The following is a 51,346-nucleotide window of genomic DNA, read 5'->3' on the forward strand; positions in this document are numbered from 1 at the left end:
CTAATTATTTTTTTTAATTTAGAAAAAAAAACACCCAAAAATCAATCTTAAAAAATAAATATCAATATTCTGATAATGAAGCGTATAAAATTATTCCAAGGATTTATTTGTTACAGTGACATTACGCAATTTGATTGTTATTGAACGTGCGGCGTAACAGTTGCGTACTCTATTGCTTTGCTTTCTTCAGAGTTTATCGATAAAAAATTAGCATATTTTAAATAAAAAATTATTTATTTTATTTAAACAACAATCTAGTAAAGCCTGAAATTAAATACATATTTCTTCACAATTTTATTAAAAATATTTATTTTTTTTATCTACCATTTTTATTTTATAAAATCACAATATGTTTATCGTTTGAATTGATATAAAAAAATATTCCCTTATAACCTAACATTATATAATAATAATAAAAATATATTTTTCGCAGGTAGAAATTAAATATCGCAGCTGGGATCAATAAAATTATTTTATTTCAACTGATACCGATGTGTTGTGTATCTTCGCTGACCATATCTCGGATTTCCTTAATAACAAAAATAATAAATTAATAAACACAAGGCTTCTAATTGGTAATAAACATAATAATTAATTTTTAACAAAAATAGTGAATAAATAAACAGAAAAAAAAATTAACTTGAATCAAGAGAAAAATTTTTGAACCAAGAAAATAATTTTTATAAATTTAATTGTCTTAATTAAAAACAAATAAAAAATTTTTTTAATTTAATTGTCTTAATTTAAGACGAAAAATAATTTAATAAAATAAAATTTATTTAAATAAAAAAAAAAATTCTTAATTTAAAATTTTTACAAAATGAAAAAAAATTGACTTAAATCAAAAGAAAAATTTTTGAACCAAGAAAATAATTAAAAAAAAATTTTAATTGTCTTAATTAAAGACAAAAAATAATTTTTTTTAATTTAATTGTCTTAATTTAAGACGAAAAAAAAATTAATAAAATAAAATTTATTTAAATAAAAAAAAATTCTTAGTTTAAAAATTTTTTAAAATAAAAAAAATTAATTTGAATCGAAAGAAAAATTTTTGAACCAAGAAAATAATTAAAAAAAAATTCAATTGTCTTAATTAAAGACAAAAAATAATTTTTTTTAATTTAATTGTCTTAATTTAAGACGAAAAAAAATTTTTTTAAATAAAAGTTATTTGAATGAAAAAAAAAATTTGTTTAAAAATTTTTAAAAATAAAAAAAATTAGAAAAACGGTAGACCCTGAAGGCCATCCGTGCAACTTCCCGCTCATTTCACACCTAGGTACTTAAAATTGCACTAATGATGTTTTTGAGCTCTCCGAGCTCAAAAATACCATTTATGTGTTATTTTGAGCTCTCTGACCTTAAAGAGATAACTTTTTTATGCTTTTAAAAAGTCTGATAGAAGTTTGATAAAACACAATTTTTCAAATTTTTAAACCGCAATAACTTTTGAATGAATGAACCGATTTTTACGCGGTTGGCGGCGATCGACGTGGTTTTTTTATGTTAAGAGCTGATTAGTTTTTTGAATTGATCGGTAGAGCCGTTTAAAAGTTATTCCAAAAAATGTCGGAGTTATGTTGAAAAAACACTTGTTTCCAAATATTTCGTCGAGGGTATCTCTCGAACCAATCAACTGATTTTTACGTTCTAGGCGGCGATCGACGCAGTTTTTTAAGCTCTAAAAATTATTTTATTTCATCAAAAACGATCCGATAAGAAATGTCGAAGTTATGTGAAAAAAACACTTTTTTCGGTTTTCTTTCGTTCACGATATCTCTCGAACGAATCAACCGATTTTGACCGGATTAGCGGTGATCGACGTAGTTTTTCAAGGTTAAGGGCAGATTAGTTTTTGGAGTTGATCAATCGAGCCGTTTAAAAGTTATTCCAAAAAAAACACTTTCAAAAATGATTTTTTTCTTATTTTTTTTGAGATTTTTCAAAATTCCTCAAAATCTATCGGTCCGAATCGGTTCAAATTCTCAGGAAATCTAAGTTTGAGGGAACTCTTTAGAACGCCGTTTGGTTGGTTCCGATCGGTTTAGTCATTCAAAAGTTATAAGCGATTCACATACTTACACACACACACACACACACACATGCAGACATAGTGACAACCTCGCGGGGATAGTCAGGGAAGCTTCCTGTGACCTTCAAACGTCGAGATCTGATGAAAACTCGATTTTTGCAAAACGGGGTGAAAACAATAACTTCCCGATTTTTGAAAATCTTCGATTTTCTTAGCGGGAAGTTAAAAAAAATTTCTTAATCAAGAAAATAATTTTTAAAAATTTTATTGTCTTAATTTAAGACAAAAAATAATTTAATAAAATAAAATTTACTCAAATAAAAAAAAAATTCTTAGTTTAAAAATTTTTCAAATTTTAAAAATTTTTCGAATAATTTTTTTGATTTAAATTAATAAATAATCAAAATTAAATAAATTAATGAATAATAAAAATTAAATAAATTAATAAATAATAAAAATAATTTTCTTAATTGAAATTAATTTTTTTTTCTGTCTAGATACCTGAAGTCTTTGACTGTGAGCTTCTCTATCTTTCCCCGTGTCTTGATTAGACAAAATTGAGGAGTCAGCGGGATCAAGCAAGCCAAAAGTCCAGCCGCCTTCTCCATCAAACCTCAGCACAAACCGATGATACTTGGACAGTGAAGAAATGCGATGTGTTATCGTGAGTAAGGTAATTCCGCGCTGCTTGGCAGTTTCATACATGGACCCCTCAACTTCCAGGCTAACAGCGCTGGTGCACTCGTCCAGCAACGCGTAGTGCGGCGCGTGGTAGAACAACCTCGTCATAGCGAGTCTCTGTTTCTCGCCGCCTGACAAAGTCGAGTCCCAGTCGCCCATCGCGTCCAGTCCGTCGGGCTCTCTCTCGGCCAGCGAGCGCAAGTCCACCAGGTCCAGCAGCTCCAGCAGCTGCTCGTCCGAACACTGGTTAGTGTTGCTGTCCGCTGGGTAAGTTATTTGCTCTCGAAGACACCCCACTGTCATGTAAGGCTTTTGGGGGATGTAGAACATTGATGGTCTTCCGGTTCGGATTGACCAGGAGTCCGCTGGTCTTGTCAGCGTTCCTGCGTAAACTGGCCATAAGCCTGAGATTATACGGAATAGTGAACTCTTTCCACAACCATTGGGTCCAGTTATTAATAAATGGTGTCCTGGGTTGATCTGAAGATAAAATTAATTAATTAATCAATTTAATTATTTATTTACTTATTTTATTAATTATCAAATTTATTTTTTTATTAAATAATGACTTTTGTTAAATTGCACTGTATTTTCTTAACTATTGACCTTTTTAAAGATATAAGCTCGTCCTGATGTTACACTCATCAAGAGCTTTCATTTGAGTACCCACATGCATTTTTGATATATTTTTCATATATACATATATATCATATATATAAATATATGAAAAATTGATGTGGGTACTCAAATGAAAGATCTTGATGAGTGTAATATCGGAATGAGCTTATATTTTTAAAAAGGTCAATAATTAAAAAATTATATTGTATTTTGTCAACTTATGATATTTTTAAAGATATGAGCTCATCCTGATGTTACACTCATCAAGAGCTTTCATTTGAGTACCCACATCAATTTTTCATATATTTTTCATATATACATATATATTATATATATAAATATATGAAATATATGAAAAATTGATGTGGGTACTCAAATGAAAGGTCTCGATGAGTGTAATGTCGAGATGAGCTTATATCTTTAAAAATGTCAATAATTCACAAGATATAAGGTCATTTCTTATTTGAGTATCTAGAAATATAAATTTTTCTTCATCACATTAAGATTAACTGTCACTTGACCAATTTTTAATTTTATTTAACAATTAAATTAATTATAAAAAATTAAATTTTTAATTTTTAAAAATTTCTAAATGTCAATTTTTTTTGCCATAATTTATTTGTCAAAAAAACTTCCAAAAATTATGGAATCTGCTAAATTAATTCTCATTATTTCTTCATGTTAAATATAAAAAATTAAATAAATAATTGTAATTTGTAAATCATATAATTGATTACTCACTTGTATCGTCAAACTAGAAATAATAACTTCACAATTGGGCGTAACAATTGGGACATCACTAAGAGCAATACTACCGTCGAGGCTCTCACGAACGATCCCCTTAATAATCGGCGAGCCATCTTTGAATTCAAGTAATGTCTTTGGTGATGAATTAGCACTGCTATTAGTACCGCGGAATTGCTGATTTACTACAACAGTACGCTGGTATTTACATAATGCCGCGTCCTTGAATATGTCAAGCATCTCACTGACTCGGTTCGCGTACCCAGCTAATGCTACTAATTCCTGTTAACATTCATAATGTTATTAATCATCCAAATAACAATAGTTTAAATACTTCAAATAATTTATGTCTGCGTTAATTCTTTAAATAACTTTTAACAATAGTGAAGAAATGTATTCATAGATAAACTTGACCTTGTAGGATGACATAAGACGTTCAACAGCGTCAGCGCCAGAACTCAGAAGATTCTTTGACGTTGTTAAGTAACGTGTACGTTCACTTACTGCTCCTGAATATTCAATTAAACAAATTTTTATTAATTATCACCACAATATTATTGTTTTTATTAAAATTATTTTTTTATAGCCTATTTAAGTATTCGAATCTTATGTAATTCATTTTTACTAGCAACCTGGCAATCCTATGTGATTGCCGTGACTTGTGAACTATTAATAAATAAAATTTTGCTAACTAAATAATGACTTTTGTTAAATTGCAATGTATTTTCTTAAATATTGACGTTTTTAAAGATATAATCTCATCGTGATGTTACACTCATCGAGACCTTTTATTTGAGTACCCACATGCATTTTTGATATATTTTCATATATACATATATATAATATATATAAATATAAGAAATATATGAAAAATTGATGTGGGTACTCAAATGAAAGCTCTTGATGAGTGTAATGTCGGGGTGAGCTTATATCTTTAAAAATGTCAATAGTTTACAAGATACAAGGTAATTTCTTAATTATTGACATTTTTAAAGATATAAGCTCATCGTGATGTTACACTCATCGAGACCTTTCATTTGAGTACCCACATGCATTTTTTATATATTTTTTATATATACATATATATAATATATATAAATATAAGAAATATATGAAAAAATGCATGTGGGTACTCAAATGAAAGGTTTCGATGAGTGTAACATCAGGATGAGCTTATATTTTTAAAAATGTCAATTGTTCACAAGATACAAGATAATTTCTTAATTATTGACATTTTTGAAGATATATATATCTTATAAGCTCTTGCTGATGTTACATTCATCGAGACCTTTCATTTGAGTACCCACATGGCAATTTTGATATATTTCATATATATAGTATTTATGAAATATATAAATATATAAAATATATAAAAAATTGATGTGGGTACTCAAATGAAAGGTCTTGATGAGTGTAACATCGGGATGAGCTTATATATTAAAAAATGTCAAGAGCTCACAAGATACAAAGTCATTTCTTAATTATTGACATTTTTAAAGATATAAGCTCATCTCGAAGTTACACTCATCGAGACCTTTCATTTGAGTACCCACATGGCAATTTTTATATATTTTATATATATGGTATTTGTAAAATATATAAATATATAAAATATATGAAAAATTGATGTGGGTACTCAAATGAAAGGTCTTGATGAGTATAACATCGGGATGAGCTTATATCTTTAAAAATGTCAATAGTTCACAAGATACAAGGTCATTTATTAATTATGTATATAGAGGTAAAGCATTTTTAAATAATATATGTATTTATGTAAGAGTGTATGTTTATAATTAATTGTAAAAAACATACCGTCAGAGTCTCTATTGTTTGGTGATTTAATCGTTGTATAGAGTAACGGCATTGCAATTACCAAGAGACCAGTCCCCGACCATACATACTTCATTAGAAATTGCTCCAACATAATGTACCATAATTTCATAGCCAAAACTTTCCTCAAATGGACAGTCAACGATCTGTATGCGGTGCTTAAATAACGATGCTCGGTATTATGACCGCCATAAAATGCAATCTCCTCGGCGTGAGCACTAATACGAGCGTGCGCTTCACGTAGCCTTCCACGACGTGAGGCTTCTTCGGCAACTAGGTGACCAAATCGCGGTGATGTAAGCCGAAGTACTTGCCCGGTTACCGCAATAACAACTGCTGCCAGTAATGGACCTATTAAATTAAATAAAAAACATTGTATTAGCTAAAAGATTTTACCAACAACAAAAGAAATATTACTAGTGATTGTTATTATTGTAATTAAGCGATGAGTTTTTTAAACTCATTAGTGATTCATGTTTTTTATTTTATTTAATAATAGTAACTCAGACGTGAGCTAAAGATATTAAATTACAGTGATAAGATAAATATGTTTTTGTTAATGGATAAATGAGTAATGTGTTAATGATTGAGTGATAAAAAATTTCATTTTACAAGTTATAAGATTTGATGATTCTTTTTGCATAACACATTAATAAATGTAAATCATAATGATGAGCTGTTTATTATTATTATAATAATAATAAACTTTTAAATAAAGTACAAAGTTATTATCTAGTTACTTTAAAAAAGACTATAACTTCTAAAATATCAATTTTATCAAGCAATTATATGACCAAATTGTAGCTTATGAAGTTTCCTATAAAAAATATTCTTATACTATATAGTAAATTAATTAGTGCTCAAAAAGTGAAAAATGATAAATTATCATCTAGTCATTACAAAAATAATTATAACTTCTAAAATATGAATTTTCTCAAACAATTATAAGACCAAAATTGTTGCTTATAAAATTTCCTTCAAAAAAATGTTTGCATCTTATGGGGATATTTTCATTATTTTAGAAGATATAGTAACTCAATTAGTGCTCAAGATGTGAAAAATTAAAAATTATCATCTAGTCACTATAAAAATGAGTATAACTCTTGAAATATTGATTTTATAAAAAAATTATGAGACCAAAATTGTAGCTTATTAAATTTCCTATCAAAAATGTTTTTATACTATGGATCTATCTTAATTATTTTAGAAGATATAGTAACTTAATTAGTGCTCAAAAAATGAAAAATGAAAAATTATCATCTAGTCATTATAAAAATGACTATAACTTCTAAAATATGAATTTTATCAAACAATTATAAGACCAAAATTGTTGCTTATAAAATTTCTTACAGAAAATGTTTGTATCTTATGGGGATATCTTCATTATTTTAGAAGATATAGTAACTTAATTAGTTCTCAAAAAGTGAAAAAATGAAAAATCATCATCCTGAATATTAATTTTTGGGAAAAGTTGTAAGAATCTAAAATTGTAGCTCATTAAATTTCCTACAAAAATGTTTTTATACGATGGATCTCTTCAATATTTTAGAAGATATAATTAAATATATAACTAAGATAGTGCTCATATAGTGAAAAATGAAAAATCATCATCTAGTCATTATAAAAATGACAATAACTCCTGAGTATCAATTTTTGGGACAAATTGTAAGAATCCAAATTTGTAGCTTATAAAATTTCCTATAAAAAACGTATTTATACTCCGGGTCTATCTTCAATATTTCAGAAGATATACAAACATAATCAGTGCTCATACATTGAATAACAATAAAAAAAATAATTTTTTTCCCAAACTAATTTAAATTACCTGGAACAGTTCTAGCACCCATGCGCGATGAGAATGACATAAGCGCGATCCCCACAAGCGCACAATCAAGAAGTGGCTTGGTCAAACTGGAGTACAAATGAGCCACGGAGCTCGCTAATTCGGATAAATCATCAGTCAGTCTTTGTTCAGCACCACCCAACCGATTGTCCAGAGCGGAGACTCTGTAATAAGTCTGCTGACTCAAGTACATTTTGTACGCGTACTGCACCAGTCTTTCTCTGCAACAAAGTCATCATCATCATCATCATCATCATAACAAACGCAGTGACTCACAAGAGCAAACATTAATTAAAAAAACAAAAACAAAACTCACCTGAAAGAAAGTGCAAGTCTGCCTTCGAGATACCGGATAGCGGAGTTGACAAAGGTGGCAGGAAACGCGATGGCGAACCAGCGAGCCAGCATGAGAAAGAATCCACGGACGTCTTTCAGGACAATTCTCTTGACTATCTGGCCTTCGAGCGTGGCTACGTAGACGGACAAGAAGGTGCGAGCAAGAAGAGTGACCGTCGCACAGGTCAAGAGTCCTGCTTCTTTGGATCGCCAACCAGGTACCATTATCCTCAGCAACTGGATCAACTGTCTGAGGAAGGCTTTGTCCAGGCCCGCGTTGCTCTGTTTATTTTTAACGGGCTTGGTGTTCTTGCAGCACTTGTTGTTCTTGCATTTGTTGTCCACTCCATTTTCCTTTGTCTTGTTATTATTACTGCTGTTGTCATTGTTGTTGGTCTCCAATTTGCGCTTGACTCTTACAATGTGAGGATAAGTCAGCTTCAGTAAGTAGAGTGTCGTGACAACACCAACAACACCACGAGTAAGTGTCTCCTGTCTTATCCCACATGTTTGTGATGTTTTATTTATTAGCTTTGAAAATACCGACGACATAATTTTTAATTATTTAATTATTTATTTCATTGGGAAAATTCATCAATTATTAAATAGATTTGTCAATCAAAAACAACAAACTCAATTAATAATTAATTCCCGGTGAGCATGTGGTATGCTCATGACTTTATCAGTATAAACATTAAACAAACGACACACACTAATCGGCAACCAGCTGGCAACTGTACTAGTCTTCTTTTGCTTTAACTTCCATTCCCTCTCTTCTCATACTGCTGGTGATTCTCCTCACTCCACCGAGCGTCTCAACAATCCTGGCCTATGCGTTGCCAACGATAATATCCGTCCTCCTCTGACTCTGATACAATTTGTGCTCCATTCTCTTATTATTATCTGCAGTTTGATGTGCTGCTGATACACTCTATCTGTAAGTATTGTATGTATAGATAGACAGATTGCTATTATTTGTATCTTTATATCTAATATAATTATTTTACTGGACTTGGATCTGACGTTATTACTATCTTTCTACTGCTATGCCCTCGCCCTTGCACTCACTCTTTTTTATTTAATGCTTTTTATTCACTGATTCTTTTGCATCATCGTCATTAAAATATTAACATCATATTTATAAGGCAATTTCCAGTGGAAAAAGTTACTAATACTTGAAGAAAATTTTATGATTAATCCGATATTTATTTATTTTTAGAATTTTTTTAACAAATAAATTGAAAAAATGGACTTGTAGAAATTTAAAAAAATTAAAAATGCAATTTTTTTTAAATAATTTTTTTGTTAAAGAAAATTTAAAAATTGTCAAGTGACAGCTAAATTAAATTTCATAAATTTAGCTGTCACAATTTTTTTAATTTTCTTTGATAAATAAATTATGGCAAAAAAATTATTGAAAAAATGGACTTGTAGAAATTTTTAAAAATTATAAATGCAATTTTTTAAAAATTGTTTTTCAGTAAAGATTTATTTGTGAAATAAAATTAAAAAATTATCAAGTCACTGCTTACTTTAATATCATATAATTTTTTATAATAATTATAATAAAATTTAAAAAAAATGAAATTTCTTTTAATATAATATAATTATAAATAAAGAATTATTTTTTTTTAATTGTACTTCAAAATTTTTCAAATTTTCTAAATGTCGAATTTTAAAAGTTAGTTTAAAAAAAAAATTTTTTTTAATTTTCAGAAGTCAGCTGATTTAATATGAAAATTAAATTAGCCGACATTTAAAAAATTTTAGAATTTTTTTTTATTGAAAAAATGATTACAAAAAAATAAAAAAAAAAATTTTACGTGTAAAAAACTTTAAAAACTGTAAGTGCAATTTTTAAAAAATATTTTTTTGTTTTAATTTAATTATTATTAAAAAAAAAATTAAAATACTCGGCTATAAATTTAGATGATATTAAAGTTAGCTGTAACTTGACCATTTTTTAATATTAGTTAACAAAAAAATTTATTCCGAAAAATTTTTTTTAAAAAAAAAATTGCATTTTTTAATTTATTAAATTTTCTAAATGTCAATTTTTTATCCAGTAATTTATTTATTTAAAAAATTATTAAATATCTGCTAAATTAATTTTCATTAACTTTAGTATTATTGATAAAATTAATTATATAATAATAATAAAATAATTACATAAATATTTAATAAAATTGACAGTTTTATTTTCAATATCACATAGAAAAGTCACTCCTTAATTTAAATTGATCTGATGACACTCTATTATCTAATCAAGAGTACAACTGGTGATATAAATATAATCTTCCAAGAATATTACGTATAAATTTTTTGTTTTTAATAAATATTCAACACTATAATTGCAAAGTGAAGAAAAAAAAAGTTAACAACCGTCTGAAGTCATAATACAAGTTATGTTTATTCTTTATTTAAAAATTTTATTATTATATTTTGTTAACGATTATAAAATACCAGGGAAAGTAAACAGCTTTCGGCAAAATGCACTTGTGCATACTATTCTGCGGGTCCCATTAATTCTGTTAACTGAGAAAGTAAAAGTCGTTCAATGAAAGAGTAAATGAAACAAGACGTTTTCTTTTAGCGGCAATGATCGCAACACTTTCATTTCTTCTCTGTTACTAGATTACTCAATACAATTTTTTTTCTTTTTCTTTTTCTTTTTTTTATTCATTTTACTCCAGATTATTTCGTCGGATTAAATAAAAATATAACTCGGTAAGTATAATTAGGAATTACCGCATATATGCATAGTCCAGATGCGAATTCGCGGAATGACCATTAGATAGTAAACATGTATTATAAGGCAATATGCATTGCAGTTGATCATTTTCTCGAATAGTCATGCAGTTGTGAACGGACGTAAGACACCAGGAAGTCGGTTGTCATAGAGACAACACGCGAGCTTCTTTCAACCGCAGTAGAACGGTTTAACTGCATCAGTAAAATTTAATAAATTTCTTCCTTATTTTTATTTACATTTTTATTTATTGCTGATCTCTCGGCAATCAATTGTACACTTTTTTATATTACACACAGTAATTACAATATTATGTACACACTTTCTCTTTTTTTTTTTTTTTCTCTTTTTTTTTTTTTTTTTTTTCAAGTGTCAAATACAATAAAACACTTTACATTAATTTTTTACTTGATAAAAAATTTTAACAGATGAATTTACATTAATCTTTAAATCAAAATTTTATATAATAATAACTGACATTAAAGTTAGCAGTCACTTGACCATTTTTTAATTTTTTTTAACAAATAGATTTTTTCTAAAAAATTGTTTTTAAAAAATTGCAATTTTTATTTTTTTAAATTTCTACCTGTCAATTTTTTTTTTGTCATAATTTATTTGTTAAAAATTAATTTTCATTAATAATAAAGTTAGCCGACATTTTTAATTTATTGATTTTGCTTCGTTTATTAAATTAGAACTAAAAAAATTTTTTTTTAAAATTGCACTTACAGTTTTTCAAATTTTCTACGTCAAATTTTTTTTTTAATAATTTTTTTCAATAAAAAAAATTATAAAAATTTTTGGATGTCAGCTAACTTAACTTTCATATGACCATAAAGTTAGCTGTCACTTGATTAATTTTTAATTTTATTTAACAATTTAATCAATTCTAAAAAAGTATTAAAAAAAAAATTGCATTTTTAATTTTATTAAATTTTTATAATTTTTAAGTCCATTTTTTCAATAGATTCTTTTGCCATTATTTATTAAAGAAAATTAAAAAAAATTGTAAATTTAACGTCATAAGTTTACATAATCTTTAAATCAAAATTTTATATACAATTTTAAACTTTAATTTTTTTCTTCATTATTATCTTTAATGCATAAAATGCATATTTATTGAATAAAAAATTGACAGTTATTCGGTAATTAAAACTTTTATTATTATTATAAAAGTCACATAATAAATAAATGCATTATAATAACGCTTACGTTAAAATGTTATTTTATTGACATTAAACTGTAAAAAAATAATACAGCTTATTCTTTAAGTGTATTATCTTGAACTTTATGACCTATTAAATTACCTAAGATCCGAAGAAACACGATGATTATTTCTTCTTGGTGGATTAAGCAACGCCATAAATTATGCATTAAATTTAATACTGCTTTTTCATTATGTAAAAAATAATGTTACTCATTAATTATAAAAATAAATATATTTTTTTTCAGTATATTAATATGAGGTACGTTCGAGTATTTTGAATTAACATTAGCATTAACATGGTTATTACGTTTGTATTAAATACAAATTGGATGATTGTATAAATTAGTAGAGGTCTGGTGATTGAAAAGGAATGTCCGATAAAGACGGCAGTCGGGTCTCAGCTGAGTCCAGCGGGTACGACGGAAGTGCCTCGAGGATCCGAGGTGGTGGATGTTTCTTCAATGACGTCAGAGCCGGAGGCGTCCCCGGAGACTTATCGGGGTTGTCTTGGACCAACCAAGCGTTGAAAGCTCCGACAGGTCTAACAGTTTTAATTGCTATGGGTTGTATCGGTATTTTTCCCGGGACCTCGCTAATGCTAGGTGCACTGCCCTGCAAATTGAGGGCATTCAACTGGAGATAGCCACTCGCAGAGTCATCCGAGCCACCTGATTTACTGATACGTCCGCTGGCCTCTATTATAATAATTATATAAACAAAAAAATTATTTTTATTTATTTATCAGATATTTGATAATTTTAAAAATTTTTTTAATATTTTTAACAAATAAATTATGGCAAAAAAAAATTGTAGAAATTAAAGAAAATTTGATAAAATTAAAAATATCATAATAAAGTTAGCCGACATTTTTGATTTTGCTTAATTTATTAAATTAGAACTAAAAAATATTTTTAAAAAATTGCACTTATATTTTTTGAATTTTTTTACAAATGAAAAATTTTTTTTAAATTTTATTATAATAATTTTTTTAATAAAAAAAATCATAAAAATTTTTAGATGTAATTTTTTTTAAATAATTTTTTAGAAAAAATTTTATTAAAGAAAATTAAACAATTTTCAAGTGACAGCTAAATTTAATGTCATTTGTTAAATTAAAGCTGTTATTTTAAAGGCACTGAAGTTAACTGACATTAAAAAAATTATTAATAGAAAATTTTTTAAGTATTTATTGTAATTTATTAGATTAAAATTAATTTAGATTTTTGATCATTTTAATAATTATTTTAACAAATTATGGCAAAAAAATTGACATTTAGAAATTAAAAATTCTATTTTTTAAAAATAATCTTTTTGGAACAAATTTGTTTAATAAATAAAATTTAAAATTTAAAAATTAACAGCTGTCAGCTAACTTCACTATAATAAATTGTACTGAACAGATCCGCCATCTTGTTTGATAATTCCAACTCAAAAATTATTTATTTAATTTTATTTAATTACTTACTGATATAAACTCTAAATAATTTTTTGCTAAATCTAAAACTCGGCAAAATTCTAATCAAATTTATTTTCTTCAATTATCTCCAAAATTAATCGATAAAGTCGATGCTGAGTTTACTAAAAATCCGACATCATAACCTCAAATTTTTAAAAGTATAAATTAAAAAAATACAATTTTTTTTGTTGAATAAAATTAAAAAATTTTCAACTGCTAACTTTCATATCCCAAAAAAGTTGCTTTAAATAAATTAATATTAAATCATCAATAATTAATTATTAATTTATGCGACTGTCAATGAATAAGAAGAAATACTAAAAAAAATAAATAAAAATTTTTTTTAATGATTGTAAAGTTAGCTGTCACTTGACTATTTTTCAATTTTATTTAACAAAAAAATTTGTACCGAAAAATTATTTTTAAAAAATTGCATTTTTAATTTATTAAAATTTTTTTTTTTCATTTTATTTTTATGCAGTAATTTATTTATTAGAAAAATTATTAAAGTTATTAAATATATGCTAAATAAATTTTCATTTTTTTTTAATATCTAGAGTGTCAAGACAATGAAAAAAATTAATAAAAAACAATTACCAAATGTTTTAGCTTCACGAGCACGTGCAAGTAATTCATCAATTCTATTTCTGCGAAAGTAAGTTCCAGCAATGTCTCGCCATTTGGAGCTCTTGGCCTCATTCACCCGCGACTCATCATCACTGTTATGCTCATCGTCATTATGTTCGCCGCTATTGTTGCTTCCATTGCTATTATTATTGAGATCTGCTTTGAACCTAAAATTACCGTCGCGGGTCAAAGGTGGCGGCGGTGGCAAAGGTATCCTGAACGATGCGTCAGGTAATCTCCAGCGATTTAAATCGTCGCTCCAAGTAGCCGAGGAGCGGACCGCCACGAGGTCACGGAACGGACAACCTGGCCTCAGATAAGGTATCATAGCTTCACATATCTGTGTTGCCAGCAGCTCACGGCGCAGGAGTTCACGTCGTTCCGCGTCCCAGGATGCCTACAAAAAAAACCAAGGATATAACGGTACACTTTAATGCGCCAGTGTTCTACTATCTACAATAACTATCCAAGCTAGTTTAATCTGTCTACCATAACGGTTTATTTTCTCAATAAAAATTATTATATACTGTGTATTAAATCCACTAGACATGTATACCATACCTGCAAATCCAGTGCCTCAGCTTCGAGCTGTTTTGTACGCTTGGCCATTCTCTTCAATGCGTCCTCAGTTGTCCTCAATTGCCCGTAGACTTCGAATGCACTCCCGCTGCCATCCTGAGCGCTAGCTTCTAAAGCGGCGGCTAAAATCTCAAGTCGTCTTCTTCTTCTTTCTCGCCTTTTTCTCAGCTCGGTGTTTCCTTGAGCTTCACCGCCAATCGTCAGCCGCTCTAACCTAGTGATGTGAAGAAAAGCATAAGCTCGTTAATTGACCAAATAGAAAAAATTACCACAGGTCATTTTTTTAATTTAATGACGATTTTCATGAAATTATAAATAAAACAACTTGAAAAATTATTAAAAACTTGACCACAAAATTTTTTATAGTAGTTTTCTATTTAAGTAGTTGAGCAAGCCAGATTTGTTTATTATCTTCAGAATTTTCAGATAAATTTTGTGGACGTATTGATAGATATAGTAATCGTTTTTTAATAAATAATCTGTAGAATCAATTTCAACAAACAAATTTCTGAAGTCTAAAAAATTGATCAAAAAATGACCGAAAAATTTTTGACTGTCATTTTCAATTTAAGTAGTAGCGGCTGCCCAATTTTAAAACACAGTTAGGGTAGAAGTACCGTTTATGGCTATTTAATGTTCAAATAAACGAAAGAAATTGATTTATATTAATAAACCATTACAAACTCAATTTGTTTTAATGTAAATTTTTGAAAATTCAACAAAAATATGGTTATAATATTCTAATTTTTATTTATAAATTAATTCAAATTTTAACTGGCCAAAAACAGTACTTCTACCCTACTACATTTCTTATAAATTTAAGAGCTTAATTTCAAATAGGGTAGAAATACCGATTTTGGCCATCTTAGGGCCATTTTTGGCCACTTGATATTTTAGTGAATTTGTGAAAAATTTAACTATTCAAGTAGAATTTTTATAGAATTTATGAATTAGTAAATTTATACGAATTGAATTCATAGAGATCTTTTGCGCTTATAGAAATATTTATACAATAACTCTACTCTATTTTTTCTTTAAAATATTTATATTTAACTATTTTTTATTCATAAATCAAATTTTTTATCAATTTGGCGCGCAAACTTTTTTTGAATAAGAAAAATTTTTAAAAATCTTAAAATTGTCAGTTTACTGTGTTTTAAAATTAGGCAGTCGCAGTTGAGCAAGCCAGATTTGTTTATTACCGTCTGAATTTTTAGATAAATTTTGTTTTGAATATTTAAAATATTTAGGTTGCATATGAAATAGATTGGTTTGTTTCTTTTTTTGAGGGAGAAATTTTCGTAAAAATTTAATTAAAATAAGGTAAAAGACCCAGTTATTAACACTGGCCTAGTTATTGACACTTACAATTTTATTTTATTTAAAAAAAAAAACAAATCTAATCTAATAAATTAATAAATATAATTTTTGAATTATAAATTTTAAGATAATTAGTTTTATGAGAACATATTATTTTTTTTAATTAGAATAAAATTTCAAGTGTCAAATAACTAGGCCAGTGTCAATAACTAAGCAGAAAAAAAAATGTTCTTGAATCAAGTATATAATTTTTAAGAACTTAATATTTTTGTTTAAGGAAATTTTACTTGATTTAAGAATTTTTCGTCTTGATTCAAGACAATTACCCTCTTCAAAATTATATTCTTGGTTCAAGAATTTTGCTCTTGAATCAAATTAATTTTTTTTTCAGTTTAGGTCTTTAACCTTAATATAATCATTAATTAAAATGTAATGTGTCTCTCTTGTGTATAATTCACTGTAATTACAATTATTTTTACTGGCCCTGTTAATTAACGGCAAAAGCTGTTGGACCTAAGTGTAAACAAATAAATAAAAAAAAATGCTCATGAATTTTTGTGACTGACTAAAAAAAAAATGACAAAAGTTAAAAATGACCGTCATTTCACATCACCAACGCTAACCTCTTCATGACCTCTTTTTGAGCTGCTTCCCGTTTTTTGCGCCTGCGTTCATCGACTTCCCTGCTAGTCATCGGCAAGATCTTGCTGTTCTCCAACGGATCAGTGTCATTATCATTGTCTTTGGTGCCTTCATACCGACTCCTCAGCGCATCCAGCTCATCCCTGAGTTTCTGGGCAGTGCTAGTGTCCTCAGGCTCTCTCTTAGCTCTCTCAGCTTCTTCCCTCTCCTCATAGTCTTCCTCGTAATCAGCAGTCTTGGGCGAGCTCTCCAGCAGCTTCCTCAGCCGCTGCAACTCAAGCTGGTACTGCCTTAGAAGCGCGTCCTTGGGATCTTCATTGACTACAGGTTTGTTTTTGATGCACCGAGCTCTTGCGGCGTACCTGAGAGTGCTCAGAGTTTCTTCGGCGTCGACGTCCGCCGGGCTGATGCAAGCGATCATCAGGGTCCGGGCATTCCCACCCAAGCTGTCGCGCAGCAGCCTGGTCAGCTTGCTGTCTCTGTAGGGCACGTGTCTGCCGTTACCAGCTGCCAGGGCACTGATAACGTTACCCAGCGCTGATAAGCTCAAATTTATGCTCGCTGCTTCCTTTAATCGATCGCCTGTTGCTCCGGTTCTCGCTTGACGCTCCGAACCGGCCAGATCTACTAAATGTAACTGACCTCTTCGCACGGCACTGCCGCCCTTTTTCCCACTGCTCTCGCCCATCGCCAATGCCTCCAGGGATATTGTCAGGACCGCGTGACTTCGCGAACTGGAAGCATTCATTTTTGTAAAAGCTGCGACACGTTTTTTGTCACCCTGCTCTACTAATTTAGCACACTCGGATGCGTTTTTTACTGTTACTTCGCGCAATCCGCCAGCTACGTAAGTTCCTCGCTGAGGATCTTCTTTCAGCTGGAGAGCACCTTCGACTAGATTGTCCTGGAATTGAGAGAATATTTCATTTATATCTTGTGAACTATTGACATTTTTAAAGATATAAGCTCACCCCGACATTACACTCATCGAGACCTTTCATTTGAGTACCCACATCAATTTTTTATATATTTCATATATTTATATATATTATATATATGTATTTATGAAAAATATATGAAAAATTGATGTGGGTACTCAAATGAAAGGTCTCATTGAGTGTAACATCATGATGAGCTTATATCTTTAAAAATATAAGTTTACAAAATATAATGTAATTTCTTAATTATTGATATTCTAAAAGATATAAGCTCACCCCAACATTACTCTCATCGAGACCTTTCATTTGAATACCCACATCAATTTTTCATATATTTATATATATGTATATATGAAAAATATATGAAAAATACATGTGGGTACTTAAATGAAAGGTCTCAATGAGTGTAACACCAAGATGAGCTTATATCTTTAAAAATATCATAATTTGACAAATTACACTATAATTTCTCGATTATTGACATTTTTAAAGATATAAGCTCATTCTGATGTTACACTCATCGAGATCTTTCATTTAAGTACCCACATCAATTTTTCATATATTTCATATATTTATATATATTATATATGAGAAATATATAAAAAAGTCATGTGGGTACTCAAATGAAAGCTCTTGATGAGTATAACATCTTTATGAGCTTATATCTTTAAAATCATCAGTAGTTAAGAAAGTACAGTACAATTTAATAAAATTCACCTGCAATAAATCTCTCATACGCTCATTGTAAATTTCCAGGTAACTCAGCAGCGCCAGGTACCGAGTATCAGAACTAGCTGTCGAAGTTGCCTCAAATATGTGCTCCAGAGTGCGTTCGATGAACCCGTGCATCGTGTGAGACTTTCCACACCCTGTTTGCCCGTAAGCAAACACAGTCCCATTGTACCCTTCGAGAACTGCTTCGACGATCACCGAACCCACGTCTTCGTAGACCTTCTCCGTGGAACATTCCGGGCCAAAGGCCGCGTCGAATTGGTACACTTTGCCCGAGCCTCCGGTGCCTTCGAGGGTGCAGTTCTTTGAAAGTGGGTCGACGGTGACGGCATTCTGGAATAAGTTTTATTTTCTTTATCTGGGTTTTTAATCTACAGCGTAAATGGTTACAATCGATCGCACTCCCACGTTTCTTTGCTAGAAGACAAACATACCATGTGCATCTTTGACAGAAATCGATTAATTGGGTATAAACTACCTGCTATGACATTTTAGCTGTAATGTCGATCTAAACTGGAATATTAAATTTTTAAATCGATCTTTACATACTGAAACTAATTAATTATTAGGGGAGTTTGCAAGTTCACAATCGTTATGACCCTGATATGTCGCAAGGACAATTGATATTATGTTTCAAGTCTAGACTAATATAAATTGTATACATGTAAGTTTTTAAATTACTGGGTGACAGGCTTTTAATATACGGAAGAAATATTATTTTATTATTTCTTCTTTTAATAAATAATTATCGCTAAATATGTTATGATAAAATTTATAAAAAATTTCTTTAAATAAAAAGAAAATCAAAGAAGAAATATCATTTTATTCAAAGAAGAAGAAATAGTAAAATAATTGCTAAATATTTTACGCTTAAATTTATAAAAAATTTTTTTTAAAAAAAGAAAATTAAAGAAGAAATATTTTATTAAAAAAAAAAAAAAAGAAAATCAAAGAAATATCATTTTATTATAAGAAGAAATAAAAAGATGATATCGCTAAATATTTTACGGCTAAATTTATAAAAAATTTTTTTTCAAAAAAGAAAATCAAAGAAGAAATATGATTTTATTAAAAGAAGAAATAAAAAGATGATGTCACTAATTATTTTATGGCTACATCTATAAACTTTTTTTTTTTTTAAAAGAAATTCAAAGAAGAAATATCATTTTATTAAAAGAAGAAATAATAAGATGATATTATCGCTAAATGTATAAAAAATTTTTTTTAAAAAAAGAAAGTCAAGGAAGAAATATCATTTGATTAAAAAAAAAAAAAGAAAATCAAAGAAGAAATTTAATTTTATTAAAAGAAGAAATAATAAAATAATCACTAAATATTTTACAACTAAATTTATAAAAATTTTCTTTTAAAAAAAGAAAATCAAAGAAGAAATAGCATTTTATTAAAAGAAGAAATAATAAAATAATCACTAAATATTTTACAACTAAATTTATAAAAATTTTCTTTTAAAAAAAGAAATATCATTTAATAAAAGAAGAAATAATAAGATAATATTATCGCTAAATTTATAAAAAAATTTTTTTTGTGAAGAAATTACTTCTAATTTTAATATATGTAATTTAAATGATTTGAATTAAATATATCGCTTATATTATAAGTAATATTATAATGCAAAACAAATTTATTAATCCAACTGGTTTGTCTAAAGTGAGGTTATGCAATGATTGTGTCATAAATCAAAATCCAGATTGTAAAAGTAACCTCTTTTTTATCATAACGTATTGAGAAATTACTCAAATCGTAATGATGGTTTTTAATAATGACTTTATGTCACGCATCGAATCCTCGAGCAAATCATCTAGAAAAAACATAATTTATGATAAATATTAAATTATATAATACTGATTTATTGATAATAATTTATCTGTAAAATAAAGAATTTAAATATTCTTATCTAACTGAAAAATATTAAATTAAATAATTCATCTGTATTAAATAATAAATTTTTAGTTTATTCCATAAATATTAATAAAAAAGTGTTTTGTCTAGAATTTATCTTAGCAATAGGTCACTATTTCATCGATTTAAATTCCTAGAGTTCACCACAAGATCAATAAATTAAACTATCTTATCTTGCGACTGTAAACAGAGCTAACAGGAAGCATATACAGCGTACAATATAGTTAATGACAACAGATAAAAATGCAGCGTCGTTCTTCATAACATAACAACACATTTGCGTGTTTGACCATTAGGTCGCTAGGTTACACCGCTCGATAGCGATGACGATTTATCTATAATTATTTACAAAAGTTATTGGGCAAAAACTCGTCTCAATACATGACACTACAAAAACACTTGTCATATTTGACATCTCATTTACCTGATACCCCGCTGACAGCTCTTTTTGAGACATTGGCCTACATCTCACCGCTACCATCACTGACTCACTCATCTGAAATATTAATATAAGTAATATAATTACTTAGAATATCAATTTAATTAAGTATTATTTATCAGTTTAATAAATTAAATTATTTTTAGGTTTAGTGACATCAAAAATTGATCTCATATTTTGGGTTCGTCGGTTGACCTTGAACTACTCAGCCGCTCAAGTGAACTGCTGGCCTAGCTTCAAAGCGGGAGTCACAATTCAGGAGGAAAAAGAAAGAAGAAATACTCAAGTGCAAAGGTTTTTTAAATCAAGTGAAAATTAGCAGACATTTTTTAATTTTTTAAATAAATAAAAATTGAGTAAAAAAAATATTTTTAAAAAATTGCACTTAAAATTTTTAAAATTTTCTAAATGTCAAATTTTTTAAAATAATTTTTATCAATAAAAAAATTATGAAACTATAATTAATAATAATAAAGTTAGCTGAGATTTTTAATTGATTGATTTTGCTTAATTTATTAAATTAGAACTAAAAAATATTTTGTTTAATTGCACTTACAGTTTTTCAAATTTTTTACAAGTGAAAATTTTTTTTTTATTTTTTTGTAATCATTTTTTCAATAAAAACAATTTTTAAATGTCGGCTAACTTAATTTTCATCTAAAATTAGCCGACAGCGAAAAATTTTTATTTTTTTTTTATTAATTGAATTAACAATAAAAAAATATTTTTAAAAAATTACACGTAGTTTTTCAAATTTTTTACATGTGCAATTTTTTCATTTGATTTTTTTTTAATAATTTTATTGATAAAAAAAATTCTGAAAATTGTCGGCTGTCTGCTAATTTTATTTTCATAAAAAATTCTAAAAATTGTCAATGACATTAAAGTTAGCAGTCACTTAACAATTTTTTAATTTTATTTGAAAAAAAAATTTACCCCAAAAAATAACAAAAAATTGCATTTTTTATTTATTAAAATTTCAACATGTCAATTTTTTTTTGCCATAATTTATTTGATAAAAAAAATTCTAAATATTATTTCGCGTTACAAATGCCATAAGGGCGTACCAAAAAATTTTTTTCGGGAATCGACGTAGTTATGCCTAAAACGGACAGAAATGCAAAAAAAAATTTTGGTACGCCCTTATGGCACCCAGGGTACCTATCGAAAGCCATAAGGGCGTACCAAAAAATTTTTTTTCTGGAAACAATGTATTTTTACTTGAAACGCGTAGAAATGACGAAAAAAAATTTCAAATTTGAAAAAAATTTTTTTTTGTCATTTCTACGCGTTCAAGTAAGTATACGTTGTTTCTCAAAAAAAAAATTTTTTAGTACGCCCTTATGGCTCCCGGTAGGTATCCTGAGTGCCATAAGGGCGTACCAAAAAATTTCAAATTTGAAAAAAATTTTTTTTTGTCATTTCTACGCGTTTCAGACATAACTACGTCGATTCTCGGAAAAAAATTTTTTATACACCCTTATGCTTTTTCAAGGGTATTTTTTTCGGGATACGCCCTTATGGCATCAGTAACGCGATTTAACATCTGTTAAATTTATTTTATGAAAATAAAGTTAGCCGACATCTAAAAATTTATATGATTTTTTTTTTATTAAAGAATTATTACAAAAAAATTTTTTTCATTTGTTAAAAACTTCAAAAACTATAAGTGCAATTTTTAAAAAAAATTTTTAGTTATAAATTAATAAATTAAGCAAAATAAAAAAATCAAAAATGTCGGCTAACTTTATTATTATATTTATTTTCATAAAAAATTCTAAAAATTTTCAATGTCAGCTGATTTAATTTTCATTTTAACCAAACAAAAATGGTAAGTACTTGTACTTATAATAATTTTAGTGTTTTAATACTTAAAATTATTTACTCACGTTGTTATTTTATCAGATACAGAGGGTAGATAGAACGCGACGACCGCGTGACCGAGTCTTTGTGCAAGAGTTATGACCTAAATATTTTTTAACAAGTAACATCACTTTTCAAATATTAGTCCATTGTCTCTTTTGTAATTATTGCTCATTAATAAATTATCCTGGAACAATAAATTTTAATTAATATTAATGTAAAATTTACTTTTTAAAAAACTATTTTGAAAAGAAGAAATACTTAAAAAAATTTTACGCTTTTATTTATGAATAACAATACTAAATTTACCGTAAAATTCGATGAACTCTGAATTGATTGCATTGTATATGCAATAATTGTGAAATTAAAAGGATCAATTATTCAGCGGCAACGTTTGTTTCTAAAGAGTTAAGTGGAGCAAAACTGCACTGACAGTAGCATACAAACTAAAACTATCCTTTATTATCGTGTTAAATCCTCCTACTCTATCATGCAACTATTTAATACATGCGCACGTTTTTTTTCACTGTCACGCGCATGCTCCATTTTCAAACGCCTGCGCAGTCGGTAAGGGAGATTTCTAGTTTCTAGTTAGTTATGAATTTAGCTGCAACCCACGAGAGTTGTTGACAGAGAGGTTATGTCCAAGATTTATAAATAATTATTTAATTATTCAATTTAAAAAATCATTATTTATTATGGCATTTAATTTTAAAAACGCGGAAGACGTCGAGGCGTACTTGAAGAATATTTATACCGAGTATAGATTCGGGTGTGAAAGTGAAAAAAATCCAAATGGTATGTCATCATTTTTTGTAATTATTATTTTGATTTTTTATTTACAATTGTGTGTTATTAAAATTATTATTTTAGCTTGTCATCTTCTGGGTGATTATTTAGAAGGTATAACTCGAGATTTTGAGCAAGCTGCTGAGACTTATAAGAGTAATTGCGATGAGAGAAATTGGCCGAGAAGTTGTGCTAAATACGGCGGATATGTCGGTGTTGGTAAGGAAGATATTTTCATTTTTTTATTAAAAAAATTAAACAGTAAATAATTTTTTATTTTTAAATAAAAAAAACTTGTTTTTTGGGGTATGCATATTTAATTAATTTAAAAATAAAATTGTCAGACGTCATTAACAAGTGTCAAACGTCATTTATTAAAATAGAATTATTTAGTCATTCAAAATACTGCTTTGTTACTTATAATTTATTAATTTATTTGATTTATTAAAAGTTAATAATATTTATGTAAGTATGACTCAATATATCAAAGATGCCTGGATGTATATTATGTTAATTATTAATGAAAATAAAGTTAACCGACATCTAAAAATTTTTATGATTTTTTTTATTAAAAAATAAAATAAATTTTTTCATTTGTTAAAAACTTCAAAAACTATAAGTGCTATTTTTTAAAAATATTTTTTAGTTATAATTTAATAAATTAAGCAAAATGAAAAAAAATAGAAATGTCGGCTAACTTTATTATTATTAATTATTAATATTCAACTTAATATCTGACAATTTTTAGAATTTTTTTTTTACAATTAATTATTAAAATATTTATAATATAATAAATTCTAAAAAAATTATTTTAAAAAAATTGCATTTATAATTTTTTAGAGAGTTTCTAAAAATGAAATTTTCTAATTTAATTTTTTTTTTTGCTATAATTTATTTATTTTTATTTTATAAAAATTATCAGATCATTTAATTGCAGTATTATAAAAAATTTTTTTAGAATTGTAATTTTTAAAAATATTTTTTTATTTTTTAATTAAATAAATGATTATTTTATAAAAATATTTGGCTTTTAATAAAATATTTTTTATGAAAATGAAATTAGCCAAAATCACAAAATTTTTATAAATTTTTTATTGAAAAAATTTCAATTAAACAATTAAAAAACAAATTTCACATGTAAAAAATTTGAAAAACTATAAGTGTAATTTTTAAAAAATATTTTTTAGTTCTAATTTAATAAATTAAAAATAGTCAAAAAATTCAAAACGTCGGCTAACTTTAATGAAAATTAAGTAAGCCGACACTTAATAATTTTTAGAATTTTTTTTATTAAAAAAATTAGGAAAACGGTTGACCCTGAAGGCCATCCCTGTAACTTCCCGCCAATTCTATACCTAAACGCTTGAAATTGCACTCATAAATACAATTTGTGTATTATTTTGAGCTCTCCGAGCTCAAAAAATAGCTTTTGTATGCTTTTGAGCTCTTCGAGCTCAAAAGTTTGATAGAAATTTGATAAAACACTATTTTTTGAATTTTCAAATCGCAATAACTTTTGAATGAATGAACCGATTTTCACGTGGTTGGTGGCATTCAACGCAGTTTTTTAAGTTTCATGAAAAATTTTTAAGTTTATATTGATAGAGCGGAAAACTTCGGAGTAATTCCGAAAAAACACTTTTTTCGGTTTTCTTTCGTCAACGATAACTCACGAACGAATCAACCGATTTTGACCGGACTGGCGGCGATCGACGTGGTTTTTTGATGTTAAGAGCTGATTAGTTTTTGGAATTGATCGGTAAAGCCGTTTAAAAGTTATTCCAAAAAAACCACTTTTGAAAAAAATTTTTTTTGTAGTTTTTTTGCGATTTCTCAAAATCTACCGATCTGAATCGTTCCAAAGTATATACAAAATCTAAGTTTGGTCAAGCCCTTTCGAATGGCACCAACCACGATCAAATCGGTCAAGCCGTTCAAAAGTTACAATAGGTTTACATACATCCACACACACACATATATACATACATACAGACATACAGACACCACCGCGGGAATAGTCAGGGAAGCTTCCTAGGACCTCGAAACGTCGAGATTCGATGAAAACTCGATTTTCGTAAAACGGGGTGAAAACAATAACTTGCCGATTTTTGAAAATCTTCGATTTTCTTAGCGGGAAGTTAAAAATTTCATTTGTAAAAAACTTGAAAAACTATAAGTGCAATTATTAAAAAATATTTTTTTGGCCCAATTGAATAAATGGAAAAAAATAAAAATATTAGAAACGTCGGATAATTTTAGTATTATTCAGTGTAATTATTTTATTCAGGTAGAGGTTGCGAGCAAAACATGGAAGAGTGTTTCAAATACATGAGAAAAGGCTGCGAGCTGGGCGACGGAATCGGGTGCGTAAAAGCGGGTCTATTAGCAACAACCCCGAGATATAAATTCCTGGATAACCGAGCGGAGCAAGTAGCCCTGGGGATGAAGATGCTCTCAAAAGGGTGCTACCAGCACGACAGAGACGAAGGTTGCTTCTATCTCTCCGGGATTTTCCTGGGCGGTCTCAAGGACGACGTGGAGCCAAATTTGACCGAAGCTTACAAATTGTCGATAAAGTCTTGCGAGGCGGGGAACCCTTACGCGTGTGCTAATCTCTCGCAGATGCACGCGCGAGGCGAAGGCGCCGAAAAAAACGCATCTCTTGCAGAGTTGTTCAAAGAACGGGCGCTCGTGCTTCACGAAGAGCTTAAAAAAGTTCAAAAGCAAATCGAGTTCGGGCAAGGTATCGATGTGTAAATAAATCTGTATTATATTTAATTGTAGAATTTAATTTTTAAATATTATTTAATTAATATTTAATGTTTTGCTAGTTTGTCAATAAATATTTTTAACAATCATTGTAAATATTTTAATCAGGTGCTTGATTATAATCAGGTTTATATTACGAGTCACCGTTTATCAGATAGTTTATCTAATTTTTAAATATTCATTTATATTAACACGTGATAGTTTATTTTATAAGTAGTGTTATATTAAATAGAGAATAAGGCGAAATTTGATTGAGAAAAAAAAACCGGTCTGTCTGAGGATCATTAATCATCCAATCTATACTTGAACAATGAACCTTGAGTGAACCAAAGCGGTGGTTATCTCATTTTTTTTTCCCTCTCTAAGTTTATCCCTTCCAAGTTTTAGCTCACCTTCTCCCACTATAATCAGCATAAAAAAAAGAAACTACGGTAGAGCAAAACCACACGAGAGAAAGTGTCGAGAGGTTCTACATCGATCACAGATTCTTCTGAAGCATTGCTGTAATCATGCACTCGTCAATATCGAGCGTCTTCGTGGCGATTTTTGCTCTTGCTTATTTTTCCGTGAGTATATTTTTACACTTTACTTCGTTGTAAAAATTTTATTTGCTAAATTTTGGGTGATTCTGAAATAATAACATTTCTGGTGTACAAATAGTAATTATAAATTATAAATTATAAATTATTGATTATAAATTATAGATTATAAACTAGCAATTAGTGTTTATCAATTATCAATTATCAATTACTAAAAAAATTTTTTTTTTTTTTGTTTTTTTCTTCTCTCAGATCTCTCAGATCTCTTAAATCTTAAATCTATCTTCTCTTTATAGATACTATTTATTGTACATATACAAAAGAGAAAAAAAGGTTTATATATAAATATTACTAAACATTCTACACATGAAAATGTAAAATATTCTTGTAAACTGCCGAGGGCGTTTCTTTACAAATAAATAAATAAATTTTATTACAGGTCACTTCGGGATGCCCACAAAAAGCATGTGTAGGTGTCACAGTTTACTACGAATCTCTCTGTGGTGATAGCTTGAGATTCATAAAAGGATCTTTGGTGCCTACTTATGCGGAGCTGAAAGACTACTTGGATGTTACCTTCGTTCCCTACGGCAAGGCCTCGGTAATTTTATTTTTTTTTTAATAATAATTATAACTGGTTCTACAAAATTATTTTATTAATAATTGCATTTGTAATTTTTAAACGAAGCGTTGGTTTAAAAATTATTAGAATTTTTTATTGAAAAAATTATCACAAAAAAATAAAAAAATATTTTTTAGTTCTAATTTAGTATTTTTGGATCGTTTTTACTTGTATACCTGTTGGTTTTTGAAATACTAACTCATATTCTCCACATTTTTGCTATTACCACAGTAATTCCAATTAATTATTCCACTTAAGTGTTTTTTTTTTTTTTGTTATCGTATAACTCTAATACGTCAAAAATGAGTGTGTGTACGTGTTTCTACGTTAAGCATGAAAAAATGTTGAGTATTAAAAACGTCAATTTTTTTAAAGTTTCCAATGATAGAATTTTTTAAATAATTTTTTTAAAATATAATTTATTAGTTAAAAAATTTTTTTAAAATTATTTATAATTTCTTAGAGTTTTTAATGATAGAATTTTGTTAAATGAATTTTTTTTTTATATAATTTATTAGTTAAAAAATTATTTATAATTTTTAAGAGTTTTGAATGATGGAATTTTTTAAAAATAAATTTTTTTTTACTTTAATTTATTAAATAACAAATTATTAGATGTCTTTTAATTTCATAATTAAATTAATACTAAAAAAAAAAAATTATTCAATATTTTTTTAGCATGAACGCGATGAAGCTTCAGGTGGATGGAACTTTTCATGTCAACACGGACCACCGGAGTGTAAAGGAAACAAGGCCCAGGCCTGTGGATTATATGCGATTAAATCCATAGAAAAAACCGAAGACCAGCAAGATCTCTCGGTTAGATTCGTCGGTTGCGCAATGTCTAGCGACTATCCTTCTTCTAATGCTCAACAGGTTTGTAGTAATTAATTATCTCTCTGTGATAACTTATTATATTGTATAATTTTATTTTATTGAGTAATAAAACTTATTATTTATTATTTATTAATAATTATTTATTATTTATTATTTATTATTTATTCTTTTAGTGTGCAGCTTCAGTGGGATTGAAAAATTCAACCCAAGAATTATTGAATAAATGCGAGAGCGACGTTACAGGCGATAATTTGCTGGCCAATTACGGCGATATGACACACAGTCTCGGATCGGAATTTGCCTTCGTACCAACTATTGTCATAAATGATAAGTTTACGGGAGAAAATCAATTGATGGCACTAACCCAGTTCAAAAAACTAATCTGTAATAATTTGCCATCATATGTGAAGCCTCCAACATGCGGGCAGTAACCACAAAAATTAATATTACTTTAATTATTATTTTTTTTATTCAAGTTTATATATCTATATAAATCAATATATACATTTTTATGTACAAAAATAAATGATTTTTAAAATTATTTATGTATAAGAGTATAAAAAATGGAATTATGGAATTTACAAATATTTAAATGTTCATTTAAAAGCACTTAAATCTAAGCTTAATTTTATTTTTTTTTTAATTATTATTAATTAATTAATTAAAAATAATAATTACAATATTCAATGTTAATAATATAGATTATTAAGGAAGAAATAATTAATTATTGATCTATAAAGTCTGTTGTAAAGCTACTGAGATCTAAGAATTGTTTCTCGATCTCAGGATCCAAATCTTGGCACTCAATTCCGTTATCGTAAGCTGAAAAAAAAAAAATAAATTGATTAGATATTGATAGTATAAGTTTGATAAAAAGTTAGGAACAATATAAATGTCAGGATAAAATTAAGACAATGAACTTAAGTAGATTAATCATACGAGCGCGTGCGACACACGTGGTTACAGTGATACAATCTTGTATCTAAACTGGCGCGTGCGTTTGTAGAGTTAAAATTAAAAAGTGTGTAAATATAAAATAAAAAAAAAAAAAAAACTATTCTACACATCAAGTCCAAAAAAGTAACGAATATTATTTTAAGACTCGGTGTGTGGTAAGTGAGCATGTCGCGAGCGAACCTCCTCTGAGATTGGAGTAAGTAATCGTATTACTATTATTATTACACATGTAAATAATAATAGACATATTTATGGTACATACACTGAGAAAAAAAAAATACTTTTACAGTTAGAATTTTCAAAAAATCAATTTCTTTTATATTTTATTTTCTTAATGCACAAATATTGAAGAATACACACAGAAAATTTCATATCGTTCCGGTGAATATTTTCGAAGTTACACGCAAATAAAAAAAAAAATTTGTATCCTATATAAAGTGCTTTTCAAACTTTAAACGCGTTTTTCTCAAAATGGTGTTTACAAAGTCGGTGACCAACATTACTCGAAAACGGCTAAACCGATTAGTCTCAAATTTTAACACGAGCTTCTTATTACTCTATAAATTTATTACTTATTACTCTATAATTACTCTATAAATTTTTATACCAAACACTTAACTTAAGTTAGATTAAATAAATTACTGTATCAATTAAACTTGTAATTTAACTTTGTCATTTGGCAATTTGCCTTGGCATAAACCAATAAATCTAAATCTAAATCTAAATCTTCTTAAATATATTTTTTAGTAATTAATCGAAGATTTTTTCTCACCGATAAATATTTTTTTTTTTTTTTATAAACAATTTAAGGTCGAAATTTTGGTCAAAAATCAATTTTTTTTTTTTTAGAAACCGCCATTTTGTCAAAATAATTTATTTTACTTATTCCTTCGATTAATTACTAGATTTAACATTACTTTAACGAAATCTGTTCGGTTTTTTAATTTCAGAGCTATAGTAATCACCGCAAAACGTCTTTTTTTAGAGGAGCTCCCGGAGATCAGCTGTAGCTCCTTTCCAAATAAATATTTTTACTAATAAATACTAAGTCTTAAAATACAGTTAAAAGATACCATAATAATATGTGCACAAATTTTTAGATCAATAAATTTAAAAGTTTTCTTAGAAAAAATTCTGGAAAATTTGCTTTTTTTTCGGCCTTCTAACTGTATATAATCCCTTAAGAAAATTTTCTTGCTACAAGAATTTATGTTCTTGAAAATTTTCAAGAATATATATTCTTAGCTGAAGAAATTGTTAAATTGATTGAAATAATTTTTACTTAATTTAAATAAAGCTATTCTTTTGTTTATCTATTATCCAAACATAAATATTGATGTTCTTCTCTTCACAAATTGATAATTTATAATAAGAAAATATTTGATCGTCAGCGAGTTTCTTGAACCAAGAAATTGTTAATTAAGTAAAAGTATTTTTTTTCTGTGCAGGAGGGTAATTTTAAATAAAAAAATTTTTTTATTTGATTTTAAATTACCTAAGCTGTCCAGAGTGATGCAATTTTCTTCCTCGCCGAGTAGTCTTCCGACTGTTTCAAATGGCACGAATTCCGGCTCGTCTTCGAAGCCATCGAGGCCCCAAGTGTTGTCAATTTCCGTCTTTTGACATTCGATTTTAGCCGCGGGTGGATTTGGGGGTGAATTTGTAAACGATTGGGGAGTTGATACTGCTGCAGGTGTCTCGGAGTGATTTTTCACGTGCTTACGGAGGCTCGATGGATCGGTGTATCTTTTTCCGCATCCAGTTACTTGACAGGCGTACGGTTTCTATTTGTAATACAAAATAAATATTATAAATTATTAAAAAAATTTTTTTTTTGTTTTTCTCTTCTCTCAAATCTCTTAAAACTATCTTCTCTTTACAGATGTTATTTATTGTACACTGAGAAAAAAAAATACTTTTACTTAATTAATAATTTCTTAGGCCAAAAAATTCGATGACGATCAAATATTCTATTATTGAGTGACAATCTTTCAAATATTCTATTATTGAGTCACAATCATTCATTTTGAAAATGACTATATTTATGGTTTTACATGTACTTTAATTATATTCTATTGTATTTTGCCATCTGGCTTTTTGCTTTGGCATTTAAATTTGAATAAATAAATATTATTATTAATTATTAATTTTTGAAGAGATGAGCATCAATATTTATCTTTGTATAATAGATAAACAAGAGAATAGCTTTATTTAAATTAAGTAAAAATTATTTCAATCAATTTAACAAGTTCTTGAGCTAAAAATATATATTCTTTAAAATTTTCAAGAACATTAATTCTTGTATCAAGAAAATTTTTTTAATAAAATTATTTTTTTTTCTCAGTGTGTATAAATATTAACTAAACATTCTACACATGGAAATGTAATATATTGTTATAAACTGCCGAAGGCGTTTCTTTTTAAATAAATAAATAAATTACTAGTTTTATACATTGCGTGATTAATATTACATTTAATCACCGTTATAAAGTAAATAGAACTCTAGTAATTATATTTTTGTTTTTACATAATTTATCATTTCCGTAATAATTTTCTGACATACTTTTCTTTTTTCAGATTTTTATATTCGCTGAAAAAGTAATTAATTTTTTTTATAATAAAATATTTTTTTAAAGAAAATTTCTTTTTAAAAAAAATTAATTTTTTACTGTGAGAAATTTTCTAACATGCAAGACGTGAAAAATTTAATTTGACATGGGTCCTTTGGGACTTTTCCTTTCCTCAAAACAAACATATGTTCCAACTTTAAGCTACAATCAATATTAACTCTCAACACTTTTTTAAAATTTTAAATTAGTTAAAAAAAATGATTAATTTAATTCAAGAAAAATGTTTACCGTGTCGATATGAGTCCGCTGGTGTTTAGCTCTGTCGCTGCTGTTGCTGAACGCTTTGGTGCATCCGACATGCTGGCAAGAGTACGGCCGCTCGCCGGTGTGAGATCTCTGGTGTATTTTCAAGTTTTCCAGCCGCGAGAACGCTTTTTTGCATCCTTCAAACTTTAAAATAAATTATTATTAGTGTTTAAATAATTAAAAAAAATTTTTTTTTTATAAAATATTAATACTTACAGGACACTTGTTTGGTTTTTCACCACTGTGGACCCTCATGTGGATAAGAAGCTTGTACCTGGCATTAAATGGTCCCACTCTGGGACATCCTTGCCACATACACGCAAATTGGTCATTGGAGTTACCAATTTCCTTGTCCTTATCTTTCTGCGATCTTCGTCCTCCGTGGCCATTATTAGCAGAGGATTCGACGTGTAGCTTCTCGATATGCTTGACAAGACCGTCAAGATTGTTAAAAACATAGCCACAGTTGATCCAAAGACATTGGAGCCTTTTGCCTGCAAGAGTGACAATAAATTATTAATCCAAAATTTATAAAATTAATTTATGTATTAATAAATTATTAACTCAAAATTTGTAAAATAAATTTTTTTTTTAATTTCTAAAATAAATTTGTGTTAATAAATCATTAACTCAAAATTTCTAAAATAAATTTATATAAGTATTAACAAATTATTAACCCAAAATTTATAAAATAAATTTTATTAAAAAATTATAAAATAAATTTTATTGAAAATTTATAAATTAAATTTTATTAAAAATTCACAAAATAAATTTATATATTAATAAATTATGTACCCAAAAATTATAAAATAAATTTTATTAAAAAAATTAAAAAAAAATTTTATTAAAAATTTCTAAAATAAGTTTTATTAAAAATTTCTAAAATAAATTTTATCAAAAATTTCTAAAATAAATTTATATATTAATAATTTATTAACTCAAAATTTATAAAATAAATTTTATTAAAAATCTATAAAATAAATTTTATTAAAAACTAAAAATACATACCATTATTCTGATTATTTCTTTTATCAATAATCAATCCTTCATTCTGTGTCATAATAATATGATTAGAATCTTCCTGAGATTTGAAGCTTATCAGATTATTATTAGTAGTTTCATTTTCAATCAAGTGTCCAATGGGACAATGCCCGATAGAGTTGCCACCCGAATTATTATTATCATTAATCTGATTATTATTATTACTAACATTTCTAAAAGAAGATAACACATTATTAGAAGTCTCAGGTACCAGTCTAGTCGGATCTCCACGAATAAAACTGAGGTCAAACTCATCAACAGCCTGAAGACTATTAAACTCCTGCTCCTCAAAGTATCCCGGCTCCAGAGGAATTTGAGGTGGCATTTCTTCATAAGTATCCTGAAATCCCTGATGTCCTTTAAAGTCCTGATAGTGATCTTCATCATAAAAATGATTGCCATTTGAAAAATTACGTGAAAATGAAAACGCGGAGCTAACAGAGGGCAATCTATTCCCCCAGGCGTTTCCATCATTGGAAAGTTCACTGTACTCACTTCCTGGGAAGTGTTGTTCTCCGGTCCAAGATGTCGGGGTGTTTACTTCGCTGCCAGTGCTGCCAGGTGAGTTTATTCCAATGGTCAGTGCAGTTGTGCGACTGCTGGGCGGGTATTCAAAGATATTAATATTATTGGAGGTAATGTGGTCCCAGTCGTTGCCAGCCGGGCTGGAGGTGGACATCGGCGAAGACATGCTCCAGGAAAATCCGTCGAGCGCTGTCGGAGTGTTGGGAATTAATTCAAAGCTCCGGTCAAAGTCTTCTTCACTTTCCATCACTGATATTCTTCCGAGATCTAGCTTGTGGTCAAAAAATCTTTCACCGTGCATGATAGAATAATAATTATAGATTAAAAATAATTGTAAATAAAGTAAACACTCGCTCACGAGGTCATCAAAAATTGTCACGATGATCACTGGCTCAGAGATGCGAGTATACTGAGTTGAGATAAGCCAGTTGAGCGCCGTTAGAATAAATCAAAAAGACGAATCCTAAGACCGTGATCCCCTCCAGCCCTTGGAAGAAGCTCGAAGGCCCAAAGGGAACCAAGGACCAGACTCCGCGCCGCCCACTCACGTGGCTCTCGGCCTATCCATCGAGATGCTGGTTATCAAGCTGGAGAACTTTGGAATAACTCTGGATGCACTTGGAATTACTTGGAACTCTACTAGGGGTCCAACCAGCTACCAGCCGATAGGGGACTAAGGGTGCTACCGCACATCTGTCTGATCCGTCATCTTCATATTCTTCCATATTAAGCTACAGTCTCTTTACTTGCTTTATAAAATAATAATAATCTCGCTCTTTTTTTGGAGGTTATCGTTCTTGCAACTCAAGTCAAGGAGCTTACAAGTTAATGACTCAAGTGCGTTGTCCTCTTCTGAGCTGGAAGTCTAAGTATTAGGACGGAATTCTCTTGACTTTTATTTATCATTTTTTATAATATTATGCTCGATTATGGTAATTCTAATTATTGACATTAAAGTTAGCTGTCACTTGATAATTATTCAATTTTCTTCAGCAAACAAATTTGTTCCAAAAAATTGTTTTTTAAAAATTGCATTTTTAGTTTTTTACAATTTCTAAATTTCAATTTTTTTAATAATTTCTTTTTGTTACGAAAATTCTTAAAATTATCAGCTGCCAAATTAAATTTCATTAATTATTATTCTTACCCGAGAGAAGCTGAGTTGAGATTACTTCTCAAAGCTAGGTTAGGTTAATCTGAAAAAAATATTGTAATTAAATTAAAGATATTTAATTATTTTTAAAGAAATTAATTTATCAAATTAAAGTTAACAGCTGATCATTTTTGTTTTTATTCAATAAAGAAATTTGTTTTTAAAAAATAGAATTAAATGTCAATTTTTTTCATGACTTTAAAGTTAGCAGTCAGTGATAATTTTTTAATTTTATTTAATAAACAAATTTATAGTTTTTTGAAATTTCTGCATGTCAATATTTTTTTCTCATTCTTTTTGCCATAATTTATTTGTTAAAAAAATTATTTAATATCTGCTAAATTAATTATCATTTTTTCTTTTTTACAATTTGTATGAGACTGAAGTTAATTTAACTGACATTAGAAATTTTTTAAAAATTAAAAAAAAATTGACAGTTGTCAGCTAACTTCACTATCATTAATTTATTTGTTCCAAAAATTTTTAAATATCTGCTGAATTAATTTTTTTAATTAATTTTGATAAAAGTTCTGTATGTAAAAATTATAAATAAAATTTTTGTTGATATTAATAATTTATTTTAGTAAAATAAAAAAAATGGTCAAGTGTCATTGGATTTTTAGTGACATGAAGAAAATAAATACTGTGGATTAGTGTGTAATTTAATATTCAATTATAAATAATGATCGATCCTCACAGAAGCGTTAGTCCGTTATTTATTTTTTAAAAATTTTGACAGGTTTGGGAAATCCTGAAAAAATGTAAAAGTTTGTTGAAACCACAGGGGGGGCAAGACTTTCTCGTCCAGTCCAGAGTTAAGTCGGTCTTTTCGTCACTGAGTACTCGAGAAAATTAAAAATGCACTTGAGACTTGGGTAAAAAAATGTCAAAGCAGCTGTCGTACACGCGTCACTTATTAACAACAGTTTCTTATTACTCTCTACTCATCCAAAAGGTTTTTATATCACTTTTATATGCTGAGCTTTTTTTCTACTTGTTTTAATTTTTTCATCAACCTTCTTTTTATTCTTATGCCTAATTCTACACTTGTCATTTTTATTTATCAACGTTTTCATTCATTCGTGTTATAAATTCGCCTAACGGCTACCAGATTACCGAGACATAAAAAAGCAGGCTTTACAAAAAATCACATTATATTCTATTCATTTTATAAAGATTCATAAAGAATATATAATATTATATTTATCATAAAACTGCCCAATCACTGATTATTTTTTACTATTTTTTTATCTCCATTAAATTTAGTAATAACAAAATTTCATCTGATGATTCATGGACGTTAATTCTAAACGTCAAGAAGAAAAGATTTTTTAAAAGTGTCAGGACAAATTTATTGAGTTTGTTTTAGTTTTAAAAAGATGTTAAATCAAAAATATAAACTACTGAATTATCCAATTGTAAAATAATTTTTATAACCACAAAATTTATTTATTTAATATAATAATTTTTAAGTATCATACTGAAGTTAGCTGAAAACTGTCATCTTTTTTTGAAGTTCTTGCGACAAATCAATTACAATAATAAAAATTTTTTTTTTTATTTAGAATAAATATTTTTAAAAAACAGCTGACAGAAAATAAATTTAATAATAGCTAGTGAAAAATTTATTTTTGTTTTTTTTTTTTTTTTTTTTTAATAAATGTCTTACATTACCAAAAAAGATGACACTTGTGATTTTTAAAAATTTTCTACATTTGAATGATTAAAAAAATTTTAATCTGCTAACAGCTGTCAATTTTAAAAATTTTTATAACAAGTCACAATTAAAAAAATGCTTTTTTAAAATTTACACTAAAAATTTTTTTTATGACATTAAATTTAGCTGTTACTCACAATTTTTAAAATTTTCATCAATAAATAAATTATGGCAAAACAAAATTATTAAAAAAATGATGATATTAAAGTTAGCTGTCGCTTAAACATTTTTTAATTTTATTTAACAAAAAAATTTGTTCCGAAAAATTATTTTTAAAAATTGCATTTTTAATTTATTAAATTTTCTAAATGTCAATTTTTTTCTTATTTTTTATGAAAATGAAGTTAGCCGACATCTAAAAATTTTTAGAATTTTTTTAGTGAAAAAATGATTACAAAAAAATTAAAAAAATAATTTCATTTTTAAAAAACTTGAAAAACTACAAGTGTAATTTTTTAAAAATATATTCTAGTTCTAATTTATCGTCTAACTTTAGTGTTATTATTTTTTTTATGCAATAATTTATTTATTAGAAAAATTCTTAAAATTATTAAATATTCGCTAAATTAATTTTCATAAAAAAATGGACTTGTAGAAATTTAATAAAATAAAAAATGCAATTTTTTTTTAATAATTTTTTTGTTAAAGAAAATTAAAAAATTGTCAAGTGACAGCTAAATTTAATGTCAATTTTTTTTACATTAATTTAATTGCTATAAAAAAAAAAATAAAAAAAAAAAAAAAAAAAAAAAAACAACTTTCTATTGTCTATTAACTTGAGTGTAAAAAATAAAATACTGTCACCACGACTTACAACTCCAAGAAGACGTCAATGACCACAAAATAATCATATATGGGATGAGCATATAAAAGTAGCATCAACATCTCATTTTCCCCTTGAGCTTCGTAATAGTAATAGGTCTTATGCACTTGTTTAATTTCTTCTTAGTACAACATCCAACCCCCATAAAACATGTGAACATGAGCAAGTTCTTACAAGATTGTTCAATAGAACACATGGTTGCTCGCTACGGACGGTTGTACGTCATATTACGGGTAGTTAAGTGATAGAGTAGCACATGTGGTCTGCCAGCCCTCTCTGCTTACATTATTTTACACACACACACGCTACTACAGTGACTCGGGGTCGTCCCAGCGTTTTTGTCGAGGCACCTGTCAACCTCGTTCACCATAGACTCCGCATGTGTATCTTCGTCGTTGAAATAATATACTGATTCCGATCGTTTTACACATGCGGGTGAGAATGCAATATAAAAAACATGGTTTATATGTCGTATATATATATAAAGAATTTAAAAAATAAAAATAAAAAGAGAAGAAAAGATTATAAAAAAAATTCATCTCGCATATTACGATCTTTGGCGAGTTATTAACCCAAAAAAACGTTAATGTCTATACTAGTTACGATCTAGAAAAAATTTCTCAGATAAAAAACTATTTCAGATGATATACATTAGTATTTTAAGGAGTACAACACGCGCGTCAACGTTTAGCTTACGGTCAAGTGGCGTAAAAATAGAAAGTCGTGCGCTCTGCATGTGACTTTGTATAATTAGACACCAAGTTGTGAAGACATATCGTTCTTTCTTGTATATTATCATAAACTCATACTTATACTTATGTATGAGTGTTAAATATCCAGCTTCATTTTTTCAATACTAACTTGTAATAATATTTAGATTAATTAAATTGTATAAAATAATTATATATTGACACAGTAGTACATTGACTTTTAAATTAATAGTTTTATCATTACCAATTAAATCATCAAATTAATTTTTTTTAATAGCATTTAACAGGAGAGTTGGAAATTTCGACAATAGGAAACTGTTGAACGCAACTGCTGGTCCAGGAGATAGTCAAGCAGGCTTTTTGTTTACTATTGTCCTCCAAAAATTGATGAAACTGCAGACAATTAGGATATTCTTCCGAAAATCCTTTTATTAAATAACCTGGTGTAATTTGTGTTACCCGTGAAATAGTGCCAACTGATGTTTTAAAGACCGCGACTAATGGACTGTCTTGAAATAATATTGCGAGATATTTGCCAGATGGATCCCAGTCCATGGCTACAACACGTCCGCCTACAATTTCTTCTCCATTAGCACTATCATCGTCCTCGTCACTTCTTGAACAGAATGCTATTTTAGTAAGATCAATAAGTGGTATCGCAACTTTAGTATCGCTGAAAGAAGTAACACCACGTGCATCAAAAATATTGTCTTGCATCGGAAGTGAAAACAGCGTGGCCGGGTCTTCTGTTGATGTAAATAAAAGTGTCTGATAAGGCCCAAAACAGGCAACAGCAACACGACCATTAGGTACGGTCCATCGTTCAGCTGTCCAGGGTCCCAAACTCTAAAATAAAACTCCCATGTATTAGTGATGGATTATTTATCAAAAATTAAAAGTAAATAATGCTGTGAAGCGGGAAAGAATAGGAGTTACGGTAATTATTATGTGAATGTGGAATGCTTCACGTAACAGGATAATTGGGAGAAAAGGATTGAGAAAAGAATTGGAAAGGACCTTCTTAATGAGAGTTTATAGAATATAAGAGAAAATGATATAGTTTTATGCCGTAAGATGGACGGCGGAGTTCCTAAAATGCTCCACCTTTACAAGTATGGAATGTCAATGTTATCCATACATTCTTGTAAATTAAAATAAAATTAATTTAAAAAAAAAAATGATTTAATCAAAAAATTAATTGAATAAAAAAATTAATTTTTTTTTTTTTTTTTTTTTTTTTTATTTAACCCCGCTTTTTCAGACTTCTGTCTCGATGGGGGTCCGGCCGAGACCGGAGGGGGGACTCCAGGCTGATCGGTACATTAAGTTTGGCAGAATAAGTTTTGGCGGTATTACATACTTTTTCAGCTTGGAGAGTAATGCGGCGATGGACCAACTTTGGGGAAACTGCACGCATTCGCCTGTGCCCCACCGGTAGCACAGGGCTTGCGGAAACCATCGAAAAACCCAAACCTGTACAGCCCGGCGTGAATTACGAGCACCGATGTTCACTGAAAATTAAATTTCAGCTCACACCGGGATTCGAACCCACGCCTCACCAGTCCCAAGCAAGCATGACAAGCGTTGTACCGCTTAGCCATGGGACTGGCTCAAAAAATTAATTTAATATTTTGTGTGTGTGTGCGTGTGTGAAAGTATGTGAACCGCTTATAACTTTTGAACGGCTTGACCGATTTCATCACGGTTGGTGCCATTCGAAAGGGCTTGACTGAACTTAGATTTTGAATATACTTTGGAACGATTCGGACTAGTAGATTTTGAGAAATCGCCAAAAAACTACAAAAAAAATTTTTTTCAAAAGTGGTTTTCTTGGAATAACTTTTAAACGGATTTACTGATCAATTCCAAAAACCAATCAGCTCTCAACATAAAAAAATCATGTCGATCGCCGCCAGTTCGGTCAAAATCGGTTGATTCGTTCGTGAGTTATTGTTGATGAAAGAAAACCGAAAAAAGTGTTTTTTTGGAATTACTCCGAAATTTTCCGTTCTATCAATTTAATCTTGAAGATTCTTCATGAAGCTTGAAAAACTGCGTCGAATGCCACCAACCGCGTGAAAATCGGTTCATTCATTCAAAAGTTATTGCGATTTGAAAATTCAAAAAATAGTGTTTTATCAAACTTCTATCAAACTTTTGAGCTCGAAGAGGTCAAAAGCTTCTAAAAGCTATTTCTTGAGCTCAAAATAACATAGAAATTGTATTTTTGAGCTCGAAGAGCTCAAAAACGTCATAACTGCATTTTCAAGCGTTTAGGTATAGAATTGGCGGGAAGTTGCAGGGATGGCCTTTTTATTTATTTTGCTTCTAAAGCTTAGCTTATAGCAATTAATAACAGTCTTTACATAATTAGGTTTTAAATTAAAAATTTATATGGAATGTGAATATTATCCATACATGCTTGTAAATTAAAATAAAATTAATTTAAAAAAATTAGGAAAACGGTTGACCCTGAAGGCCATCCCTGCAACTTCCCGCTACTTTCGTAATTAAGCGCTCAAAATTGCAGTTATTACGTTTTTGAGCTCGAAAAGCCCAAAACTATAATTTTCGTGTAGTTTTGAGCTTTCCGAGCTCAAAAGTCTGATAGAAGTTTAATAAAACACTATTTTTGGAATTTTCAAACCGCAATAACTTTTGAATGAATGAACCGATTTTCACGTGGTTGGCGGCATTCGACGCAGTTTTTCAAATTCTATGATACAGTTCCAAACACAAATTGATAAGACCGAAAGTTTCGGTGTAATTCGAAAAAAAAACACTTTTTTTCGATTTCTTTCGTCAACGATAACTCACGAACGAATCAACCGATTTTGACCAGATTGGTGGCAATCGACGTGGTTTTTTGGTCGATAATCCATAAATCTATTGGTCCAAATCGGTCCAACTCGTATTCAAAATCTAAGTTGAGTCGAACCCTTTCGAATGGCACCAACCGCGATCAAATCGGTCAAGCCGTTCAAAAGTTATGAGAGGTTTACACACACACACACACCCATACATACATACATACAGACATACAGACATACAGACACCATCGCGAGAGTAGTCGGGGAAGCTTCCTAGGACCTCAAAACATTGAAATCGGATGAAAACTCGATTTTCGAAAAACGGGGTAAAAACAATAACTTCCCGATTTTCGAAAATTTTCAATTTTCTTAGCGGAAAGTTAAAAAAAAAAAAAAAATTAATTTTAAATTAAAAAAATTTTTTTTTTTTTATTAATGGCAGTTTATTTTATTTTTTATGTTTTGTCATTCAATCTTTGGAGTGTAAATAAAAATCTTAGGGAAGAAATAATAACAACCAAAATTCTCATACCTGAAAACTGTCCGACATGTGGCGGCAAGAAGTTTAGCGCCACATGAAGACCATCTAAGAATACATTGACCTCCACCCCTGAGTCTCCTCAAGGGTACTCCTGTTTCTCGAGCTACATCCCAAACTACAATATTGAGATCATTGGGCGAACATGACACCAATAAATCACCCTCAGGGTGCCAAGCGACTCCTGTAACCGGAGCATGGTTCCTCTGACGCAGGAATGTTGCGTGGCTGAGAGAGTAACTGGCTGTTCCGAGCTCGATCGTCCAAACAAGCACTCCTCCGCAGCAAGCAGCGGCTAATTCGCGACCTTCGTGAGGTCGCCAGCTCATCGAGCAGACTGACTTCTGACCACCGTGTCGAAGCACCGCCGCGCTCTGCGTTTCGCTGGAGAAGATTCTGATCCGGTCGTCGCGAGTCGCCAGAGCCAGTCGGGAGCAGTGAGGGTGCCAAGCTAGGCACCTGCCCTGATAGCCACGCTTTGATTAAAAGTAGTTGGATTTCAGCAGTTACAGTAACTTGACATCAAGTTTGCCGTAAATTTTTACAGTACAACAGTTGTAAACAAATTGGCTAAAATCTACAGCCCCAATTTGAATACAAGTTAACACCGAACTTTTGTTTAAATTATACTACAATTTTACTACACAGAAAAAAAAATTAACTTGACTTAAGAGAAAAATTCTTGAACCAAGAATATAATTTTGAAAAGGTTAATTGTCTAGAATCAAGACGAAAAATTCTTGAATTAAGTAAAATTTCCTTAAGTCAAGAAAAATTTTCTTAAATCAAGAATTCTTCTACTCAAACCAAGAATATTGAGCTCTTATCAAAAATATATCCTTGATTAAAGAACATTTTTTTTTCTGTGTACAACTTGAATAAAATACTTGTACAGTAAGTCTTGACGTCGAATTGCAGTGTAACTTGTAGACAACTTAAGTAAAAACGTTTGGTTTGCAACTTTTTTTATCAAGCTGGCTACAAATTTCGGCAGTAGATTGAATAAAAATTTGAGTTAAGGTGGCTATCAGGGTGATCAGCGCTGTGTTTCAGTCCCGGGTCGCTGCTATGTCAGCGACTGATCCCGAGCCCACTGAAGGTAGTCCGTCGCAAGATGACGTTTTTCTCTCGATAAAATCCAAGACTGTCGAAATCCTGGGGATATTTTTTATATTATTATGACATTCAAGTTAGCAGTCACTTGACCATTTAAAAAAAAATTTTTACCAAACAAACTTATGAAAAAAATTGCATTTTCAATTTTTTAAAATTTCTAAGTGTCAATTTATTTTTTTTAATTAATTCGCCATAATTTATTTGTTAAAAAAATTTTTAAAACTAACAAATATCTGCTAGATTAATTTTCATTATATTATTTCAAATTTCATCAGAGATTATCTATATTATTAAGAGAACTAGCTGTTACCCGCCCGCTGCGCTGGGCGTTTATAGAATTGTATTTTTAGATTTAAACTTGAAATTTAATTGGAGTATTGTATTGACTTACAGAGATTGCAAATTTCATCGAATTGGCATTTATTTTTTATTTTTATCCATGTGATCATTTTAGCTAATATTTATTGTAACTTTCAATGTGCACCCTGGCAATCAATATATCATTCCCGTGGCTTTCTTCAAAAAATAAATAATAATTGAGACGAAGAAAAAAATTTGAAGTGAGCTTTGAAAGTTTCAGTTAAAGTTATTGTAATTAAAATTTTCCTAGTTCAAAGTGCAGCGAATTTTGCTGTAAATTAAAATTTCCTCCGTAATAAGAACAATTCATCGGTTAGTGATCAGCAAAAATAAAATATATGTTAATCTCTTAGTCCGTTGACTGAATAGCTACATGTAAAGTAAAATTTTGGAAACCTTATAATGACTTTTTAGCCGGTGCCAAAGAGACGATTGTTGTAAAAAAATATAATTATTAAGAAAGAAAAATATTTAAATCAGTTGACCTTGGAGGCCATCCCTGTGATTTCCTGTTTCTCTTGAGATTCTATCAAATTTTATGTCTGTAGGAACAATATGAATAGGAAGAATATGAATTTTTTAACAATCATCACTCCCGCACTCCTATGTGGGGGAGGAATTTCGTAAGATCCTATTAGAGATGATTTCTACATTATAAACAAAAGGTTCCGACAAAAGTTCCAGGCCATAGAAACTATTATTTGAAAATAAGAAATTTTAACGCACCGGCAATCCCTTTTGGAGTTGAAATTCGAGAAAATCCATTCTTATCTGAACTTGACATCATACACGAAGATTCGTACACTGATAGAAAAACAATCTCGATTCAAGAAACTTTTTTTCTTCAAAACTTGAACTCTTGAAACTATCTAGATATAGATATATTTCTTCCAAGAGTTTTTGTCTCTTGGTTCAAGATAGGCGATAACATTGATTCAAGATGGTTACCGACTTGTGTTAAGAATGGCTTTTTTTTGAGTAATTAATTTACTTATTTCCAAGAAATAATTTTTTTTTGGTATAACAATTAAAAACTATTTAGTTTTTGAAATATACTTTGATGAATTATTTTAAGTTTTTTAAACGATAATGTTATTTTGGTTATTTTGTTATTTTGATTGAAAAACTTAAATGTATCGATTGAAGATAATATAGCTCTTAAGCCAAGAAAATCTAAATCAAGACAAGAAATTCTTAACAGCCGAGACCAGTGATTGCAGTTTCAATCGGCTTAGCGAAACGAATGGAAATTTTGAAAAAACGTTTTTAGAGATAATAGATAATTTAATAAACTATTTCACCACAAAGCGTTTTTTTCAAAAATTTCATTCGTTTCGTGAAACCAATCGAAACTGCAATTGCTCTGCTGTTGGGAGTGCGACAGAGATAGTTCCGTTGAACTCCGTGAGAGCAAAGCGAGAAAAAGATGGTCTCGCCTGTTAAAGCAAAATAATCATTTGTCTTCCAAAATAAATTCTTAGATCAAGAAAATATCTCTTGAGTCAACATAAATTTTCTATCAGTGTACCAAATTTTAAGTCTGTAGAAATTACAGTTTGGAAGTAGAAATTTAATATTTTAACACCCACCTCCGCAATCCCTATCGGAAGTATAATTTTTTGAAATCCGTTTTGAGATGATCTCTACATGACAAATGAAATATTCTTACCAAATTTATAGTTTTTAGAAGCTATATTTCGGTAATTGAGATTTTTATTGCTAACACCCACCCCGCAATCCTTATTACGGGTGGTTCATCGTAAAATCCGCTCGTAGATCATTTCTACATCACATATAGAAAATTCCTACCAAATTTGGAGTCTTTAAGAGTTATATTTTACAAACGGGAATTTTTTTATTGTTAACGCCCTCACAATCCCTTTTGGGGTTGAAATTCGATAAAATTCATTCTTAGCTGAACTTGATGTCCGCTTTACTGTTTGAAACTATAAAAATTAACCGGAATCCCAGTGAATATTAGGTACAGTTTACTTTTTTCCGTGTAATAAATGGAGAGCCGATTTTTTTGTCCGGTTATATTGCGAAAACTACTGAATCGATCGGAATAATGATACTTATACCATAAGATGCAGCGTGTTTCGGAGAAGGTTTTAGTAAATGATATGTTGGTGATTATTTATCCGGAACCTATATTTTTTTGACTTAGAAATAATGAATTTTTATTGTATAACTAAATTTATTCTATTTGATTGTCATTTGTTTAAAAAAAATTAGCAAAATGGTTGACCCTGAAGGCCATCCTGGCAACTTCCCGCTAATTCCATACCTAAGCGCTTGAAATTGCACTTATAATGTTGTTAAGCTCTTCAAGCTCCAAATTACAATTTATGTGTTATTTTGAGTTTTCTGAGCTCAAAGAGGTAGCTGTTCTATGCTTTTGAGCCCTTCGAGCTCATATCTTGTGTTTGACATATCTATTATTAATTTATAATTGTGTTAATTAATTTAAATGACACAATAAGAGATTATTATTTTTATGATATATTTATTTATTTTTATATAAATAAATGACCAAATTCATGGAGAACTAACTGAAAGCAATATCACGTCGCTGAATTATTTATTTTTTTTTTTATTATATTTCCGGTACTTTTATCTCGGATATAATTATTAATAATTGTTAGTGTCAAGTATAACTTCCTATTCATAAAAATTTTGATTTTTAAGATACTGTAAGAGATGACTAACAAATTTAATTTTCTCTAGAACGCTAAATATGCAGAGACAAGCAGGAGATGATGGAATCAAGCCTTTAGGTATTTTACATTATGATTACAAATTTAAACTCTATTTTTTAAGCCTAATTAAAACAAAAAAAATTATTAGAAATTAAATTTGAGTTTCTTTTCGAAGCTTTTAAATATTTTTATTTTTTTAATTCTTTTTCATCAAAAAGTTTTTTTCTTTCACAGAAGTTCAACAACAAAGTCCTGCACGAATTTGCAATATTTGTTTTTTACTGCAACAAATCAAGTTGGTGAATGAAAAATTGTTGGACACGCGCATAAAACTCATGAACAAGCTTACTAATTTCGAAATGACTGAAGAGAAATGGTTTTTTTTTCATGAAGAGAGCTATGGCCACTGGCCAATTCCGATGCAGCGACGTAGATTTGCCATGGTGCGAGGATGCCATAAATTTAATTAACAGAATAAATTATTGTTCAAATTTAATTTCATTTATACAATCGTATAATCCAATCAATTACAGTTGTGTTAATAAGTTATGAAATAATTATGTTAATTAAAAAAACTAAGGTTATAGAGTAAATTATTTATTACTTTCCTTTAATTATAAGCCAATGGTATTGAATGGTCATCCTAGAAGAAATTTCCTGAGAAAAAAATTTTAGAATAGTAATTTTTAGTATTTCGACACTTAAATAACAAAATTAATATAATTTTGTTAATTTTCATTATAAATAGTTGTTAATTATTATCAATTGAGTATTCAACTTTAATAAAATTCATCATAAATTGTTTTTAATAAGTTAATAGATTTTTTATAGCCAAGTACAAGAAAAGAAAACCTTAATCGGTCGCAATAATTGGTGTATTTACCCTATCATAAATTTTTTTTTAAATTATTAGATAAAAATATTAAAATTTATATTTTTTTTTTTAACAAATTAAGAAAATTTATTTATTTTATTACAGTCTTTAGTTTTATAATTTTATAAATAAATTAAAGAAAAGAAATTAATTTTTTTCGGAGGCTTTAAAATTAATTTAAATGAATTAAGCACTCCATAAATGAAAAATAAATAAAAAGAAAATTTTAACAATAATTAACAAATAAAATTAATGAAATATTATTTTTTTGCATTTCGATTCCGAAGATTCTTTTTTTGTTGAGGTTTTGGAGGAAATTTCGACGGATAAAACATCGCTGGCAAACGCTTCCAGCAAATTAAAGCTGGTGTAAGTGCCTTGTTGTCGATCAACGGCCATGGAGGATTAGAAGCGGTTTCAAACTCATCTTGGCAGAAGATAACTTCAAGGTCAATTGTATTTTTCCTAAAATTTTAAATCTATTTATGGATCTATTCCTATAATTTAAAATCTAATTATGGATTTTCAGTAAACATACCCCTTTGATTGTTGATCGGTCTCCCTGTAAATATTAGCAAACGCTCCATTTCGCGGAGTGTGTCGCAAAAGATAGCGTCCTGGTGACATTTTTGTCATAGTGTCAGCGACGTTGTATATAATGGGATATGCGTCTTCGCCTTTGACACTGTAAAGGCGATTCAGTTCATTGCTGATAGAAACTGTTGAGCGAGTTTCTCGTTGAATGTACTCCAAGGTTTTTGCTGACATTCGAACTGAAAAATTCATTTGATTAATTTTTCCTTTTTCAAATATTTTTTTAATTAAAGAAATATCGCGTTTCAGATGCCATAAGAGCGTATACCGGTAAAAGGTCCCGGTGAAAAGCCATAAGGGCGTATAAAAAATTTTTTTTCGAGAATCAACGTAGTTTCGTCTAAAATGTGCAGAAATGCAAAAAAAAAAATTTTATACGCCCTTATGGCTCCCGGGACCCACCTCGGATGCCATAAGGGCGTATAATAAAAATTTTGTATTTTTTTTCCAAGTCCAAGAAAATTTTTAGTCAGGAAAAAAAACTTTTTTTTTTGCATTTCTGCACGTTTCATACAAAAATACGTCGATTCCCAAAAAAAAATTTTTTTAGTACGCCCTTATGGCATCCGAGATGGGTCCCGGGTGCCATAAGGGCGTATAATTTTTATACGCCCTTATGACATCTGTAACGCGATATTTTTATTATTAAATAATTACCTCGCAGAAGAGTTGTATCTGGTGTAAAAGCTAAAGAAATCCACTGTCTTGCTCCTTCTTCTATTGTAACCGCTTCAGCGCCTAAATATAATTGATTTTCTAATTTTGGTGCAAGTTTTATTCGATTTATTTCATCATTTCTTGATTTCTGCATTAATAAAAAAAAAAAAAAATAACAATTAAAATAATAATAATAATAATGATAATAATAATAAATGTACAAAATTTTAATGTCATTATTATTATTATTAATTGAAGAGTTCAGTAATTCAAAGCCAACTTTCCCGATCCAAATTGATAGTAGACTAAATTTTTATTTTCATTAAATTTTAATTTTTATTTATTAACTATTTTCACCACACTATTGTCGGTATGAGCACTCATACCATCCTCGGGTGAATATCTTTTTTCAGTAACCAAAAAAAGTTTCACTGAGTAAAAATATAACATCTTTGCTTAATCTTAATTAAATAAAGATTTTTAATTGTTAGATATATTCACCCGAGGATGGTATGAGTGCTTATACCGAAAATAGTGTGGAGAAAATAGTTAATAAATAAAAATTAAAATTTAATAAAAATAAAAATTTAGTCTACTATCAATTTGGATCGGGAAAGTTGGCTTTGAATTACTGAACTCTTCAATTAGTGAAATCAGCGATCTTCGGAATAAGTGGAAAATTATTATTATTGTTGTTGTTGTTGTTGTTATTATTATTATTGAATTTTTTAATAATATAATAAAAATTTACCTCAATTCCATCAATTTTAGTTCTCACCAACAATTTATAATCTTTTTGAATTTTACTTTTCATAAGTTCATTTTGTGGAGATCCACCAGATCCAATTTCATAAATATTATACTGATACTGTTCGCACCAAACTCTATCCGAGTCTTCAACCGAAGTATCAGGATCTCTCCAGTTCGGTGGTCTTGAATGCAGTAAGTTATCCTGAGTATTAGCATCAGGACTATCAGGAACAAGAAAAAAGCTCTTAAGAATGTACTTAGCAACCCATGAATTTTTTTGTAAAACATTTTTCACCATAGGCGGCAATGGTTTGCCAACAAAGACAACATTTTTGTTGTTAATTTCCTTGACTTCAACAGGAAGGATCCAATTGTTCGCGTAGGAAGGATCAATATTGATAGCCAGACAATTTAACCCTGATTGGGTAATCACCAGATCAACATTGTGTTCCTTGGCTAAGTTCTCAAAATTACTGTCCAAGTCTCCTAAGAATAATTGAGAGTTTTTATCTCTAAAGTATCTGGCCTCGATCACCTTTGAGTACCGGTCTAATACATAACGTCGCTCTGGGTCCGGGAACAACAACAATGGCAAGTTCTCCTGGAATAAAATTGATTAAATTAATAAATTATAATTTTATTAAATATAACAACTTAAACTAGCAGCTTTGCAGTCACTATGTGACTGCGGTGATTTGTGAACTATAAATAAAAAAATTTTGCTTTATTAAACAATGACTTTTGTTAAATTGCACTGTACTTTCTTTACTATTGACGTTTTCAAAGATATAAGCTCATCCCGATGTTACACTCATCAAGAGCTTTTATTTAAGTACCCACATGGCAATTTTTATATATTTTTCATATATACATATATATATATAAATATATAAAATATATGAAAAATTGATGTGGGTACTTAAATGAAAGGTCTCGATGAGTGTAACATCAGAATGAGCTTATATCTTTAAAAATGTCAATAGTTGACAAGGTATAAGATCATTTCTTAATTATTGACATTTTTAAAGATATAAGCTTATCCCGATGTTACACTCATCGAGACCTTTCATTTGAGTACCCACATGGCAATTTTGATATATTTTTCATATATACATATGTATGATATATATAAATATATGAAATATATGAAAAATTGATGTGGGTACTCAAATGAAAGGTCTCGATAAGTGTAACATCAAGATGAGCTTATATCTTTAATAATGCTAATAGTTCACAAGATACAAGGTCATTTCTTAATTATTGACATTTTCAAAAATATAAGCTCATCATGATGTTACATTCATCAAGACCTTTCATTTGAGTACCCACGGCAAATTTTATATATATATATATATATATATATATATATATATATATATATATATATATATATATATATATATATATATATATATATATATATATATATATATATATAATATATATAAATATATAAAATATATAAAAAATTGATGTGGGTACTCAAATGAAAGGTCTCGATGAATGTAACATCGGGATGAGCTTATATCTTTAAAAATGTCAATTGTTCACAAGATACAAGGTCATTTCTTAACATTATGTATTTAGAGATAGAGCATTTTTTAATGCAGCCTAAAAACTTATCATATTAAATTGACTATAGGTTAAAATGATATGAAACCTTGAAAAGGCACAAAATCAAATCAAGACCTTTGCAATGACTCTAAATTTTACTAAAAAAACCAATTTCATCATATGACTATCCTGGAGACAAAATTTTTCTTATCCTCTTAATAATATAGATAGTTTAAATATAATATCTATGTATATTAATAATATAGATAATTGAAATTATTTAATTACCACATCAATGACAGTTGATACAAAATTATTTTTTATCTTAAATTCTGAAGTAAATGGAATATTCCCAGCTTCCAAATAATGCCTATGCAGTTTACGAGCTGATTTTAATTTCTTATTCCATTTTTTATTGATAAGATCTTCTCTTATTAATTTAATCAGATCTGGGTTCCAATTATCCTTGCATATATCCAAATAAATTTTCTGTTCTTCATCAATTAAATGTCTTAGATCCTGAAATAAATTAATTATCGTATCACAACACTGAAATCAGCTGACACTATAATATTTTTTTAACAAGTAAATTAATTTTAAAAAATTGCATTTATAATTTTTAAAAATTTCTACTTATTAAATTTTTCATCATAATTTAATTGATAAAAAAAACTCACCATATAGGCTTCTAATTCAGGTTTCATTTGCGATAAATTAGTACTAGTATAAATCTTTACTCCAAGTGCTTGTTGCTCAGCAGTCAAACTAGAAGATCTAGGAAACCTGATGTCAAGTTTTTTAGGCACCCCAGGAACGTAACCCCTCGGCAATTCAATTTCCTGCTCTACAGAATCATCCGCTTCCTTCTTGCGTCTTTTCAAATTTTTCTCCACATTCTGCTTAGCCATCATTGCTTTATAAGTTTTAACATCATCCGGTGTTATCTTATCAATGTATTTTTTATAAGCGTCTTTGGTAGGATCCACTAACATCTCACGGATTAATTGGTACATGACACTTGTACTCTCTAACCTATCTTCATTAATAAATACATCATCCACTACGTCACTTGTTGGCGGATTCCTGAAAATTAATTAATTATCATTCATCAATCAAATTATTATGTCAATTAATAATAATTAATAAAACTTACCAGTCAATTTTTAAAAAGTCTTCCATCTTCAAACGTTTTACACACGTGAGTTGTGATTACATTTATTATTATTATTACTCTTTCTTTAAAATTCTAGGGACTTTTTTTTTAGTATTTTATTTCCAAATTTTTATTTATAGTAACTTTTTATTTAAAAAATAAGAAATGTTAGAACCTTTTTATCAATAAGATTGATAATTAATTTTAACAATTATTTAATAATCAAAATTTATAACAATAGATATAAAATTGACAACTGTTAGCTAACTTCAGTATCATCAATTATTTTTAATACTGAAGTTAGCCGTCAGCTGTCAATTTTAAAAA

The 51,346-nt window shown here is 28.7% G+C and overlaps 7 protein-coding genes across 11 annotated transcripts; 2 read left to right on the top strand and 5 right to left on the bottom strand.

The window, feature by feature from the left end:
• Window positions 1-340: 340 nt before the first annotated feature.
• LOC123272037 (ATP-binding cassette sub-family D member) lies at window positions 341-13,411 on the bottom strand. Of its 2 annotated transcripts, XM_044738645.1 has the most exons (9): window positions 13,400-13,411; window positions 8,903-8,908; window positions 8,065-8,676; window positions 7,731-7,969; window positions 5,888-6,256; window positions 4,490-4,584; window positions 4,073-4,357; window positions 2,534-3,193; window positions 341-529 (listed from the first exon to the last, which is right to left on the bottom strand). In XM_044738645.1, exons 3-9 carry the CDS (start codon window positions 8,634-8,636, stop codon window positions 479-481), a joined length of 2,271 nt encoding a protein of 756 aa, XP_044594580.1. In that variant the 5' UTR covers window positions 8,637-8,676; window positions 8,903-8,908; window positions 13,400-13,411; the 3' UTR covers window positions 341-478. The 2 variants fall into 2 exon arrangements, with proteins under 2 accessions (XP_044594580.1, XP_044594578.1); XM_044738643.1 differs by lacking the exon at window positions 13,400-13,411 and having other exon boundaries at window positions 8,065-8,920.
• Window positions 12,258-22,983, bottom strand: LOC123272036 (osmotic avoidance abnormal protein 3-like). Of its 3 annotated transcripts, none has more exons than XM_044738641.1 (8): window positions 22,833-22,983; window positions 22,583-22,743; window positions 20,679-20,750; window positions 18,320-18,667; window positions 16,646-17,568; window positions 14,685-14,916; window positions 14,094-14,520; window positions 12,258-12,735 (listed from the first exon to the last, which is right to left on the bottom strand). In XM_044738641.1, the coding sequence occupies exons 3-8, from the start codon at window positions 20,748-20,750 to the stop codon at window positions 12,383-12,385; spliced, it is 2,355 nt and encodes a 784-aa protein (XP_044594576.1). In that variant the 5' UTR covers window positions 22,583-22,743; window positions 22,833-22,983; the 3' UTR covers window positions 12,258-12,382. The 3 variants fall into 3 exon arrangements, with proteins under 3 accessions (XP_044594576.1, XP_044594575.1, XP_044594577.1); XM_044738640.1 differs by having other exon boundaries at window positions 22,866-22,982; XM_044738642.1 differs by lacking the exons at window positions 20,679-20,750; window positions 22,583-22,743; window positions 22,833-22,983 and adding an exon at window positions 18,769-19,030.
• Window positions 22,984-23,136: 153 nt separating this feature from the next.
• On the top strand, window positions 23,137-26,212 carry LOC123272038 (cytochrome c oxidase assembly factor 7 homolog). The gene is made up of 3 exons (XM_044738646.1): window positions 23,137-23,354; window positions 23,430-23,564; window positions 25,633-26,212. Exons 1-3 carry the CDS (start codon window positions 23,255-23,257, stop codon window positions 26,100-26,102), a joined length of 705 nt encoding a protein of 234 aa, XP_044594581.1. The 5' UTR covers window positions 23,137-23,254; the 3' UTR covers window positions 26,103-26,212.
• A 191-nt stretch (window positions 26,213-26,403) lies between these two features.
• LOC123272039 (GILT-like protein 1) lies at window positions 26,404-28,653 on the top strand. The gene is made up of 4 exons (XM_044738647.1): window positions 26,404-26,680; window positions 27,093-27,254; window positions 27,954-28,151; window positions 28,286-28,653. The coding sequence occupies exons 1-4, from the start codon at window positions 26,624-26,626 to the stop codon at window positions 28,541-28,543; spliced, it is 675 nt and encodes a 224-aa protein (XP_044594582.1). The 5' UTR covers window positions 26,404-26,623; the 3' UTR covers window positions 28,544-28,653.
• Window positions 28,654-28,784: 131 nt separating this feature from the next.
• On the bottom strand, window positions 28,785-34,282 carry LOC123272040 (zinc finger protein GLI2-like). 2 transcript variants are annotated; one of them, XM_044738649.1, is made up of 6 exons: window positions 33,870-34,282; window positions 32,954-33,778; window positions 32,162-32,439; window positions 31,928-32,089; window positions 30,565-30,853; window positions 28,785-28,934 (listed from the first exon to the last, which is right to left on the bottom strand). In XM_044738649.1, exons 2-6 carry the CDS (start codon window positions 33,756-33,758, stop codon window positions 28,837-28,839), a joined length of 1,632 nt encoding a protein of 543 aa, XP_044594584.1. In that variant the 5' UTR covers window positions 33,759-33,778; window positions 33,870-34,282; the 3' UTR covers window positions 28,785-28,836. The 2 variants fall into 2 exon arrangements, with proteins under 2 accessions (XP_044594584.1, XP_044594583.1); XM_044738648.1 differs by lacking the exon at window positions 33,870-34,282 and having other exon boundaries at window positions 32,954-33,827.
• A 2,863-nt stretch (window positions 34,283-37,145) lies between these two features.
• Window positions 37,146-41,388, bottom strand: LOC123272041 (aladin-like). The gene is made up of 2 exons (XM_044738650.1): window positions 41,257-41,388; window positions 37,146-38,760 (listed from the first exon to the last, which is right to left on the bottom strand). Exons 1-2 carry the CDS (start codon window positions 41,272-41,274, stop codon window positions 38,185-38,187), a joined length of 594 nt encoding a protein of 197 aa, XP_044594585.1. The 5' UTR covers window positions 41,275-41,388; the 3' UTR covers window positions 37,146-38,184.
• Window positions 41,389-46,540: 5,152 nt separating this feature from the next.
• On the bottom strand, window positions 46,541-51,103 carry LOC123271553. Its single transcript, XM_044737916.1, has 7 exons — window positions 51,020-51,103; window positions 50,544-50,949; window positions 50,155-50,385; window positions 48,314-48,913; window positions 47,563-47,710; window positions 46,850-47,084; window positions 46,541-46,776 (listed from the first exon to the last, which is right to left on the bottom strand). The coding sequence occupies exons 1-7, from the start codon at window positions 51,043-51,045 to the stop codon at window positions 46,572-46,574; spliced, it is 1,851 nt and encodes a 616-aa protein (XP_044593851.1). The 5' UTR covers window positions 51,046-51,103; the 3' UTR covers window positions 46,541-46,571.
• Window positions 51,104-51,346: the final 243 nt, after the last annotated feature.

The sequence above is a fragment of the Cotesia glomerata genome, linkage group LG9 (genome assembly GCF_020080835.1).
Source record: "Cotesia glomerata isolate CgM1 linkage group LG9, MPM_Cglom_v2.3, whole genome shotgun sequence".
NCBI classification, from domain to species: domain Eukaryota; kingdom Metazoa; phylum Arthropoda; class Insecta; order Hymenoptera; family Braconidae; genus Cotesia; species Cotesia glomerata.

What these genes read in the sequence shown, in the direction of transcription:
- LOC123272038 (XM_044738646.1), top strand. Translation starts at nt 23,255, where the DNA reads ATGGCATTTAATTTTAAAAACGCGGAAGACGTCGAGGCGTACTTGAAG. An exon ending in AAGTGAAAAAAATCCAAATG is followed by an intron (nt 23,355 to 23,429) that starts GTATGTCATCAT and finishes TTATTATTTTAG; the next exon opens with CTTGTCATCTTCTGGGTGAT. An exon ending in CGGCGGATATGTCGGTGTTG is followed by an intron (nt 23,565 to 25,632) that starts GTAAGGAAGATA and finishes TATTTTATTCAG; the next exon opens with GTAGAGGTTGCGAGCAAAAC.
- LOC123272040 (XM_044738648.1), bottom strand. Translation starts at nt 33,812, where the DNA reads ATGCACGGTGAAAGATTTTTTGACCACAAGCTAGATCTCGGAAGAATA. An exon ending in AAGAAATAATCAGAATAATG is followed by an intron (nt 32,440 to 32,953) that starts GTATGTATTTTT and finishes TCACTCTTGCAG; the next exon opens with GCAAAAGGCTCCAATGTCTT. An exon ending in AAAAACCAAACAAGTGTCCT is followed by an intron (nt 32,090 to 32,161) that starts GTAAGTATTAAT and finishes TTTATTTTAAAG; the next exon opens with TTTGAAGGATGCAAAAAAGC.
- LOC123272037 (XM_044738645.1), bottom strand. Translation starts at nt 8,636, where the DNA reads ATGTCGTCGGTATTTTCAAAGCTAATAAATAAAACATCACAAACATGT. An exon ending in AGACTTGCACTTTCTTTCAG is followed by an intron (nt 7,970 to 8,064) that starts GTGAGTTTTGTT and finishes ACTTTGTTGCAG; the next exon opens with AGAAAGACTGGTGCAGTACG. An exon ending in GGGTGCTAGAACTGTTCCAG is followed by an intron (nt 6,257 to 7,730) that starts GTAATTTAAATT and finishes TTAATTTAATAG; the next exon opens with GTCCATTACTGGCAGCAGTT.
- LOC123272036 (XM_044738641.1), bottom strand. Translation starts at nt 20,750, where the DNA reads ATGAGTGAGTCAGTGATGGTAGCGGTGAGATGTAGGCCAATGTCTCAA. An exon ending in CAAAAAGAGGTCATGAAGAG is followed by an intron (nt 14,917 to 16,645) that starts GTTAGCGTTGGT and finishes TCACATCACTAG; the next exon opens with GTTAGAGCGGCTGACGATTG. An exon ending in TCGTGAAGCTAAAACATTTG is followed by an intron (nt 12,736 to 14,093) that starts GTAATTGTTTTT and finishes TTATTATAATAG; the next exon opens with AGGCCAGCGGACGTATCAGT.
- LOC123271553 (XM_044737916.1), bottom strand. Translation starts at nt 51,045, where the DNA reads ATGGAAGACTTTTTAAAAATTGACTG. An exon ending in CTGAATTAGAAGCCTATATG is followed by an intron (nt 50,386 to 50,543) that starts GTGAGTTTTTTT and finishes AATTTATTTCAG; the next exon opens with GATCTAAGACATTTAATTGA. An exon ending in TATCAACTGTCATTGATGTG is followed by an intron (nt 48,914 to 50,154) that starts GTAATTAAATAA and finishes ATTTTATTCCAG; the next exon opens with GAGAACTTGCCATTGTTGTT.
- LOC123272039 (XM_044738647.1), top strand. Translation starts at nt 26,624, where the DNA reads ATGCACTCGTCAATATCGAGCGTCTTCGTGGCGATTTTTGCTCTTGCT. An exon ending in TTGCTCTTGCTTATTTTTCC is followed by an intron (nt 26,681 to 27,092) that starts GTGAGTATATTT and finishes ATTTTATTACAG; the next exon opens with GTCACTTCGGGATGCCCACA. An exon ending in CTTCTTCTAATGCTCAACAG is followed by an intron (nt 28,152 to 28,285) that starts GTTTGTAGTAAT and finishes TTATTCTTTTAG; the next exon opens with TGTGCAGCTTCAGTGGGATT.